The sequence below is a fragment of the Leucopleurus acutus genome, assembly GCF_964270905.1.
Source record: "Leucopleurus acutus genome assembly, chromosome: 19".
Classification (NCBI taxonomy): Eukaryota; Metazoa; Chordata; class Mammalia; order Artiodactyla; family Delphinidae; genus Leucopleurus; species Leucopleurus acutus.
Window position 1 is genome coordinate 1,402,294 of NC_139161.1, and position 69,807 is coordinate 1,472,100.

At 56.0% G+C, this 69,807-nt stretch overlaps 1 protein-coding gene across 1 annotated transcript; it reads left to right on the top strand.

The window, feature by feature from the left end:
* Positions 1-16,611: 16,611 nt before the first annotated feature.
* AXIN2 (axin 2) lies at positions 16,612-44,654 on the top strand. Its single transcript, XM_082860593.1, has 11 exons — positions 16,612-16,690; positions 18,593-19,525; positions 27,675-27,836; positions 35,099-35,201; positions 37,360-37,500; positions 37,587-38,113; positions 38,292-38,489; positions 38,757-38,981; positions 39,387-39,482; positions 40,637-40,804; positions 44,134-44,654. Exons 2-11 carry the CDS (start codon positions 18,711-18,713, stop codon positions 44,258-44,260), a joined length of 2,562 nt encoding a protein of 853 aa, XP_082716719.1. The 5' UTR covers positions 16,612-16,690; positions 18,593-18,710; the 3' UTR covers positions 44,261-44,654.
* Positions 44,655-69,807: the final 25,153 nt, after the last annotated feature.

Consider the following 69,807-nt stretch of genomic DNA (forward strand, 5'->3'; position numbering starts at 1 on the left):
ACAGTGTGGATCCATCAGAGATGAAGGCAGGGAGGCCAGCCTGGAGGAGGAGGCATTCTGACCACTCTCAAGGCGCGTGGACATGAGCTTCACCTTCCTAGGCTCAAAGTCACCTTTTTTTCCCGGTTCTCTGAGGGCCGGCCAGAGGGGTGGTGTGCACTTTCTTACTCTGTCTTGAGTGGGGGGATTGGGTGAGAAGGGGTCTCCCAGACCCCACCTGCTCCATCTGCACCCCTGGCCACCGGGCAGCCCTTGCCTCCTGGCCTGAGGGACTCCAGGGGGGCGCCCTGCCTCCTGCACTGCCAGCATGTTGGCCGGGGCTTTGCTGCCAGCAGCGGTCACTGCCCTTGCCAGGAACTCGTAAGGGTGATCCCACAGCCAAGGCTTTGTAGCCCCTCATGGAGAGCGAGCGAGGCTGTGTAGCTTCCCCTTCAGCTGATCCAGGGCCCGTGGGCCTCCCCCGCACCAAGGCCATCAGCCCTTAAGAAATAAAGCAAGTCCTTCTCCGGTGCTCAAGACCCCGGCAGGGGGCTCCGCCAGGGCCCACGGGGCAGAGCCCCAGCCCCAGCCGCGGAAGCGTCTTCAGCCTTCCCCAGCCGCGGAAGCATCTTCAGCCTTCCCCGCAGAAGGCTCTGGGGACGAGGGCAGGGCAAGAGTTAAGTTCTGGGCTGAGGCTTCAGTGTTCAATTTCTCTATTTCCTGTTGATGACATTATTGTCTTCCTACAACCATTGACACATGTTGCTTTCATCTGTTTCATTTCAAGACATGAGTACACTCGCTGGAAACTATGCTTAATAGCTAAACTCGAAACATTTGGACTTCCTTTCCTTCTCGACTCTTGCTGGAATGCCGCATTCTCTGCTGGGTTGGTTTTTTGGGTGGTGGTGGCCTGGGTTTTTTTCAGCCACCATTTGTAAACCAGCAGAGAGCGGCTGCCTGGCCCATTGCGTCAGGCCCATCTGTTACTTAGGGGACGCTTCCCTCCGGTGGGGGTGGGGAGGCCAGGGTGCATCCACCCCCTTGTCATGGCGGTTGCCCAGCACCTCCTGGCCTCTGCTTTGGCCCAGCTCCCTCCCCTGCCTGTGCAGCTAGGGGATGGGCAGGTAGGTTCTCCCCGAGGTGGCTGCGTCCTTGAGCTCCTTGACTCATGGCTTAGACCTGAACAGAGCCGCCGGAGCAGAGAGGTGAGCGTGTCAGTCTGGACCCAAGGACTCCAGGGAACAAACAGGCCTGGCTGCCTGGGCGTGGCAGCTGGACAGGCCTCCCCCTGGCGTGGCCTCAGATGGCAGGCGCCGTTGGAAGCAGGCCAGCCTCATTTGGTTGGAATTGGGTTTGACACATGTTTCCAAACCAGGTTGCAGCCACTCAACCTTCCCTGGGCTGGGGTGGCATCGCCTGTTGACACAGTCTGCAAAGGGAGCGAGTCAGCTCGTGGAAGAGCCTGGAAGGGGGCCACCCACCTGGCCTGGGAGACTGCCCTGAGCTCGGCAGGCCCAGCTGCACCAGGCTCACCAGAGCATCTTAGACATTTTCCTACGGGGAGGCCGGGGCGGGGGGCTGAGCACAGTCTGGTTCTCTAAGACAGAGGTGAACATCTACAGGGCCCCTACTGTATACACGGACTTTCATGTCTACCTTCTTGTTTCACCCTCCCTGTAACAAGGTGGTTTATTCCCACTTCACAGTTGAGACAATGGAGGCTCAGAAAGGGTAGTCTGTGCCCAAGCTCACACAGATTTCAGTGGTGCAACTGGGGCGTGAGCCCAGGCTGCAGTCTTCCTCTGGCTGCATCACACCCGTCCTCTTCCCAGCAGCCTGGGGTGCGGGTGTGGGTGCGATAGCATTCAGCCCGCCTGGTTGCCCTAGAAGGGCCCATGGACCCCTCCCTCCTCCTTTTCCCCCACTTCGCCCACCCTGGGCCCTTTCTGCCCTGCAGATCCGCATTTCAACCGGGTAGGAAGCAAGTTCACCAAAGCTAACAGGTAGGCGAGTGCGGTTGTGTGCATTCTAGCCAGGGGGAGAGGACGTTTGCGGCCACCCTGGGGCCCTTTCAAGTCTGCAGACCTGGCCATGAGTCTGAGATGGCAGGAAGTGTGGAGAACACAACTTTCAAGGGAGAAGCCTGTGTGGCGAGTAGAGGTGCTGAAGGGATCACAGGGCCGGGAAACAGCACTCTTACCTGTTCAGATTCACCAACACAAGTCCCCTCGCTCAGGAAATCCTCCATTTTCTCATCTGGTATTTCCAAGCCGTTCGTTTTCTTGTTTGTGTGTGTGTGAGTGTGGGCGTCTGTGTCAGGCAGTACAGAGACCCGTATGCAGTCTGAGCGTGGGGGTAACATGGGACAGAGGAGGCTGAGCTGTCTCTCAAAGCTGACATTTCTGAGAGGGCCTGTTGGCCTGTCAGGTCGTCCCCGACAAATGGAGATCCTGGGTTGCTTGGGCCTCCAGATGGCCTTGAACTGCAGCTCTTCTGCAACCCTGGAAAAACGGGGCAAGACCAGGCTTATTTAAAACATTGTCCAGGTAGAAAAAGGCATTTCAAAATGGCAGGGTCGGGACTTCCCTGGCGGTCCAGCGGTTAGGGCTCTGCGCTTCCACTGCAGGGGGCGTGGGTTCGATCCCTGGTCGGGGAACTAAGATCCCGCAAGCCACACAGCACGGCCAAAAATATTAAAAAAATAAAGTCAGGGAGGGTTAGTGGTGGGCGCCAGGGATTCCCTCATCCTCCCCAATCATACGTTCAGGGGGCGAGAACACGTAGCCAACTGGACAAGGAATAAAAGTCCTCTCAGTTGGGTGGATCCCATCCTTAAAACGGCAGTGCAGGGTAGAGGCCTTCGGATACGTAGGCCCGTGAGCCCTGGCTCCTTTCACTCAGAGGACGGCACGCTGACGCTGGACCAGGGTTTTTACGAAAACGCCCCTCTGCTAAAGGCGGCCGGCCACAGCAGGCAGGTCCCCCCACCGTCCTGGAGGGAGGTTCATGCAGCAGCTGCTTCCAGCCAGGGAGCTGGCACTGCCCCAGAAGGGCACCTAAACGAGTGGGACTGCATCTTCCCAGACTGCGCCGCCCCACCCCCCCGAAGTCCCTGTCTCATCAGCAGAGCCCACCTCCCAGGGAGCTGGGCGACCTCGAACTGCGACTTAGCCCCGCTGAGCTTTCAGCTTTGCTGGGCTGGCGGCAGCCCTGTGCACCTTGCAGAAGGGCTGGGGGGAATGGAGAGACCGACGCAGAGGCTGGTCTTTCCCACACGCTGTGTTCCCACCCAGCCCCCGCCGCTCACCACTGAACGGTGACCTTCGTGAGGAGTCTGGAACCCTCTGCTTCTCAGTCTGTGATCTGGGCAGCCACACGGCCCCGTGATGGGAGGGCCCCTGCTGGGTTTAATGTCTACTGTCGCCATCTTGAAATTCCTAATAACGGTTGGACAGGGCCTGAAGTTGTGTTTTTTACTGCGGCAGGTCCCGCTACATACTCTTCTGTGAAATAGGCTGTTAACGGTGGTGGTCAGGAGGTGTCGCGTCACCTCTGCGCGTCACCTCTGCCGTCTTTTGCTGGTGTCACCTGTCGCTTGCCCTGGGCGGGATGCTTCCTCCCGTTCTTTCCGGTGCCCTCGGAGGGCGTCCCCTCCTTGATCTTCTCTATCTCCGTGGACTCCAAACCAAGGGTTCAAATATCTAGGGCACAGGGACCCAGACGTGGCGTTCACAGCCGTCTCCTCGGAGCCCTTGAAGCCCTTATCAGAAAGGAAACTGCTAACGACTCTGTCTCTGGTTTATGGCCGCTGGCTCTCTTTATGGCCCTTTTACTGCCCCATGGCGCCAAGGAGGGAGCCTCCCCACCTTCCCTCAGGGGACAGGGACAGCTTGGAGCCCCTGCGGCCGGGCAGGGTCTGGCTCTGGCGATGCCTGGCGAAGCCCCGTGGCAGCTCTTGCTGGACTGAGGGTGGTCACCCTGCCCACGTCTCCAGGAAAGGAACATCCCAGCACTAGCGTCACTGCTGTCTCCGCGCCTGCGACTGCGGCAGGTACTTTGGGCGTATTCTCTTGATCCTCATAACGTCCTGGGTCTATCAGGCACCAGCACGGAAAAGTGGCAAAGAAACCAAAGAAACTTAGCTCCATTTTATGGATGGGAAAATGAAGGCCTCAAAAAGATATATAAATAGGTAGGTAGGTAGGTAGATAGATAGATGATAGATAGATAGACAGATGATAGATATAGATGATAGATAGATGATAGATATAGATGATAGATGACAGATAGATGATAGATAAATGATAGATGATAGACAGATAGATGATAGATAGATACATAGATGATAGATAGATGATAAATACAGATGGTAGATAGATGATAGATAGATAGGGCTTATTCAAGGTCACACCTCAATGGTGGTGGGGTCAGGATTTGAAACTTAATTTATCTTCCTGACTCCTGAGTCCAAAATGTGCCGTTCGTTAATTCCCCCGGTCCTTCCTTCATTCCACTGTGCTGCATTCGGGAGAAATGGAGCGCTGGGTCCTGGCAGCTCTGGGAGCTCCGTGTCGGTCAGGCTGTCCTGACGAGCACCCTGGACAGGTCCGGCACTTTGTATATGTGCCCAACAGCCCAGCACAGGCTGCGTGGTGAAGTGTGGGAAAAAACACTTCTGTGATGGGTGACCGTGGCTTCTTGTCTCCGTGTGTCCCCCTTTGTCTCCATCTCTTCCCAGCCTTGGGTGCCCTTGGGTAAGGCCCACCTCAAAGAGTATATTTATAGGGGAAACACCTTCTAAACTGGGTGTTGGAATTTTAGGGGGGGCTAAGAAATAGCACTCCTTTCCTCTGCCCCAGGGCACAGCGGAGGGAGAGCAGACACAAGGGTCAGGCGGATGGAGGTGAAGCGTCCAGCAGGGACCAGCGACAGGGCTCCCCAGGGCCAGGTCCCCAGCAGGCACACTCGCCACTTGACACTGGGCTGGAGAGACAACCTCGAACCTCCCCGTCGGGCCTGTCCTAGGGGGAACGGGGTGACGGGGGCACGCTGCAGGTCAACCCCGAAGAGGAAGGGGCAGAGCTGGAGAGCCCCATCATCTTCTGGGACCAGGGCCCCCCACCTGGAAACTAGAGGAATAAGCAAGGCAAGCATGGCCCCCTGCAGGGCGTATGGCCAAGACGCAGCCCCCCAGCTGACCAGCAGAGGACGGAGCTCGCCTGTGTCCACAAGGGCGGCTGGAAGACGTGGTCAGCGAGGAGACCTCCCCGTGCCTCCATCCCTAAGTCTTTGAGCTCTGTTCACAGAAGTGGGCAAGGCCATGCATGGAAAACCCAAAGCTGTCCCCCTTGCCCCCCACCCCGCACGTCCCTCCAGAGTCAGAAAAACAGTGAATCCCCGCGCTGGGCCCACTGCACCCGGTAAGGTCACCCAGCCCCTCTCCCTAGAGAGGGAACTGAAATCTGACAACTGCTGGCCGGTGGTCACCGCAGGGCAGCCAGACATCACTTCAGGGCCTCCCTCCCCCCTCCCTTCCCTCCAAGGGGCAGCAGTAAACGCCCGCCATGCAGGGCACTGGGCTGGCTTCAAAGACGGCGGGAGATGCAGGTGGGCTTGCGTACCCACTTTGGTGTCTGTGGACAAGGCTCTGCCCAGAGGCCTCTGGGAAACCAAGGGCCAGGACGCGTAGACCAGGCACCTGTAGCAGGAGGAGAGCACAGAGGGCCGGAGAGGAGCCCCAGAGGCACTCGAGGCCTTGGGTGGGTGAGACCCGCCTGCATCCCACCGGCTGCACCAGCGGCAGGACGTGCGCCCCGGCAGGAAGACGTGACACGTCGATGGCCACCGAGACACTCACCCGAGGATCCTAGTGAGACAGGCCTTTTTTCCAACGCAGAAAATGAAGGAGGCTGGAATCTCCACCGAAAAGGTTCCATGACACACAGCATCCGGCAGGATTTTAACCTCGATCATTAAAAAATTGTTAGAATGAAGAGATCCAGCAGGCTGAGGTGGGTATCTGCTGCTGGTTATGCGAAGCTCTGTGGAAGGTGCGGCTTGAAGCTGGTCCCCCGGCTCCCCGACCTCACCCCGTGGGGCCCATCTCCCCGCTCTTGGGACGAGCAGCAAGAATCATATAACACGTCAACACACGGCAGAGCCGCGGGCGCTGACGCCGTGAAGGCTGTACAGAGGAGGAGGCGCCGTTTTCAAGCGGCAGGAAAGCACACGGTCGCCGCAGTAGGAAGCCAGCTGGCTGCAGCCCTGAGCCGCATCCTTGGGAAGGTGAGATGTGTCCACCTTGGGAAACCTCTGCGCCGGGAAGCGGAGCGCGTACATCTTTCAGAAGCTACACTGACCAGCTAGCATGTGTCCGCGCAAACGCCACCTTAGCTGTGCCAGGATTTTATTCCCATTTTAGAGTTAAGGGAAGAGTCTCAGCCCCAAAGACGTGTAGGCCGTCCTCGTCGGGGAGCCGGGCCCAGCCGCCCACAGGACTCATTCTCAGCCAGGGCTCCGTGTCCCCGACCGGGGTTCTCACCACTTCATGTATCACCTCACTTCATCCTCATGACAGGGACTTCTCTCCTCTCATTCCATGCTTGGGGAAACTGAGGCCTGGGGAAGCGACAGCTCCCTGGTGGCGGGGAGCTGAGGACTTCCAGAGCCTCCGTGCTGACGTGTGAGCCACACCCTCCTGGTTCCTAGTGACACTTCAGGCTTAAAGAAAACCCCTCCCCGCGGCCCACGAGGCCAGTCTGCCCACCTTGCTCTGCTTTCTACGCGTTTCCGGAAAAGGGCTGCCTGGGGCCTGTGCGGGTCCCGCTCCAGCCACCCCTGGGAAGATGCCGGCTCTTCCAACCCCCACCCCCACGCCGGCTTCGCCTCCCAGGGCGATCAGAGCCCCGTCTTGTGCCCCTGGTTTCTCCTGCCCGGCGCCTGCACAAAAAATACCGACCCAGCTGTCGGGTTATGAAGCCTCCCTCTCCCCTGACGCCCCCAGACAGGCCGCTCAGGGCCAGCACCACGGCCTCCCTTCCACTCCGGGGCCTCGTTGCCCAGGGGTGGACGCCCGCCTTCCTCTTACTGTCCTGGATCCTGAGAGCAGGCCCGGCTTCTGGGGCAGGCCAAGGGCACGCAGGACCTCCATTGTCTTGTAGAGTTTAAGGCTGACACCTTTTCACAGGGAAATCCAGAGTCCGGACGCCCTGGGGCGGGCTGGAGGGGGGGGGGGGGGCGTGGCCCAGGTCGGGCCGCAAAGGTCGGCGCTCAGGGTGGGGGGCTGGGGAGGGTCGGGTCGGTCGCAGAAAAGCCATCCTTGGGTGAAGCAGCTGCGCGACCTACACGAAGCCGCTGGCTGCCTAGGAAATGCCCAAGTGGACACAGCCCTCGCGGCCACCCCGCGCCCTGCCCGCCCTGGTGGCAGAGCTCGCCCTCGCCAGTTTCACGGTCTTGGCCTCTGGAAGCCTTCCTGAAGCTGGGGGCTTCCCCGGGGGGCCGGGCATCCACCAGGAACACCCTGACACCCCCTCCCGTCCCCGTCCCCCGTCCCGTCCCCCCCCCCCCCCCCCCCCCCCCCCCCCCCGCTTCGCCACTCAGCAGGCAGCCGTCTCACACCTGCCCGAACACCTGGCCCACTGTTCTCAGGTCTTCTCTGAGCTTGGACTAGAGATGGGGGGAGGGGACGGAGCCCCTCACTCACTCCCGATTGGTGACCATATTTTCTGGCCCCCAAATCAAGCCACCAGGTCTTGATCGTTTTCTTTTTTGTTGTTTTAGATTCTTGAAACTTTTCATTTATAGTTTGGTCTCACAAATGATCATTTTAAAACGGACTCTTCTGTAAGAGGTCTTGATCATTTTCTGATTTGTGAAGTAATGGATTCACGTGAAAAGTTCTGATCTTCTTGAAAAAACAAACTCAGTTCTGGCCCAACTCTTCAGACTGGAAGATAGGGAGTGAGATTCCACCAACTTCAGCAGAAGCCTGAGGCCCGGACACCAGGCTTGTAGCTGATAATATCTAGTCCCCTCCCCCTGGACTGAGTATTTCTTCTTTGCAGAATTGAATTTTTTTTTCAAGAAGATCGAATATTCCACTTAATTTTTCCCTAACATTTTCGCAGTGTTGGGCTGGTTCCTCGAGATTATGAAGACGGATTGCCAGTTTCAGTCCTGACTGTATCTTGTTCTGTGCTCGAGTTATTGGGGAAAGTGGTTATATCAAGAGAACGTTAGTAAGAGGAGTGAAGTTCAATTCACACATTTTAATTTATGTTTGGGATACTAACGTTTTTGCTAAGAAGCCATAACTAACATGCAGATGATTTCTCCTGGTCCGTTCAGGGGACCTACTCTTCACGGTACATCATTAAGGTGATCATCAAAGAACAAAAAAAGACTTCTCCAAGGTAGTTCTGGGCCACGCCATTCAGGAGTGGCCCCTCACCCCCATCTAAGTTCATCGACAGGAATTCTGAGAATTACTCTGTAAAGAACGTCATCGTTCAGAGAATCAGCCCCAAGTCCCTGCTACTTTGGGCAGCGTTTTTAATCCCAAAGATATTCTCATTAGCATCTCTCTTCGAGGTTCCCATCACTCCAGAGGGAAGATTCATTTCCCTCTTCTAAATTCAAATGTGATAACTAACCAGTAACGTTCATATTTACCTTCTAGACCAATAAGTTCTGTGTCTCCATTTAGGGGAGAACATTCTTGGGAAAATGTGACAACAAAGTAAATGTTTCTGAGTGTGATCAAATGTCACTATCCCATAACCCACTAAAATCTCAAAACGATTTTGGTGTTCATTTCATAAACTTCTTGGAGAAATTTGATATATTTCTTGTAGAAACTTCCAGTGACCTTTGAAGAACTTCTAACATGTTATAATTATGGCCAATTCGTGCTGGTCACCGCCCCCCATCAATGTGCTGTTATGTAATGAGGTGCAGAAAAGATTCCTGTCACCTGTGTATATTCCAACTTGGTTCTTAGCATCAGCAATGTTGACTGACAGGGCAAAAGTCTTAGCAGCGGGTCTGTTTTTGCCATTCCCCTTCGCAAAGGATGCAGCTCAGTCTGTGGGTCCAGAATCTGGGCATGGCTTGGCTGGCTGCCTCTGGCTCGAGGTGTCCCATGGAGTTCCGGGCCAGCTACCAATTGGGCCTCCAGGCATCTCCAGGCTTGGCTGGGAAGGAATCGTCTTCCAAGATCACTAGGTTGGTGGGTAGCAGGCCTCGTCTCTCTCCACATGGGCCTCTTCACTCTGCAGGGCTGCCTTATAGTCCTAAAAATGTACCCGAGACAGAAGTCCTCGTCTTTTCATAACCTGATCTCAGAAGGGACATCCTGTCACGTCTGCCATATTCTGTTTGTTGGAAGTGAGTCAGTAAGTCCCACTTGAAGGACTCAGCGGGAAGGAATTACACAGGGCATGAAGGCCAAGACGCAGGGGTCATCGGGGGCCACCTTAGAGGCTGCCGACCACGGCTGTCCTTGACGCAGCGACTAAAGGCTTGACTCTGACAAGGGCGCTTCCGAGACACGGCTCCAGCGCCCAGGCCAGCATCCGCGCCGCTCGGCCTGTGCACGTGTTTCACCCATTGTTCACTATTTCACAGGTCACCTCTGCCCACAGTGCAGTTCAACCGTTTATTAAGTCCCGACCTTGTGCCAGGGTCTGGGGTGCAAGTATAAAACACGGCCCCTTCGTCCTGGGGTTCACGGTGGAGTGGTGGAGCCAGAGCAGAGCAACCTGAATGTTCTGCTGAGAGGCGCAGCCCGAGTGCCCTGGAGGCAGGAAGAGGTGCTCCCCGTCTGGGCGGGAGGGGTCGGGCAAGGAGTGAGGAAGCCAGAGAGGGTGGCCGGGTGGCCGGGGGACCCTTGAGCGTAAAGGCGCCGAGGAAGGAAAGCAGTGGCTCCGTGTGGGCTGCTCTTGGTGGGCGTGGGGGCAGCAGGAGACTGAGCGGGGGGCAGCCCGGCCGACCCCCCAGGCGCCATGCTCAGAGCTCTGGGCCTCATCCTGAAGGTCATGTGCAGCCAGGAGAGGATCTGAAGCCAGGAAGGCCGCGGTCGACTTGGGAGTACAGAGCACTCTCCATGGTAGCATCACGGAAGGCGGCCCTGGGACCGGGGGCTGTAAACTGCAGGTGGGGAGGACGGTTAGAACATTCCGCTCTTCCTGACAACAAGAGATGAGAAGGGTCAGAGCCCAGTGGTGGTTGCAGGTATGGGGAGAGGGTGGTGCTTTCAGGCGATTTTTAGGAGGCAGAATGATCAGGGCTGGGCGCTGGACGGGGGTGCATGAGGGACAAGGAGTCTGGACGCAGCCCGGGCTGCTCGCCGAGGCGGCGGGGATGCTGGGCACTGCCTGACGGAGGACGCCTGGCTTCCACGAGGCACAAAGGAAGTTCCTTTTGTTTCAAGAGCCTTAGATTCGAGAACCTGTGGCCGGCAGTCCACAGTGGGCAGGATGAAGGAGGCTCATGAAAGAGGTGGGACTAGAGGGCTGGGAGGTCCGGGTCTCAGGAGGGCGGGCCTCGGAGCCGTGGATGGGGACAGAAGACTGGCCCAGAAAACGCCGTAGGTGGCAGGACCCAGAGAGGCAGGAGAGGGAGTCGGTCCTTGGTAGAAAGTCCTGCCGAGAAGCGCGAGGGACTTGAGAAGTAGGGGGGCTGCAGGCAGGCCAAGCACATACGCAGATCCAGGTGGGCCACGTGACTCACGTGGGACGCCCTCTACCTGGCTGCCGAGGGTTTTTGCGGGTGGAGGAGACCGTGAGGGGGAGGAAGTGTAGACGCAAGTGTAGACGCCTCTTGAAAGATGCCCGTCAGCCACCTTTTACTCCCGGTGCTTTCATGCCGGGGGGCAGGGGATGAGGACCTCGCTAGAGCATCAGCACAGACCTGACGGAGGGAAGATTCCACAGGGAGCAAAGTCCAGACCCTCCCAGGTGTTCTGGGGCACCTGGGGCCCTGCCGAGCGTGCCGGGCCACCGTGGCCCATCCTTTGAGCCGGGGAGGCACCCGTAGCTGGCAGAGATGCTGAGAACCAGTCAGGAAGCACTGATGGGAAAGAATAAAGGAGCCGACGTCAAGCCTGTGGCACAGCTTCACTTTCCAGACGTGGTTGAAAAGGAGCAGGACGAAACCTCAGGAGCAGAAAACAAAAACGTCTGCGGAGAGAGCTTAGGAGCACAGACCTATTTATCTGCAGAGTTTCCCATGTTGCCAGCTGGAGTGCTGACTTCAGGGATTTTTTTTTCCTATCTGTCTTTTACTTCCTTTTCTGAAAATAACCTGTGTGTGTGTGTGTGCACGTGCTTGACACTTTGGAGAAGATAAGTTCGGAAATCGGAACCTCTTTCTGGATTTGTTTGAATATTGATGGTCTCTTCTTGGTTCCGCGCGCAGACCAACCCCTGAAAGTCAAACTCCACAATGATTCCTGGTGGGACACCAACGATGCCAGCAGTTTGTAGCTCCATTTATAATAAGTATTAAAAGCACTTGAAGGTAAATCAAATTAGGAAGTTTGAAATGATCGTTTTGGTTAACTGTGTTTTAAATTGAACAGACCCAAGACGATCATTTTTATTAAAAATATGCTTCCCTTGGGCTTCCCTGGTGGCGCGGTAGCTGAGAGCCCGCCTGCCGATGCAGGGGACGCAGGTTCGTGCCCCGGTCCGAGAAGATCCCACATGCCGCGGAGCGGCTGGGCTCGTGAGCCATGGCCGCTGAGCCTGCGCGTCTGGAGCCTGTGGTCCGCAACGGGAGAGGCCACGACAGTGAGAGGCCCGCGTACCGCAAAAAAAAAAAAAAGAAAAAAAAAAAGCTTCCCCCCCAATGCTGCTAGGAATGGGATTTCCTAAGGAAACCTCACTTTTTTGATTGTGGCTTCAAAGTCTCCACCTTGACATCCCCACTCCTCCCCCACCCCTCTCCAAATGGGAGGAAGTAGGGAGAGGGTGGCAGGAAGCTGAACCCGTCTTTTCCTCCTCCCAGACTCTGTAAAAGCCAATTCTCCCTTAGGTGCACCAACCCCACTGAGATGCACGTGGAAACGTCTGTCACCATTAAAGACTTGGTGGACCCCCCCCGCCCCCCGCGGAGCCGGCTGAAGGGAGCCCACTTCCGGGGGTCGAGGCTGTTCATTGGTAGGTGCTGAATGACATGTGCTTCTGCGGAATTTCCAGCTCAAGCCCTGTGATGATGTTTTTAGGAAAGCATCCCAAATTATTATTATTATTATTCTTTAAAGTAGCAACCTTCCTTTATTTAACTCACTTGAGAATATTTGATTACCTTCATAATTGTAGTAATTAAGATGGCTGATGACTTTTTTCACCTTTTTTTGTGATCATTTAACTTGGCGATTATTTTTTAAAATTTTATTGGCGTATAGTTGATTTACAATGTTGTGTTAGCTAAATTCTATTTATCAGCCCTGCCATGGCAGCCAAAGACTCAAGGTGCTCAGGACCCCCTTAGACAGCCCTGCCTTGGGTCTCCTCACCATAGGATGGGGGAAAAGAGGGTGCGGCAGGAGTGCGGGCCCTCGGAGGTTCTAGCTCAGCTGCGAAACGGGCCAAGAAATCTTGGGGAAATCTCACCTCCTCTTTGCTTAATTTTCCTCATCTCTTAAATGATGGGTTGGGTTCGATGACATTTGAAGGGCTCCCCTGGCTAGAAGATGCTGATATATTGGGGGAGTACTGGATAGGATGCCTTTGAGAGCCGGCAGACAGCACAGCCCCCTGTGCCACCCAGCTCTGCCCCTCTCCCCTGGGAAGTCAGCGGGGGGTGGGGGGTGTCACCTCAGCAGGACCCCCCTGCTCAACTTCCAGGCCTCCAGCCCAGAGTGTGGCTCCTAACTGGAGGGTATCTTTGCTGCGGAGATGGGAGTTTCTTCCCAGAACAGCTAACAGGCTATTGAGGAAATGGGGTGACTGCACAGAAATCACTGCCGGGTTCTGAGCTCCTGCGATGTGTTAAGCATGGCGCTGGGTGTTTACCTCACAGCAGCCTTTTGAGGGGTGTTCCCTGCACTTCACAGGTAAACACACGGGGCAGGGCCTCAGAGCGTTTAGGTGACTTGCAGTCTCTAGAAAGGCTACCTGAGTGTCTCTCCAACCCCCACCTCCCCAAACAAAGCTACATTGTCTAAGGTGCCACTTTTCCAAAGAAATAAAAGACAAAGTCATGGAGTCTTAAAGAGTGATGTCCTGGGTCCGAGCTCCTCTGAAGTCGCAGCTGGTGTGACTTCCCCTCCAGAGGGGTTTTTGTCGGGCTGACTGAAGATTGGAGATCTGGCCGGATGCCGCTCAGGGAGCCCTGAGTTTTCTAGGATTTCAGCCGGTACATAATTGCAGAAGAGAATCACTCTCTGCTTTATTAACCTTGTCTGCACCTAGGCCAAGTGGGCTGCTGGTCCTGGGTAGGGTTGTCTTTAAAGGAGGGGGAGCGAGCATGTGCAGAAATCCATCACCTTGCTTTGCAGTTTCCAGGCAACCGCGCAGGAGTACAACAAGTCACGTGACCTTGCGGCTGCCAGGAAGAAGGGGAGAATGGAAGACTGTGCTATCTTGAGAAGGGGCCGGGTGTGAGCAATGGCCTTTGGAATTTCCTCCAGAAATGTTATCAACAAGTAGTCGGAGACCTGGAGGCCTGAGAGGACTCCCGGCTTCTGGGTCCCCAGTGCAGCCCCACTGCTGGGTGGCAAATGTACCACCAGGGGACAGGCGAGGGGTAAACCGGGGGGAGGGGAGTCACTGGCCCAAGGTGACCGAGCACCTGTTCTGGAAACCAGGCTCTCCGAAGGGTTATTACTGAGAGGACCAAACTGAACTCAGCCTTGCTCCTGTGGCGCTATCTCCATCCGCCCTTCTTGTCACTACAGCCCTGGGCTAATGAGGGAGCAGAAGGCAAGCCCTTGGGTTAAAGGGGAGCCTGTGATGGTTAGGGCTGGTGGGGGGGTGGGGGGGGAACCACCCATGAAGACCAGCTTTCCACTTCCTTCTTGAAAGCCTCCTCTTTCTGGTCATTGTTTATTTTGATTTTGGATGTTTGGAATTTGCAACCTCCCCTCCCTCACATTGCGTGCGCATGTGTGTGCGTGTATGTGTGTGCGTGTGTGCATGGGCACTCACACACATGCTGTTGTTGTTTATATTGCAGACGCTTTTATGGCAATTCATCCCCTTCTGTATACAATTTTGGCCCTAGGATCACACCCTCTGTGGCTGAAAGACTCCTGGGAACCACAAGGACAGCTTTGCTCCTGGCTCTCCCGGGTCACCCAAGGGGGTGGGTGTGCAGCACTCTGAAAGGCTGGGCTGTTGGAGGGAGCTGACCTCAAGTGGACTGGCTTCCAGTTTCCTTGCACCCAGCAGCTGTCCCAAGGCAGGGCTGAGTCATCTGGCCACACCCGCTCACTGGCCTGCCTGGTTTGCCCCAAGGTGGCCATGTGTTTCATAGCCTGGACCACTGGCTTTATGCCAGCCTGGCCACCTGGGGAGGTGAGCCAAGGAGCAGAGCATGGACACAGAGAGGCAGGTCTTGGGGAGGGAGATGCCACCCCCCCACGGTGCCCAGAAGCTGACAAGTCCGGCAGCATGGCTTTCCAGAGCTCTGGTCCCTTGTCACAGCCAAGAGAGCATCTTCCCTGCTGCTTGTCGTGTTCCAGCAGGTCACGGGGTGGTGCATCCTCTTCCCCTTTTCCTACGGAAACCTAAACAGACAGAGAAACACACTTCTTGCATGTTTTAAAGTCCTAATGAAGGTTCGAGGCACCTCTGCATTGAAAAGGGTTTGTCGCCCATTCAGTTCACTAAGGAAGTAAATAAAGAAAAAGTGAGTAGAGTTGAAAGCCGCAGCTCTGAGGATGCCAAGCTCTTCCTCTCACCTCCGGGACAAATTTGGGCTGCACCTTTATGTTTTTTAAGAGGAGGAAAAATCAATTATTAGCTCATCATATGAGAGACCATTCTACAGCAACAGACAAGTAAATCATGTTCTGGGTTTGTGGTATGTTTTCTTATTACTTTAAGTGAGAAGGTTGTACCTCCTAAACGTTATTGGATGGATGTTGGGAAGGATTCAAAGGTGGCAGTGGGGTGAAGAGTTTTCAATACATTAAAACTGAGAGTCGATGGGGAAAAAAGACATCCCATGTCTGTTTAATATGTAACGTATGGGAGGATGGGGGGGATGCTTCCAAGAGAGCGTTGCCTATGCAGTTGATACAGAAAGACGGTCGATGTGCGTGCTGGGAGAGTCCTGATGGCCAGGTTGGGAATTTGGGGTTAAATCTTCAGGACACTGAGGCTTGCTTCCCAGAGAGGTGTCAGGGCCCCTCTCCAGCACTCAGGCCTCTGCTGGCAGAGTCACACCCTCACCTTCACACATCCACAAACTACGCACCTTGACCCTAACTCACACTAACTCACACTCGGAGGCAGGAGCGCACAAGCACGTCCCTGCCTTCTGCGTCCAGGTCCGCGTCCCTCCTGCGACACTTGGCCATCCCATCCGGGGACTAGCCACTCTAAGCCCAAAGTCCCAGGGAAACTTGAACAGAGGTAGAAGTGTTCGATGATAGAAAAAAAACAAAACAAACAAAAAAACCTGCCTGCTTGCAGTTCTTGCGATGGCCGGGATGCCACAATAAACTTGCTTTCCCGAGCTGGGGAGGACGGAGCAGGCCGGGGGAGGAAGCCAGAGCACTTGAAAGGCGGAATCAGAACTCGGGCCGGGAGCGCCCGGGTGGCCTCGGGGGCCTGGCGGGGGGCGGGGGCGGGCTGGGCCGGGCCGGGGCGGGCGCGGGGCGCTGTCCCTTTAAGGCGGGATGCGCGGGCCGGCCGAGCGCGGCAGTGATTGGCGCGGCGGGATCACTGGCGGCCCGGGCCCGGCCCGGGGGAGTCGGCTGGAGCCGGCTGCGCTTTGATAAGGTCCTGGCAACTCGGTAACCACCCGAGCGCCGGGAAATAAAAATAACGCCTCGCAGTCATGGATCGCCGGGCCGCCGGGCGTCCAAGGCGCCCGTCTCCCCCGGCGAAAGCTGTGCTGTAAAAGGTGGGGGCGGAGGCGCGGCCCCGGCCGAGCCGCTTCCGAGCCGGGCCCCCCCCGGGCCGGGGGCGAGGTCGCGCCCAGCCGCGTCGCGGGCGCAGGGCGCGGGAGAGGGTCCGGCCCGGCCGGGAGGCGGCCGGGAGGGCGGCCGCGAGCCGGACGGCCCCGGAGAGGGGCGGCCGGGGCGCCGGGGACGGCCCGGAGCGCGGCGGGCGCGTACCTCCCTTTCAGGACCGTGCGCCGGCTCGCGCCTTTGAAGTGCACAGTGAAATCCACGGCGCAGTTTTTGTTGGAAGCGCCCGGAGGACGTTGGGTGCCCGGAGTGGTTGCTGGAAGCGGGGCCCGTGTCGAAAGCCGGGCCGGGCGGGGGCCGGAGGGGCCGAGGGCGGCCGCGGCGGGGGCGAGGCCCACTCGGATCTTCCGCAGAAAGAGGGGCGGCGGGGCGCGCCTCTGCCCCCTCCCTCGCCGCCGGGTTCCCCGCACTCCCTCCCCGGCCGCGCGACTCCCCCATGTTCCCCGACGCCGGGACCGGCCCGGGGGGGCCCGGGGCCGCGGCGGCGAGCCGATCCGGGGGCCGGGGCCGAGGCCCTGCCCAGGGCGCCCGCGAGGTCTGGGCGCTGAGCGCGCGCGCGGACCCCTGGTGAGTGCGAGGCCGAGGCGGCGGGCGGCCCGCGCGCTTTGATGTGCCGGGCGGCTCTTTGAAGTGGGCAGGCCGGCTATTTCGGGGCGCGCTCCGGGCGGGCGCGGAGAGGAGCGGCGGGCGCGGCGCCCGGCGCTCCGGGGGGCTCGGCCGGGGTGGCGGGGGCCCGGCGGAGAGACTTGTGCGAGTGGCGGCCGGGGCGGGGGCGGAGCTGGGGCAGATCCCCCTCCCCCGGGGGCGCCGCGCCGGGGCGGTGCTGGATGGGAGTCTGGGTGCGAGTGTGCGCCGGAGTGCCTTTGGGAGGTGGGATGAAAGGGTGGCGGCGCCCCCCGCCCCCTCCCCTCCCCCCGCCCCCTCCCGCCTCTCTCTCCTCCCCTCCTCTCCTCCCCTCCCGTCCTCCCCTCCCAGCCCCGGTCCGCGCAGAGGGGCCCCGAGCGCCGGCCGAGGCTCAGTCTGCGCGCCCGAGCGGCCCGAGCCCGGGGCGCCCGCGTCCCCCGCGTCTCTCCTGCCGCCCGGCCCCGCGCCCCCGGCCGCCCCGGCCCCTCGTGCAGAGAGGCCGAGCCTCCGCGCGTCGCCATTGCTGGACCGGCTGCCGCTTTCCGCGCTTCTCCTGCGGGCGCCTCCGTCCCGGGCTCGGGGGCTGCGAGCGCCCACCGGGGCTCTGGACGTGTCGGGGTGGATTGGGGCCGGGCGTCGGGCCGGGGGGGCTCGGCGGAGATGAGAGCCGGGCCTCGGGCCGCCTTGGTCTTCCAGGTAACGGGGCCGCCCCACCTCCTCTCCGCCCCGGGAACGCGGCGCTACCGGCGGCCTGAGGCTCCGCACGGGGGCCACGCGCGCCCACCCGGAGCCCAGGGTTCCCGCCCCCGGTTCGGGGTCGCGCCCCCCGCCCCGCCCCTGCCCTCTCCCGAGTTTGATTCTCCCCTTGCTGGGGAAAGCGGCTGGTTTACTGGTTAGATAAGACTTTCTGCTTTTGGGAAAAAGAGGCTTGAGGTCAGCCGAGTCTGGGATTCCTGGCACAGGCAGTGTTAGCGTGAGATGGTCTCTGATCCGGTTTTGTAGGGTTTGCGGCTCCAGGAGGCGGGGGGCGCGGGGGCGACGGGTCGTGAGGCTTCTCTGCTCCCTGGCAAAGTTGGAAGATCAAAGCCTTGTCTGAGTGAGTGGATTTCTGGTTTGGGGGAGCCCGGAAGACCGAGGTGTAGACTGAGCCGGATTCTTGGCGGGAGGTGGGGGCGCAGCGAACGCTTCCATCTGGGTTGCGGGGCGGGGGCTGCAGCCGGGAGTCCGGGCGCCCATTCCGCCCTGTGCTGGGCGGGCTTTCCTCCTCGGTCGAGGCTCTTCTGAATTTTTAAGGAGTGGGAGGGGGGGCGCAGGGGGAAGGGGTGGGTGGGGGGAATGGGAACCAGATGCCGGGGACGGGCGCGTTTGGAGCTCGAGTTATCTGTGCGGAGAGCCGAGTGGGGAAATTTACCGAAATTGGTTTCACCTGCACACAGCCCAGCGGCGCGGGGTTGCGCGTCTTTGGAGTGGATGCTGTCGGGGCGAGGGGAGGGCAGGGGAGGGGAGGGCCGCCCTGCGTGTGCCCGGGCCGGTGGGTTTTTGGAAGCTGGTGTCTTCCACCTCCCGAGCCCTCCGCCCCCGCTCCCCCCCTCCCCGCGCCCCTTCCCCGCCCCTTCCTCCTCCCTCCTCCCCCCCAAGCGTGCAGGGAGCTCAGATTTCGCCTTTGAAAAAGCAGCGTCTGATACTTTAGATGAGCACCTCGCAGATAGCTGGGTTGCTTGATTTGAATTTGAGGAGTTGAAAAGCCTGTTTACTTTCTTGCTTTGATGTTGGGTAGATCTGGTTTTGATTATATCAATACCCTTTTCTCTCCCTCTACCTCCCCCCCCTTCCTTTTCTTCCCAGAAAGGAGGCTCAGATGAGTCCCTGCTGACTTGAGAGAGAAAGAGAGACCACGCTGATTGCTGAGAGGAACTGGAAGGAGAAAAAAAAAATTCCTCAACTCAGCGAGAACTCACTCGCCATGAGCAGCGCTGTGTTGGTGCCTCGCCTCCCAGACCCCAGCAGCAGCTTCCGCGAGGATGCCCCGCGGCCCCCAGTGCCGGGCGAAGAAGGGGAGACCCCACCGTGCCAGCCCGGGGTGGGAAAGGGCCCGGTCGCCAAACCCCTGCCTGTCTCCTCCAATGCCAGGCGGAATGAGGACGGGTTGGGGGAGCCGGAGGGGCGGGCGTCTCCGGATTCCCCTCTGACCCGGTGGACCAAGTCCCTGCACTCCTTGCTGGGTGACCAAGACGGTGCTTATCTCTTCCGGACTTTCCTGGAGAGGGAGAAATGCGTGGATACCTTAGACTTCTGGTTTGCCTGCAACGGATTCAGGCAGATGAACCTGAAGGATGCCAAAACTTTACGAGTAGCCAAAGCGATCTACAAGAGGTACATCGAGAACAACAGCATCGTCTCCAAGCAGCTGAAACCTGCCACGAAGACCTACATCAGAGACGGCATCAAAAAGCAGCAGATCGACTCTGTCATGTTTGACCAGGCGCAGACGGAGATCCAGGCGGTGATGGAGGACAATGCCTACCAGATGTTTCTGACTTCTGACATATACCTCGAGTACGTGAGGAGTGGGGGTGAAAACCCGGCCTGCGTGGGCGGCGGGGGGCTGGGAAGCCTGAAGCTCGTGTGTGGCTACCTCCCCACGCTGAACGAGGAGGAAGAGTGGACTTGCGCCGACTTCAAGTGCAAACTGTCCCCCGGCGTGGTCGGCTTGTCCAGCAAGACCCTGAGGGCTACAGTCGGTGTGAGGTCCACAGAAACTGTCGAGAATGGATACAGGTGAGCCTTTGGTGGAGGGTGAGGGGCTGGGGGGAGCTTGGAGGATGAGCTGGCCTTTGCAGATGTTTTGAGTTAAGTAGGGTGGATGGACGGATGCATGTGCTGCTGAGGCTGACAAAGGCCTGTCCTGAGCTCGGACCGCTGGCCACGAACCCTTCGACCTTGCATTTTGCTGTTGAAAGGGGCGGGAAAGCGACGCACACACAGCTGAATACCTGTAGTCTTCCGGTGCCGGCTTCACACAGGGGCAGGCAGTGTGCGTTCATGAGGGTCACTTACTGTCCTGGGCCAGTCTTGGGGTGGGGTGGTGGAGAGAGGACGGCAGCTTCTGATGCCGATGACTCGCCAGCTACCAGGCACCGGTTTGGGAAGGGGCTGTTCACAGCTAAGACATAGGGAGTAGGATGGACGCGGCCAAGGAGGCACCTGGCTCGTGGAGGAGCCCCAGGAAATAACGTGCGTGCCCACGACCGTGGGGATAAGTGGGATCCGTTGAGCTTTCCGTTCAGATAAGAGCCAGCAATTGGCGTAACAGCTGGGCTTGCGGTTCTCTTTGTGGAATGAGATATTAACCCTGCAAGAAACCCTCCTGAGGGGGGGAGGCCCTGTGACTTTCCCGAATGCAGGACCCTTAGCTCTGGAGCCGCTGATACATTATTCTGGGTTTTCAGTGCTTGCGGCCCGAGAATCAGACCCCAGTTGATTATTGCGTTCTTGGTGCTGATGGAGGAGAGGTCTTGGCGGGAGAAGACTGGAGGAGGGAAGAGCACCTTCTCCTTCGAGGCTTCAAAGACCAATGGTTCTTTATAGAATGGCCACGTCTCGAGATTCTTGACCTTTGGAGGCAACTTCAGACCTCCTGTTAGAATGAGTTTTTCTGTCTCTTTCTCACTCTCCCCTTCCAAGTGTCCAAAAAGAGAGTGAGCCTCTCAATCCCAGGTTGCTGCGGACAGCATGAGGGGAGGGGCTGGCCGGGAGCCGCTTATCTCGCTGTCCATTGTGTCCGGCTCCGTGGGTTCGGAAAGGCAGACGCGATCTGGCGGCTGTCTCTCTGGAGGTTACCCTCCCTCTGTAGGGTCCGAGGCAGGAGGAGGAGCAGAGGAGCGGGTTCTGAGCCTGGAAGCCTGTGATCTCGGGGTGGCCCTGCAGGGAGGGAAGGATTGTGTTGGGTCCACCAGGGGGCGCGCCTGCAGCCTCGGGAGCCGGCCGTCTGCGCGCAGACATCTGGTCTACACCTTGAGTGGGAACGGATTGGCTTTTGCCAGGGAGCCAAGGATCACGTGAACGGAGTTGTTTCAGCATCTCTAAGCTTATGGCTTCAGGCTGTTTTGGAGGAAGATACTGGCTCTGGCTTCTGTGGCTGGCAGTCACGGGCCACCTGCCACCCCTGCCCTGTTCTGTTAGGTGGACGTTTGGGTAAACCCCGCTGGCCTCCATGCCCTCCAGGTTGGCAGCGGTCGCCAAGGCTACTTAAGGCCTGTGGTCAGGCAGCTTCTCCGAGAGCCTTCAGACAGTGGGGCTTCTGTGTCCCCCAGTGTCAGGGCCCAGAGCACCACCTTTGTAAACAGCGAGACAGGCTCCCCAGGTGGGACCCTGCTGTGACCCCTCCCCTTCGCGGGTGGGCAGGAGGACCCAGCCTTGGCGAGCCCCTCCCCCTCCCACAGCCCCGTGGCTGGGCTGTCACTAGGGTTCAGCTTTTGGGGGTGGGCCCTTGGGAGCGTCGGAGCCCCTGGATGCAGGGCCTGGGGTGCTTTGCGTGTCAGCGCTTGCCTTTTGGCTGGGAACCGTGGGTGTTCACATACAGATGACACCTTTCGTTGGCCTCTGGGGTTTCCATACTGGATTCGTGTGTGTGTTTTCTCCCACTGTTGGGAAGAGATGACATATCTTACCTGGACTGCCCGTGTCTTACCTGGGCATCATCAGAGAGAAGTTAAGACGCACCCCGATATTTTGTTTAACATGCGAGGTATTTAGGGGTGCCTGAGGTGTGCTATTAGGAGCTGCCCCGAGTTGCAGCCCGGACCGCCTCTTACCGCCTGGGCTGAAGTCTTTCTGAAGCCCGTGTGTCCTCTGTAAAGGGAGCGGACAACCCTCCCTTCAGTTTATGTCACAGGTTGCTATAACATTAGGACCAAAATGATAGACAGGAAAGCCCGTTGCGAAGGGAAATGTCTGAACAGTACTCATCACCGGCTGTGTGAGACGGGCCAGCCAGGTTCGGGTCCCGCTTTCAGAGAGTGAGCCTTGGGTTCTAGCGTGTGTTCACCGTGAAGTTTCAGCCTGTCCCCTCCCCGCGCCGCGGCTTTCTCTGCTGGTGGAACTCGAGCCGCGTTCGCAGCTCGTTCTGGGATGTGGGATCGGCCCCAAGTCAAGTCCGCCTCCCCGCCACTTGTCAGGCCAGGTGCAGTGAATGAACCAGGAGCCCCGAGTCCCGCCCTGCCGAGGGTCGGTCCCTTTCACCAGCTGTCAGCAGCAGTCTGGGCAGCTGGATGCCAAGGGCATGGCTGGTCTTTAAGCCCTTTGATTTCCTTGCGCGCTTAGAGCAGCCTCCTTTTAATGACTTGTTTGTGTCCTTACTGACGTGGTGTCAGGTTTCATGTAAAGAGTTGGAGCCTAGGAGCAGGCATGGTCCTCAGAGGGAGGGGCTCAGGTTGGAGAGTGGTCCAGCAGGAGGCCTGGGCTTCTGATGGTCCCTGTAAGTAACCCAGAGCCAGGGCGAGACACACAGACGACACACGGACACACAGACACACACAGGCTACACACGGACGCACACACAGACTACACAGACACACAGGCTACACACACACACACACACAGACTACATGCAGACTATACCCACAGACTATACCCAGACACAGACAACACACACTTGGGGACACACACAGACAACACACAGACACACACACAGACACACACACACACAGACTACACCCAGACACACACAGGCTACACACGGATGCACACACAGACTACATGCAGACTATACACACAGACTATGCCCAGACACACACAGACACACACACACACACACACACGGGGACACACACAGACTACACACAGACACACACAGACTACACACACACAGGCTACACACAGACACAGAGAGAGGCTATACACACAGACTACACACAGACATACAGGCTACACACACACACACAGACTACAGACACACAGACTACACACAGACACAGACTACACACAGGCTACACACACACAGAGAGACTACAGACACAGACACACAGACACATTACACACAGACTACACAGACACACACACAGACTACACACACATACACACAGACTACACACAGACACACAGGCTACACACACAGAGAGACTATACACAGACAGACACAGACTGCACACACAGACTACACACACAGACACACAGACAGACACACACAGACGCAGACTAGACACACACACAGTCATAGACACACACAGACTACACACACACGTACATACAAACTACACACACACAGAGACTACACACACAGACTACACACAGACACACACAACACCTGGAGCATGGAGGCGTGTGCGGAGGGGCTGTGGAGTTCGGAGCCGGGGTCGGGATGCTCTCCTTGTCCTGCCCTGGGCGGTCTCACCTGTCTCTCACTGGACCCTCTGCTCTGGCCTCACGTAAAGTCAGGGGGCCCCAGCAGGTGGCCCTCTGCCGGCTCCCAGCACTTCCTGTCCCCCCAGAGCGCTCGCTGATGGGGCCGGTTTATGCGAAGCCACTGGAATCGAGCTTGGCCTCCATCCTCAAAGCAAATGAGGCGAGAGGAGAGCTGTGCTGGAAGCAGCGGGCCACAGCGGGCGGGTGCAGGCTCTGAGGAGGGCGCTTTGCTGGGACACACTTGTCGCTTGTCGAAGTTGGCCTGCTCTCAGAAGGGTGTTGCCTGATGCCATCTGCGTGCCTGGCCTCTCTCGCTCCAGGCAGAGGGCTTTTTTTTTTTTAATTTTTTTTTGCGGTACGCGGGCCTCTCACTGTTGTGGCCTCTCCCGTTGCGGAGCACAGGCTCCGGACGCGCAGGCTCAGCGGCCATGGCTCACAGGCCCATCCGCTCCGCGGCATGTGGGATCTTCCCGGACCGGGACACGAACCCGTGTCCGCTGCATCGGCAGGCGGACTCTCAACCACTGCGCCACCAGGGAAGCCCCTGTCAGAGGGCTTTTGAAAAGAAGAGCACACAGCCTTAGAAGCCAATACTTTTTAAGTTGCATTGTTGTGAGAGGGGACCCAGAAAGGGTCCCAAAGGTCACGTCTATTGTGCTCTCTGTATGGGCTTTGCCCTGGTGTCTGGGGAGCAGGCGGGGGCCTGCAGCATCTCACTGAGATAAGAGATAAGAATGGTGGTGGGGGGCAGAGGAGGAGCCCACATTTCCCTTCCCTTAGGGTCCCAGGAGCCTCTGCTACCTGACAGCTGAAAGCCCTTTGCATATTGAAATTGCAAAGCAGGTCTGTGGATGGATGCCCAGTGCAAAATCTGTACATAGGCCTTTACTCTCCAGAGCAATTTAAAACCCTTGCAGCAACTGGGAGCACAACAGTCCTGAAGAAACACTCAAAGCATCTGGGGACAATTACTGCAGTGTGGTTGAGTTTCTTCCCTTCTTCTTTTTTTTTTTTTTTTTAAAGCAATCACAAGAAAGCAGCTCTAATTCAGTTTCTTGAAATTACGTGATGATTTTGACAAAGTTCTGAGCTCTTAAAAAATTGAGTCTCTGTCTCTCCCCACAGGCCTGCCACCTTCCTCTGCCTTGTCCTGTTATGATGGTAGGAAAATCCCAATACTTATTGCAGGCAGCTGAGCTAAGAGCAGTATATTCCATTTTTAATTACCGGTCACACAGTAGCCCTCTATTTTGGAAGGGAGGGAGACGAGTTTATTTTGGGACCCGTGTGTCTGACCGGGAGCACAGAACTCTGTCCACGCTCGGGATCTGAGCGAGGTGCCCTTTTCTGTGGGGGAGGGAGGGGTTTCTGTTGAGTCATTTTCTCCCTGCAGAGGCTGAGTTACAACCCTCATACTTGGGGCACCGTTAATGTGTTAATACCACGAAGATAGCAACCTGAAGGGATGGAAAGAGTGTGTGAAGGCGGTGTAAGGCCATTTTGGCTCTTTTGATCTCCCTCCTACGCCTCTTAGGCGAAAACACCCCTCAGCGGCCCGCTTGGTCCTGGGTCCTTAAAGAAGGAGAGTGGAAAAAGCTTTGAGCTTCTGCCACGAGCCCCACGCTACCTGCGGCTGGGGAGGCCCAGATGGGGAAGACAGACCTGTCCCTGCCCTCGTGGAGCTTGCAGTCGCGTACACGGGACAGGCCTTCACCATGGAAACGCACTGACGCTATGTAATTGTCATGATCAGTGTCACCCAAGAAGTCTTGTTTTTGTTGGCGGGTGGTGTTTTGGAGCGTTCCTATGCCAACCCCGTAAACAGTGCCCTCGTTGGGCCTTTCGGAGAACATGCGGACCCCGTGCAGGTGGCCGTGTTTGAACTGCACGCTGTTTTAGTGGAGCCCTGTGTCCACGGAGGTTGTGACACCTGGGGCCACCCAGCTGGCCGGGAGCCAGGCCAGCACCAGCCCACAGCCTCTTGATTTCTGTGTTACTTGATTCCTGAAGTCCATCAGCTTCTCCATCCTGCTTTGAGGCAGCGGCCCATTGAGGCAGCTGGGGGCTTTGGGCCATTTTAAAGCCTTGGGCGACCCCGTGACCTGCGCTCACCCGCCCCTTGGGGCTGCCCTGGCCGTGGAGAAGGGATTTTTTCTTTCTGGCTTGTACGCCATTTCCTCTTGTCCCACCTTCAGTGGCAATACCACCAGAGCCACCCTCCTCCTTATCGGCTAGGAGACTGTTCTCACTAAATCATCCCTCACCTCGTCTCTTCTCCAGAAAGACCAACTGCCTCTCCTTGGTTCTCACCACCCTCCTCTCTCTCTTGCCCTGGTGTCTGGAGATCCCACACTGAGGACGTGGGGACCAGTTCTACGTCATGGAAGATCTCACCAGCCTCATTGCATCATCGTAGAAAATCCTGGGGGCGGAGTGGGGGGGGAGCAGAGCATCCAGGTGACAAGGTCAAGGTCGCTGGCCCGTGGTATTCAATGACCGGAGTGTCCAGGTGACAGGTCAAGGTCGCTGGGCCGTGGCGGTCAATGGGTTCAGCGCCACGTTCCTCGTTTGCACTTTCTGGTCACTTCTCCACCACGTCACATTCCTGGAATCTGGCTTGACGTTCCAGTCTAGCTCAGACCAACAGACTCGGGGTCCCTGCTGCCGTCACCTCCTGCAGGTGACCGGAGGTGGGTTCCACGCGGCCGGGCCTCCAGCGGGTGGCCCCCGACAAGACTTTCGGCCCCTGCTTGGGGCCCGTTACCTCCCTGGGGGGTCGTGAAGACGATCGGGCAGCAGACAGTCCTTGAGCCCCTGCCGTGGGCCGGGGGAGGGTGCAGCAGGGAGTAAACCAGGCCCCGCCCACAGCGAGCCCTGAGTCCTGGTGGCCCTCGGGCTCGGGGCAGCGGGGTTGGGCTGGACAATTATTGTCACTCTTGTTTGTTTTGTCACCGCAGCTAGAGGATAGGCCCCCTGAGGACAGCTGCCAAGCTGTTCTCCCACCTTTTCCAGCCCCGCTGCCCTCCCTCCCGCCAAACTGTGCAGCGGCTGCCTGCCTGCCCCACGGCCACTTCAGTGCAGCCTGGCGGCCCCCCCAGACCCCTCGTGCCGCTGGGGAAGCCTCCGGCTCCCCCTCACCCGGCCAGCTTGACGCCCTCCTGCCCCAGGCTGGGGAGGACTGTCCACCGCTTCTCCCATCCCTGGTCCTCACATCTGCTCCCCCCTGGCCCAGGGAGCCACCCGGCCTCCTGGCCCACCCCCTCCGACACTGCAGGGCCAGGACTTCCTCTTCCAGGTCACTCATCCTGCCTCTTATGCGAGAGCTCTTTGAAACGTCGAGGCTGGTCTCTGAACAGGGGCAGAGAGAGAGGCTGAATGGGAGCCGCACGAATCCATCCCACGCCCGCTGCTTCCAGCTCTGACATCCAGGGCTGCTGTGCTTGTGGGGCACATCTGTCAAACGGGCACACGCGCTCCTCGCCCAGGGGCAGTGAGGGCCGGAGGAGGTGGCGTGTGTCGGGCGCCTTCGTGCCTGCCTTCTGGTACCCCTGCCCAACCCCCGTCATGGGGACCCGCCTGCCAAGCCATGGGTGCCAGGGGACCAGAGACCGGGGCTGTGCACCTCACGAAAGGGTTGGGGCTCGGTGAGCACGGGCAGGTGGTGCTGTCACCTTTCAGGGGCCCCTTTCATCCGCCAACCCCAAGGCCATCTTTACAGACTGGCGGCTGCGGCCTGATGGAGTAGGTTCCCTTACTTGGACTCGGTGGCCCCGGCAGAGCGGGCCTGGGTCTCTGCAGACGAGGGCCCTTCCTGCAGCCCACCGACCACGGCGGGTTCTGCCTCTCCCTTCCCTCCCGCACTGAGGCCCTCGCGGTGACACAGCAGGTGACACAAGAGGAATGCAGCCCAGCTGGGCCGGCACACTGGCGTTTCTGGGAGGAGGTCGGGGCGGTGGGGGGGGCAGAACAGGGGCAGAGGCACCGGAGCAGGACCTGGACCTTCCTTGGAAACCGCTGTGCTGCTCCTCTGCGTCCGGAGGCCCTCGGCGGCCCTGGGGGGGCAGTCTGGCTGTGGGCCGAGGCCCAGCTCGGGGCAGGATGGAAGCCCCAGACCGCGTCCTGAACTTGCCTATCTGTCCGTCTGTCCACTCGCCAGGCCCAGCCGCTAGTTGTTTGCCTCTCAGATCTCCGCTAACAGAGCCCGGGAGGGGAGTGTGGAAGTTTCGCTGTCTTCTTGTCTCCTTCCCCGTACAGGCCTGGGGGTGGGCGCAGGGAGAGAGGACACTCCATCCCGTCGGTCATTCCCTAGCCTCCCCTCTAAGAGCAGGGTCCTCCCTCCAGGTGTCTCTTGAGAACTCTGTGAGAGCCCCTGGGGTCCCCTGTCCCCTGGCAGAGCTGCGGCTCAGCAGGCCCCTTTGTGGCCCCTGCTTTCCGCCCAGAGGAGCACCCAGCCCTGGCAGCAGGCTGCCTGGAGCACGTTGTGGGATTGTCCTGGGGTCCCCCGGTCCCCTGGGTTTTGGGTGAGAGTCGGTGATGCAGTGCTGTGGTCCTTCAGGAGGAGCGATCCGGTGAATCCGTACCACGTGGGTTCCGGCTGCGTCTTCGCGCCAGCCACCAGCGCCAACGACAGCGAGATATCCAGTGACGCGCTGACCGACGATTCCATGTCCATGACGGACAGTAGCGTGTAAGTATATTCTGGTTTCCCCACCACGTACGCGGCTGGCGGTGGGACCCGCCAGGCCATGGGGCAGGGTCCTCACCCGGCTTTGCCAATCCCACCTGTGTCCGCGTGGACGTTTGTTGGATGGGAGGGGAGTAGGCCCCAGGGGTGGGCCTGGTCTGGCTCAGGAGGCTCCCGTGGTCGCCTGGGTGGAGTGAAGCTTAGAGCCTTGGAAGGGGCGTGAATGGTACCTTCACAGAAGAAAGGAAACTAAGGTAGGAGGTTAAGGTGAATATGCACAGATTCCCTGAGTTTAAAAGACCCTCTTCCGGTTATCATTTCGCCTGCCTTCCCGGTGGGCAGAAGAGGGTCTTGAATCCAGGTGTCCCTCTGCAGAGCCAGCAGGTGGGGAGGTGGGGTGGCCTGGGAAGGTTATGTGTCTGGGGGCTCAGTGAAGGTGGGGTCAGAAAGCCAGGGTTCCCTCCAGGACACTGCGTGCCAGGCTCGCTCGCGGATGTGCTCAAGCGGCCGTCCCTCAACTCGTCAGGTGTCGGCGGGCGTCTTCCCTCTGCAGCCGGGGCTCTGCGCCTTACTGGGGGTTTTCTCCAAAGCAGTTTCTGACCTCAGCTCTTTTGCAGATGGACGGCTGGCATTTCTGGATGCAGTCCAAGCCATCAGGGTGGTCTGATGTGGTCAGCAGGCCATGGGGCAGGGTCGTGCTTTGAGTTGGGGGTCATTTGAGGTCACGCAGTGGTGACCTCTGTGGATGGAGAACAGGGATCCTCTGTGAGTCTCAGGTGGGTGGGAGCGGAGGGGGGAGGTGGACCAGGCGTCCCCGTCTCCTGCTTCAGGAGGCTCGGAGGAGGTGGGGCCTGGGCTTGGGCGAGACTCCCCAGGGCACGTCTCCCACCACCCAGTTGAGAACCACCGTCCTAAAAGTGGTCTTTGGAGGCTTTTCTACACACATTTTGGAGGAGGATCCTCTGCTAGGGGAACCGTGTTGCAAGGCAGGCCCGTGGAGCCATTGTAAGCTCTGGCGTGCTCGTGTCGAGGTTGTTCCTTCTGGCTTGCTTCCCAAAACGGGACCGGCTCTTCTTCCAGTTTGTTTGAAATGATCTGGTTTCCACTGGCCAGTGATCTGTTGCTTGGCCTGCGGTGTGGAACCAGTTGAAAGGAAAGTTGACGGGTTGGTTTGGGACTCGACTGTTGATTTTCCTGGTGGCTTTTATTGTGTTACCTCAGATTCCCCTGTTAGTAAAAAGAGGGAGATGTTTAAGGTGAAAAGTTCCAGTTTAATAAGAGAATAGCCCTTTGGCAGGAGTGAAAATGGAGGGAGGGAACAACACACCTTTCATCCAAAGTGAAGGAATGAGGGCTTCCACAGAGGTCAGTTTTCCATATCGACTGAACTCTAAGTTACTGTACTTGAAAAATATTATCCTTTGGCGGACGTTTCCTTAAAGCAGCGTGCTTTCGCTCTGGGTTTATTCAATAGTGTCAGGCGGACGTATTCCTTAAAGCAACGTGCTTTCGCTCTGTTTATTCAGTAGTATCAGGCAAGGCATAATTTGTTTCTTGATTCAAATAATTAATCCCAAGGTCTGCTTTCATTCTCCGTTGTAATTTCATCTCACAGAATTCAAGATTGTGTAAGGCTTTCTGCCCCTGGAGATATTGGTGCCTCAGCCCCTTTTTATGACGGTTTTCCTTTCTTCTCTCTGCCCTTCTGCCTGCTGTTGTTTTTTCGCTCGTGCGCTTGTCTCCAGCAGCACCATTCCTCTAGCTTTGAACTAGTGTCTGGATGACGAGGTAGTCAGCGTCGTGTGTAAAATAGGAGTGAGCTGGACTTGAACGAGGGCGTCGAGCGACCCTCCTTCGCCGGATGTAGTTTCCTTTCGACTAGGAGGCTTCCGTTGAGTTTTCTGCAAGGTTATTTTTGGCCGGCCTCCGACTCGCCGTCACGGACGTGCGATTCTGGGTTCAGGATGAGATAACTCGGGTGTAGTCCCCATACCCGGGTGAGCCCCGCAGGACCCAGTTGGAAAGGTTGGCCGACGCTTGTGACTTTTACAGAGGAGGGAGGAACGCCCAGCGCTCCCGTAACTACTCCCGTCACAGACAGAACTCAGATCCGGGCCAGACAGGCCCCTGCCCTTGGCCTGCTCCCTCCGGCCCCGTGTGAACGTGAGGCCCCGTAGTTGATAATGAGACCTTTGAGCTACCTTGAGTCTCTTTTGTTTTTATTTATTAGTGACCACACAGCTTTCTTTTTTAAGGGGGAGGGGGAGGGAGGAGTAAGTAATGCTTTCTCCCCTCTTTTATTAACCCCCTTTTATGCCCAGAAGAAAAACCCCCAGTTCTATCGAGCGATGACTTTAGAGCCCTTGCCCGCCCTTCCCGCCTTTAGCTAGAGCGATTGTGGGCTTAAGGCCCTCACCACCCGGGGAAGCCGCGTTCCGGGATCAGAGAAGCCAGCTGTCCTGGGCGGCACGGGTCAGCGTGTGGGCCAGGAGGGTCCGTGTTGGTAATCGAGACAGAGGGCAAATCCCTCGTTCGGCAACTTTTTCTCCGGCGCACAGCAGGTGCCCCCGGGTCCCAGGTGGCAGAACCTCAGGGCGTGGCCAGCCCTTCCCTCGGCGCAGCTGCCTCGGGCTGGGGATGAGAAAACCAGGACCCCAAGGGGCGGGGGAGGGTCCCTGGGGACCTGGGGCTCGTGTGCTGGAGCCCGTCTTCTGACGTCAGCGCTGGGGGCCTCTGGTCCTCCTCCCAGCCTCTAGGGCAGCTTATTGGATGCAGCCGGCGCAGCCACACCCCACGTGGGCATGTTGGTGCCACCGGGCCCACGATTCCCATCAGCGTGGGAAAGGGGTCTCGGCACGAGAGCCATTCCGACGGTGCGCAGGCGGGCCCGCGGGCTTGGCAGGCACTGAAAGCCGGGCCGGGCGAGGTGCTTTCGGGCCGGCTGGCCCGTCGGGCAGGTCCCCCGGGGTCCTGGGCCGGGATTAGAGCCCTCTTCGGCTGGGCCAGTTTGGGGCCTGGCACAGAGCAGAGCCCGAGCGAGCGATGGAGTGTGAGGGGGACGCGGAGCTGAACCGAGTCGGGGGAGCTTAGCCGGACGAGAGGGCAGCAGGCCCCTTTGAAACCTCCTGGCGCTAGTGAATAGGAGCGCCCCGTAAGGCATGAAAGGAGCCCTGGCCGTTTCTCGTGGGCACAGAGGCCGGGGGGCGGGGCTGGCTGCCCTGCTGGGCGCTGGGGAAGGGGCACGGCTGGGTGGGGGGCGGGAGGCGCGGGGGTCACGGGACGCCATCAGTAGACTCCAGAAGGTGGAGTTCATCGGACACAAGCAGTCGTCTCACTTGCCAGGGAAGCAGTTAAGTCCCAGGGCCTTTGCACGAGGCCCGGGAGAAGCTGGGCCGGGGGGGCCTTGTCCTTGGCAAGTCCAGGGCCCGCTGCCGACTTCTGGTTCCCCGCCATGCAGAAAGCCCTGTCTCAGATGGCTGGGGAGTTGAGTCTTCATACAAGGCCTCTGCACAGGCCCTCTCACGAGCCCGTTGCTCTGAAACCTACATTGTCAGAAGAAATGGCTTTTTTAGTTTTAGTTTTGTTTTGCTTGTTGTTTGGAAAGTTAGACTCCCAGCCAAGTCCTCAACCCCAGCCCTTGGGCAGAAGGACTGCGGGGAGCTGTAGGAGGATTGCAGTGGCGGGAGCGGGGGGCACGCTAGAAACATCAGAAGGAGCAGGTTCCTGGCGCCCAGGTGTGGCCTCTGTTAGGAAGTGAAAGCTAGGAGGACAGCATGGAGGTGGCAGACACCTCTCTCTGCGCAGAGCTGCTCCTGAAATCAGCATCTGCGCGATCGGAGGGTGCTTCTGCTCAGGTGTCACAAAATCAGCCCGAGACCTTGTCACCTTTCACACAGAGGGTGGCTCAGGTTATTTTATAATTTTTATTTCCTTATATCTTACTTATGGGTTTACTTTGGACCCCGGGGAAAGCATCTGAGTGAACTTCAAATAGTGCCTTATCTTACAAGCCGGCCTTTTGATGTTGGCGGTGATCAGAGGCCGCCTTCGGGGTGGTGGCCAAACGAAAATGCAAGTGGACGCGTGTGTACGTGAGCCCGCTATTTCAAAGCCACCGGAAAGCGACATTCAGGTTAGGCCGGGCACGGCCGAGTCAAAAGGCTAAACTCATTGGCTTGGCTTAAGTGGCAACTGAGTGGAGTCCACACTTGGAAACCAGCGCTCCCCAGAAACAGCTGGGCCCGGCGGCGGGCTCGCTAACTAAAATGTTTATAATTAAAGGAGGCCGTCTGGGGACCGAGACGCAGACACAGGTCAGCTCATGGTCCTGAGAAGCCAGGAAACTGATCACAGGCTTTCAGAGTCTGGGTACAGAGAAGAGAGGCCCCTTTCTGGAATGAGGGACTGTGTTGGAAGAAGATTCTTGGCTGGGGGGTCGGGGTGGGGGTGGGGTTAAAGGCACACTTCCTTGAAGGTGCCTGTTGAGCCTCTGAGCCTTTGCGAGTCGGTCTCCCTTTTCTGTGCTGGTCTCACGTTTCCTTGCCTACAGCTGGACCCTTGACCTGCCCTGGCTGTGGTGGGCACGTTCTTGGTTGGAGGAGTGGTTTAAAAACGCATTTGTTCCTCTTGCCTTCAAGTGACCAGGGACCTGCTCCCTCTGCCTCCCCCAGTTCACTTTTCTTTCTCCTGCTTTATACAGAGAAGGAGAGAGAGGTGTGAAAGCCTTACCGCTCGTTTCATCTTGGGAGGCAAGGGGGAGGAGCAAAGGCTTCTGGGGGACACTCAAGGTCAGAGTCTTGGAGGGGACAGGCGGGGGCCTCCTGGGACTCATGCAGCCCCGTGTGTGTCACGGTGGGATCCACGGGGTGCTTGACTCCCACCCCCAGGATTGCCTGGAAGAGGCCTGGAGCAGAGCCATCCTCTTATTACGGCCCTGGAAGAGTTGCTGGTTGGGATGTGGACCTTGTCTTGCAGCCCTGGGGCAGCAGAAGTTGTTGCTCAGACCATCGTGAGACCCAGTCTGTTGGTCCCCTGCCGTTACCCACACCCCACAAGGGATTTTAGGCGGGAGATGGGGGGCCAGCGTGCCCCACAGCCAGCAAGCACCGAGTGGTCAGCAGGACTTTCAGGATGTTCCCCAAACCCCCATTCACCCCTTCAGAATGCCAGGTGACCCCGTGGGGCGTAGGAACTGGTGTCCCCCACATTCAGACCATTGGGAAGCTTGGCTTCTCCAGCGGGGCCTGGACTGTGCGTGTTTGAGTTAAGGATGCCTGTGCTGGAGTCCGCCAGTGGCTTGGATTAGAAGCCTGGATCTGCCCTACCGGCTGATTCCGGGAGAGCTTTGGAGCATCTCTGCTCGTCCATGAACGGTGGGGATTTAGGGCTTTTGTGAGGGTGCAGTTGGATTATACGTCACTCGGTCCACGGGGGGCCGGCAGCCTCGGGTTGGAGTCGGCGGGCATGGCCCCCAGCGGCTGGTCAAGCCAGGCCTGCTTGCGACCGGCCCACGTCTCGTGGGTGATCCTGGGCTGAGAAGTTGTAACGAAGCCCCACGTGGTTCAGGAAGTTTTTGGACTCAGAACCTTTTCTCCTACTTGACCTTCACGGGCCCAGTTCCGTCCCAGGCCTTAGTGAGCAGGAGGCTGCCTAGGAGACCTGACCTCCCTGGTCAGCGGGCTGACCGTTTCCACAGCGCTTGCTGTCTGACCCCCCTCAGGCTTTCCCCGGGACAGGACTCACACGCGCGCGTCAGTCCTTGCTTTATGTTGACCTGTCTTCCCCGCCTGTACCCTCGGTACGATCGGACTTCATAAAGTGCTTCTTTTCCAAGGTTTGGCTCGTAGGTCAGTTCATCTGTATCTGTACTGCATCCCTGAGGCGGCAGCCCTTTTCTCCTGCCCAGGTCAGCAGCCTTCCGGAATCCGCGGCCATGCAGAGGAGCCGGAGGTCGACCAGTTGGTCCAGGCCGCTCCTGGCATTTTTTAGGCACAACTGACGGTCACCCACTGCTGATGAGCCAGCCACCCGTCGATGAACAAAACACCAGGGAAAGGGAAATAGCCAAGCAGCTGATTCCAACACTTACAGCCTCGAAGGGTGATTCAGTGCGGAAATGTGTGAACCTGAGGCTTTTGTCAATAAGTGGCTTCTGGAAGGAACAGCAATGGGAGAACGATCCCCCCGTGACCGTCCGACATAGCAACTCCGGGTCCTGTTTTTAGTGCAGACTAGCTGGAGTGGAGGTGGTGGTGGCAGAGTTGTTTCTAAACTTCTTCCATTTGCTTTTTAAAAATACAGTGAAGAAGAACGTTAAGGGGCCCTTCTGGCCTCTGGTCTTTGCTCAGAATCACCTCCACGGAGAGGATTTCAGTGGCCACCGCCTCCCGTTCAAAATGCAGCTCCGCGCCCCGGCCGTCTTCACCCCCATTTCCCGCACTGTGTTTCGTCACAGTGCTTGTACCACCTTCGAACCTACCGTAGATGTTGCTCTTTAATTTTTGCCTGTTACCTGTTCCGCTCCGTTAGAACACGAGCTTCCTCAGGGCAGTCGTCTGCACCTTTATCCCCGTCCTTCGCTGCTCTCTTGCCCGGAGCCTAGAGCAGGTCTGGCACGTAGTAGGTACTCAGATACTTGGATGAACTGCACAGAGCACTGCGGAGTAGGGGCTTTCTCTTTATGCCCACGTTGGTCACGGATCTGAGAATCCATTGGTTGGGGGCAGTAGGGTTTGGAGCTGAGGGAAGGAAAGAGCCCAGAGATGCCTGCCGGTGGCTGATAAAAAGGAGACGTTCGGGAGCGCCTGGGAGGTTGACTGCTGGAGGGTAACGCACACCCTCCACCAGCGCCTGGCTTAGTCTTCTGTGGGTCTGGTCCCTGGTTGCCGTGGTAACAGACCGTTGGAGGGACCAAAGGGGTCTTAGTCTCCGGCTTGGGGCACCTGTAAAATAGGGGGACCTTCACTCTGAGGTGGGCGCAGTTCTGAGACACGAGCTGAGACACGAGCTCTTCCCAGGTTGATACTCCTGCATCCGAGCAGGAGCCGTTTCCAGAGAGGCTCGAGGGGCAGGGCATGTGGCGGTTGGGCCTTGGACTGACTTTCCCTGTAAGGACGGCCACAGCGCCCGGGGACTGGGGGCGCTCCCAGCTCCAGGAGGTGCGCGGCCCCGTCTGTCCGCGGGGTCTCAGGCGGGGGCGCGTGAGTCGGCCCGCGCGCTAAGGCCTCCTCGTGAGCCGGTGGGTTCTGCCCTTTCCTTTCCCTTAGAGATGGAATCCCTCCTTACCTCGGGGGGAATAAGAAACAGCTCCAGAGAGAAATGCATCGCAGCGTGAAGGCCAACGGCCAGGTGTGCCTACCTCATTTCCCGGTGAGTACGGTCGGCCGGCAGCTCTTTTCTGGGGGGAAGAGTGGGGGGTTGGGGGCCGGCGCGCCTGGGACCTGGGGGGAGGGAGGGCAGGGGAGGGCCACGCAAGGGGCGATCTGCGGTTCACTGCGGTGTAACCCAGAGCAGGGGCGCCCACGGTGCCCTAGTCGGCCTTTTCCGTTTCCTCGATTCAAAAAAGAAAACTCCATGAGAAGAAGCGAAGCAGCGAAGGGTGGGAGGAACCGGTGCTTTGCGTTGGGCTATCCCGTTAAGTCCATCCCACCACGGAGGCGAGAACAGTGCCTGGCACGTCGTGGGTCCTCACTGAACACTTGCTGGTCGACTGCATGAAGGAAAGAGAGAGAGGATGAGGCTGGAGGGATCTGCCTTCTGAGTGAGGGTCGCGTCCTGGGACGTTCTCCTTGCGTTGCCCGCGTGGCCGTGTCGTTTCAGTCACTGGTCGTCTCTGTGCTCGGCCATTTCTCCTCCGAAGCCCTGGAGGTCGGCCGTCCCTCTTCTTGTCTGTTTCCAACCCCAGCATGTGGCTTAGTGCCTGCTTGTTGAATCTGCTCCCAGTAAGTTTCTGAGCGTCCCGTGAGCAGCTCCTTCCTGCGATTGAGATGAGAGGCCAGCGTGGCGTAGAGGGCTTTTCCGGGTCCTCCCCTACGATTTCCAAGTCCCGGGGGCAGCCAGCCCGTGGCCCCCACACAGAGAGCTGCCCCATCTGCGTCTCGGGAGCTGTGCTGCTTGTGGTACCCGGAGGTCCAACTGCTCCTTAGGGAGGGGAAGAGAGTGCCCAGCTTAGAGCAGCATCTCTGCTTAGAGTCCTTCCTGCCAGCTTCAGAGAATCCGATTTGTCCGTCGGTGATGTCACACGTCGGAAGCGGACACATCGAGTTGCTAATCCCACGTTGTGTTAGTGTGCGGACTGTTGCCACTTCTCTCTGAAGCCCCTCAGACAGTCCAGGGAGGACTTAAATTTGTAAAATTAGCCTACTAAGTTTGCTTTTCTGGGGACCTCCAGCATCCCCCCCTCAATAACATCCCCCCCACCCGTACAGCAGTATCAATGATGTATTCATATATGTGTGTGTGTGTATATATATATATATCTTTTGACTTGGTGGGGGCACTGGGGAGAGGTGTGTGTGTTTAAGGAAAGCTGTACGGCCCCCCAGGATTGTGAACTCGGTGATTCTGTCCTGGGGTGTGCGATTGTTTTCTCATCTGCGGCTCGGGTGGGGAGATGCCAGCCTCTGCAGGTTGGCTCTCTGCTGCCCCCATCCCGCCCCCTCCCAAAGAAAAGGGCCAAAGCAGGAGGTAAACGAGGGATAGGGGGCAGAACCATGAGGGGCGGGGGCTGCGGGCACCAGACGACGGCAGGGGGACAGAAAGCCGGCCGCGGGGGTCCTCTCTGTTGGCGGCGGTGGCCGGCGTGCTCATGCCTGTTTGTATCCCATCCCGGTTTGGAGATGCGCCCTTTTCCCTCGGTAGATGCGCTTCCGGCAGCCGAGCGCAGCAGTGTTCTGCCGTTAGCCGGCAGCAACTTGCTTCATTTTCTGTACAAAGAGACGGGAGGAGGGGCGGGGAACAGAGGGGGTCCGGGGCAGCGGTAGACAGCGCCGCCTCAAAGGTGCGCAGTGTGCGGCCAGGAGAGACGTTACCGCTGCGTCTGATCTGGGCCCTGTGACTCCTCTTTTTCCCCCCCTCCCCCTTTTTTCCCTTTTTCCTCCCCCTGCCCACCGCCCTTCCAATCTTATTTTTTACATTTCCAGCTCCCTTTCTGTTTAGGCTCTACTTTTTATTCCTTGAGGTGGGCTCTCTCCCCTCCCCATCGCAGAGAGCTGCCTTTTTTTTTTTTTTTTTTTTGATGTTTGACAACAGTCTTTGAAGATTTTCTAGTTCAGAGTAGCATCTGATGGGCTGGTTGTACTCCAGAGGGAGGGCAAGCGGGGCCCCTCGCAGTGCGACCAACTGCTCCTGCCTGCGGCACGCACTGCCGCAACCATGGCTCTCCATGAGGCCGAGGCCGCGGCGCATAAAGCGGCCGAGCAGCCCGGGCCCCGCGCCGCCCGCTCTCCGCGCGGCCATGGACGCGCCGTCCCCAGGCCCGGGCAGCCCCCTGACTGCGTCCGCCCCGTGTCCTCCCCGCGCCCCGCAGAGAACCCACCGCCTGCCCAAGGAGATGACCCCCGTGGAGCCCGCTGCCTTCGCGGCCGAGCTCATCTCCCGGCTGGAGAAGCTGAAGCTGGAGCTGGAGACGCGGCACAGCCTGGAGGAGCGCCTGCAGCAGATCCGAGAGGTGGGCGCCGCCCCGCCCCCTGCCCGAGGTTGGGGGGGGCCCTCCTGCTGACCCCGGCGCCCCCCGACCGCTACCTTGCCTTCCAGGACGAGGAGAAGGAGGGCTCCGAGCTGGCGCTGAGCGCCCGGGAGGCGGGGCCCGCCCAGCACCCCCTCTCCCTCTTGCCATCGGGCAGCTATGAGGAGGACCCGCAGACCATCCTGGACGACCACCTGTCCAGGGTCCTCAAGACCCCCGGCTGCCAGTCCCCGGGCGTGGGCCGCTACAGCCCCCGCGCGCGCTCCCCGGACCAGCATCGCCGCCACCACCTCCTGCAGCACCGCGCGCCCCCGCCCCCCGGGGGCCCGCTGCTCCCCCCCGCCGCCGCCCCAGCCAGCTGCCCCCTCCTCGGGGCCCGGGGCTTCGTGAGCAGGCAGACGACGAAGCACGTCCACCACCACTACATCCACCACCACGCCGGTCCCCGGACCCGGGAGGAGGTGGAGGCCGAGGCCGCCCAGCGCGCGCGCTGCCCCTGCCCCGTCCCCACCCCCGGGGGCGCCGACTACCCCTGCTGCGCCAAGTGCAAGAGCCACCCCGGGGCGCCGGACCCCGCGGCGGCCGCGCAGGCTGGGTAGGTGTCCCGTGGTCGGAGGGTCGGGGGGCGGAGGCTCTGGGCCGCAGGGAGGGCGGCGGGGCAGGTGGGGGCATGGGGCTGGGCAGCAGGTGCCCCTCGCCCGCCGGCTTGGAGGGGCCGCGGAGGCAGAGGCGGCCGGGGTCCCCGGGATGGATGCGCTCCTCATTCCCCGCAGCGGCCGCGGCCGAGGCGCCGTCCCACCCCGACGGAGCGGGAGAGGCTCGGAGCCAGGCCCGGCTGGGCCAGCCCGGGAAGGAGGGGCCCCCAGCGGAGCGGGGCCACTGCAGCCGCCTGGGGAGGAGGGAGACCGCGCACAGGACGTATGGCAGTGGGTGCTGGAGAGCGAGCGGCCGGGCAAGCCCAAGCCGCACAGGTGAACACGCCGGCTCGCCGCCCGGGCGGGGTGGGGGTGGGGGGCCCTCTGCGCCGAGCGCGACCATGGCTGGCGGCTCCCGCCCTTCTAGTCGTGAGCATCCGACTGGGCGGCCCGCAGGAGTGCCGCGCTGGGGCCATGCGCCTAGCCGTGTTACCGTCGCGTTTTCTTTTCTCCCCTCGTCTCTGTGATTTCTCTTGAAGTCGTGCTTTCCGGCCCCCTAATCCCGTGTCTCCCCTCGGCTCTCTCTCGCCCTTGCCCGTTCAGTGCCCAAAGCACCAAGCGGGCCTATCCCTTGGAGTGCGCCCGAGCGTCCCCAGCCGGCCGTCACCACCTGTGGGTGGGCAGCAGCGGGCACCCCCGCGCCGCCCCCCGCGCCCACCCGTTCACCCAGGACCCTGCGGTGCCTCCCCTGACCCCACCCAACACCCTGGCGCAGCTGGAGGAGGCCTGCCGCCGGCTGGCGGAGGTGTCCAAGCCCCCGAAGCAGCGGTGAGTGGCTGGGGCGGCCGGTGGCGGGTCCCCTCGCCGGCCTCTAGGAACGGCTCCCCTGAGCTAGCCGAAGGGCTCCCCGGGACCTGGCGAGGCGTGGGAGGAGGCAGCCCTCACAGCTCCCGTTCCCTTAGGAAGGTCCCGACGGTGAGGTGAGCTCACGGGGAGCCGTGACCGAGGGGGCTTCTAGAGCCTTCAGCCCTCTGCCTGGGCTGCGGCGTCCAGTGCTGGGCTCCTGGGGGGCTTAGCACAGCTCTGCCGGGTCTCCAGGGGCTGCCGTCAACACAAGGCCTTGGTTGGGTCTCCGTGGGGATGGAAGTCGGAGGCTGGGGAGAGCGCTTCTCTGACTGCTTCCCACTGGCCCCGGGGACGGCAGGCTTCCGTCTAAGTCCTTGGTGTCCTCAGGTGCTGCGTGGGCAGTCAGCAGAGGGACAGGCACCACTCGGCCACTGGTCAGCCAGGAGCCACGCCCTTCTCCAGCCCAAGCCTGGCTTCGGAAGAGTGAGTGTCTTTACCTGGTGTTGCCGAGATCCGCCCAGAGGCTTTAGTTTTTAGGGAATTCTCTATCGGGGGCTGTGGTTTTTGAAAACTTTTTTTTAGTCTATAAAATCACCTTCGTTTTCACATTAGCAACAAGGAACGGTAAACCCAGATGTTGCCGTAAATTAGGATCTCGAAAAAGCCCACCTGCACCAAGAAACGCATCATGACTTGTACACAAGTGTTCCCTCCTGAAGTGGTGGATGTCAGGGTTCCTGGACTCAAGCTCAGACGGGAAGCCTTTAGCTGACGGGTAGGGGGACCCCAAACCCAGATGGAAGACTTGTCCCCATTAGCCCAGAAAGTTAGCGAGTTGGAAAACCACCTTCGTGTCACACTGAGCGGGAGGGTGCCTCTCCACCGTTGCAGGGACGGAGAGGGGACCATCTTTGCTGTTTTGTGGGGGGAGCAGCATATCTTCCCCACTGGTCCCATGATTCCTGCCCTAAACCTACACTCTTGTAAACTGGGCGGGGAAGCCAGGCTTCGTTTCACTCCAGGGTGGTGCATTGAAAAGCGTTAGGTTGCAGAGATCTGAAGTGGCCTGAATCATTAAAGTGTTTTTGGTTAGCTTGTTCGTTGTGAGCAATGAACAGTGTTCGAACTGAGAAGACCTCCACCCTGTCAACAGCTGGTGGACCTTAAGGTGACCAGCTGTCCGGGCCTGCATCTTTTTTTTTTTTTTTAAGCCACTCCACAAAAACGCAGAAGTTGAGATGACTGAGGGCTGACCCCACCCCCCGCCAGTGGACTCTGGCTTTCCGGGCTCATGCCACTCCTGGGTGTGTCCCTGTGGCTCTGGGTGGGTTTCTTCTTTCTCATCTTCCTTGGCAAGCACCCCATTGGTGCCCCCCTGATGGACGCGGCTCTGTCCTCCCATTGGGTGGAAGGAGACGGTCCCTTCCTGGTTGCCCCACACAGAGGACCCGAGGGAGGACCGTGTGTCCACCGGAGGTGGCTGCCTCTGTGCATCGGGCCCCGCACCCGCGTGGTGTACAGCTGCAGCCCGACTTTATCTCTGAAGACAGCGCCCCCGGGTGTGTACGTGCACGTACGTGCACACGTGCTTGCTGCCTTCAGATGCGGGACCTGTTGCTTTTCCATCTTATTTTCAGTCACAAAGAGCCAAAGAAGCTGGCGGGGGTGCACGCGCTCCAGGCCAGCGAGCTGGTGGTCACCTACTTCTTCTGCGGGGAGGAAATCCCGTACCGGAGGATGCTGAAGGCGCAGAGCCTGACCCTGGGCCACTTTAAAGAGCAGCTCAGCAAAAAGGGAAATTATAGGTAAGCGTCCCATGGCTTCTTTCTGCTCCGGACTTGGTTTGCTCAGAACCAAGAGCCAGGTCGCGTCCTGGCCGGGCCAGACCTGGAGGGGCCGCCGGAGGGGCTGCGCGGTGCTTCGCTCTGTCTCACTGACGCCGTCCCCTCCCCCCTCCCCGAGCTGACACGGCAGCAGTGGCGGCGGGGAGGGCTCTGGGCACCTGGTGGGCTCTTTTTACCAGGTGGACGAGACTGAGGGTTAGGGTTAGGAGCAGAAGGAGAGCTGGGCTGGGGCCGTCTCGTGGAGGCTCTGCCTGAAAGGCGCGAGGGGTGCGGGGGAAAGCTAGGGAGGGAACAGGCAGACGGAGAGACTGCCTGATGAGAAGGCTGAAAGGCTGCCCTCCTGGCACGTCTGGGAGAGGCCGTCCTCACCGAAGGCTCAGGGACAGGCAGAGACCACCGCCTGCACTGTGGCAGCGTCCTCTTCCCTCAGCCTCCGTGTCCCAAGTCATGTGGGACAGGGTTGCCTGTAACAGAGGAAGGGCAGGACCTGGGGGTGGGCACGGGGGGGCGGGGCCAGGGCTGGCCGCTCCTCCTGCTGGGGCCTCGGGACGGGAACCCGTCCTCCCTCCCGGCGTCCTCTCCCCTCTACACGGTCCAGATGCCCACCCTGGCCTGCCGGACCCTGGAGGGGATTCGAGAGCCGGGGGCTGGCCCTGGGCGTCTCTCGGTCACTTTCCCCTCGACGTGGGGCAGGTGATGACCAGAGTCCTACCTGCCCTTTCTCGGCAGCCTTCGTCCCAAGGGAACCCGTGGGTTCCATCCCGCTGTGTCCCGAGTGCCGTGTGCAGGGCTGGGACAGGAGAGGCAGGAGGTTAGAGAGGGGACAGCCCGGGCCCGGAAGGTGCTCCCCTGCTGCTGCCCCGAGCAGGGATGGCACGGAGAGCTCTAACACACTTCAGCACCTGCTGGTGCGTGCCGGCTCTGGACCCCCGGGGCCCGTGACCCCAGCCCTCCCAGAGCAGCCCCTTCCGCCGGGGCCGGTGCGGGGGGAGGGGAGGTGCTGATTTGGGCAGCGGCCCAGAGTGACTGTTTGCAGGGAAGGGACGTGGCTCAGGGCCGGGACCCTGCAGGTGACCGACAGCAGGGCCCGGAGCTGGCCTGAGATCTTTCCCTTTTACGCCCGGGCAGAGACGGTTCTGGAAATGAACCAGGGGACTAGGGAACGGGCCTGGCTCCTTCTTCCTCTTCTTCCTTTTTTATCTTGAACAGACACAAGGTGAAACTAATTACACAAGTGTGCCCCCCAGGGGTTCATTTTGCTCTCAGCTTTGGCTCGGCGGGACTTTGGAAGCGCAGGTGGCCTTCAGGGGAGCAGGGCCGAGGGGCGCTGAGCAGAGGCTGCAGGGACGGCTCCACACGCAGCCACTCGAGCCCCGTCTGGCTCGGGGTGTTTTCTGAGGCGCACTCAGCAAGCCTGGCTTTGAAGCCCCGGCCTCCCCTTTAACGCACACAGACTCGCACACATGGGCGACTGGCACACTCTCTGCTGATTGGGTCAGGCTGCGGCCCTTCCCAGCCGCCCTAGGCGGCTCCACCGGCTCCCGGGCCGGAGCTGGACCCTTTGCCCGCTGGTCGGGAGGGCGCCGGGCGCCGCGCCTCGTCCTCCCGGCGGGGTGGCACCGCGACACTCTCCTCACACCCCTCTCCGCCGCCCGCCATCCGGAGCCCAGCGAGGATGGGGGCGGGGAGCGGGGCCTGGGCTGCGCTGAGCAGTCTCCACGTGGCAGAGCTTCAGAGCAGCCCCTGCAGACGTGCCAGATGGCAGAAGGAAGCAGAGTTTGCCACGAAGCAGGTCGCAGTGGAAGAGAGGCTGAGGGCAGCGCAGTGCCTTTGAAGTCTGGGGGCGCAGGGGAGGGCCGGGGAGGAGGTCGCAGTCAGGGACAAGGTCACTCGCTGCGTGTCTCTGCTCAGAGGGGCCGGGAGAGCCCCCATGCTGGGCCCGAGGCCTGCCCGGGGTGGCGTAGGCATTGGAGCCTCTCATTTAGAAAGAGCTCCCCCCGCTGCCCAGGGTCTCCTGTGCACGGCGCCCCTCCCCAGCTCTCATCGGGCCCCCCGGGACTCTGCCCTCCTCGTGCCAGAGCATCTTCTCCGCTGACCCCCTCGAGCTGGGCGGTCACCCCGATGCCTTAGCCCGGCCGGGAACGCCAGAAACCCAGACCCTTGACTAAATGCAGCTGTTTCACTGGGTTTAGCCTTATCTCCTGTGAAAGTACTTGGCTGGCCTTCATTAAAGAGGAAAGAAATTTAGCTCTAACCAAGGGGAACTGAAAAAAACTTTTTAAGGAGAAAAGACAAACACAGAAAACCACTGTAACCCTGAGACACAATTACTTTTTTTTTTTTTGAGAAGCTATTACCCTCCCCCCAGGGGACCGTGACCCTCCCTCCACGAGTGGCCTTTATTGGCTGAAGATGACAGCTTGCAGGGGCGAGCTTAAAGCGTCTGAGGGGTCTCCCTGGCCTGGGACGGGGAGGGATAGGCCTTGGCTTCGTGTCCTGGGAAGGGTCTCGGGTGGGCCTGGCCGAGCGGGACAGCAGTTTTCACACATGACTCTCCTGGGACAGGCTGGTCGTTTGCGTCCTTACAGCTAAACAGGCTTCAAGCAAGAAGCCGGGGTGGGATGGAAGGAGCTTTTTTAATCAGCGGGCAGAATAGGGGCCTTTAGCGTTTGCCCTGGAGGAGGGGAGGGAAGGGGCCGGGCAGAGGGGAGAGCAGCGGGGGTCTCGGTGGCTGCAACCCCGGGAAGCAGTGGGCTGCCCGCCTCCTGCGGTGGCCACAGGGGAAGCAGCCTGTCCTGGCCCCGCCAGCCCGAGCTGTGCCCGACGCCAGCCGGGAGGGCTGGCCCTTGGGCGCTGGAGGGCAGGGGGGCCTGAGAGGTGCCGGGCTTCCGCAGGCTCCTGCCGGGTCGGGGGGCTGCGTCGGGGGCTCCTTGAGGGACCCACCCCTCCAGGCACGCCTTGCGCTCCCCGCCCCTCCCCCCCAAAGTGAAGTGGGGAGAAAGCGGCAGCCGTCCTCTGCAAAGGGTCCCTCTCAGCGCGTGTGTCGGGTGACGGTGCTGGGCCTCAGCATTGTGGGCAGCTGGGGGTGCCAGCCACCGCCGCCTCCGGGGCCCCTGCCTGGCTTTGCCCTCCCACCAGCCGCACGAAGCAGACCCCCGGGCGGAGACTTCCCTGCCGCCCGCGGTAGCGGCATTCTCGGACCCCTTCGCCCCCAGCGCTGACAGACTCTCCTCTCAAGCCCGGTAGAAAATGCAGCTTTACCAAGCCGCGTGTTGGGTTTTCCTTTTAAGGTATTACTTCAAAAAAGCGAGCAGCGAGTTCGCGTGTGGAGCCGTGTTTGAGGAGGTCTGGGACGACGAGGTGGTGCTGCCCACGTACGAGGGCCGGATCCTGGGGAAGGTGGAGAGGATCGACTGAGCCTCGGCGTCTGGCTCGGGCCACCGGCCTCGGACAGGACGGCTCCTGGCTCTCGTAGACGCTGACGGTATTGGAGAGACCGCCGTGCATAACCTATGACTTCCTAGGGCTCCGGATCCATCCGCTAGGAGAAACTGTGTGTAGCTCACCTGGACAGGAATCCTTCGTGCTATTTATTGGACAGTCGACTCCCCCGCCCCCAGTTTGTGGATATGCTGCTTTAAACACGGAAGGGGGAGAGAGGACGTTTTCGTGGTTCTGTTTCACGGAAAGAGGATTTAAGGTGTGCCGTGCGCTTCTCCAGGTGAACATAGACTTTTAAACAATGGTGTCCTGCCGTTGCCACACGCAGAAAATGGTGCATCTTTTTTCCCCAGCGCTGCTCTATTCTGTCATAAAGGTCTTGAGGTTTGATTTGGGGGCCCTCCTGTCGGACAGGATGGTTCATTGTGGAGGAGGGGGAGCCTCCCCGGGGCCCCAGGTTCACCCTGTGACTTCCTGGAGCTCCCCATCAGGGCCCAGCACCCGACGGCTGAGGCCTTCCGGAGCCACGTGGTTCGACTCGTGCTTTTCTTGAGATGACAACTCCTTGGGAGTCTTTTAAAAGTCGTTTTTGGACCCCAGCCATTCTGGAAACTACCCCCTCCCCTTGCGCCCCGCCCGGCAAAGAAGCGAACAGTTGTGGGAAGACCTAGCAGCACCTTTCCTCCAGACACCTTCATCGTGACGTTCGGGTTTTTACATTAACTTAATCTGTGCATTCTGTTTGCCATCGTTCCTTGTACCATACGTCTGTATATATTGTACGGAAAAGAGTATTAATCCACTATCTCTAGTGCTTGACCTTGAATCAGTACAGTACCTGTACCTGCACGGTGTCCTCGCCGTGTGTCGCCCTATATTGAGGGCTCCAGCTTTCCCTTGTTTTTTGAAAGGGGTTTATGTATAAATATATTTTATGCCTTTTTATTACAAGTCTTGTACTCAATGACTTTTGCCATGGCATCTTGTCCTACTTATACTGTAAATTATGCATTATAAAGAGTTCATTTAAGGAAAATTACTTGGTACAATAATTATTGTAATTAAGAGATGTAGCCTTTATTAAAACTTTATATTTTTCAAAGTGCCGGCCTCGTCTTTGAAGCCCCTGGGGCGGAAGTGGGCCAGAGGCACCCTTTTGTACGTGAACATTCTTTGCTTGGCTTTTCCCAATTGGCTCGAGCCCATTTCTGTCTGAGCTGGAGCTCTTCTTACCCTCCTGGTGTTTCGAAAAACGATTTCTTCAAAAGCACCTGGTCGCTGACCGGGTGAGGATTTTGTCGTCGTGGAACAGGTGTGGACAGCATCTCCTCTGATGTCCTCCCCCCGCCTGCCACCTGGATTCAGCCTCTTCCTCCCAGGCAGATGCCTGCCATCTGGCCAGGTAGGTACAGGTGAGGAGCTGGGATGGGGTCCTCCCAGGAGTACTTGTGTTTTAATAGGTGTCTCGGGGGTGAAAAGCCACTGAAAATGGTGTGCAGGTCGTGAATGCCCAGTGGGGTCAGTGAACCTTGATCTCGGTGCCACTCAGCCGTCCTCCCAATGGCTGGGTAGACCAGACGGTTCAGTGAGAAGCGTGCGCTGTTTGCCGACAGTTTGTTTCGTGTGGCCATTGTTCATCCAACAAACACATGTCCCGTCCCCGTGCTCAGAGCACTCAGGGCTGGGCTGCATTTCAGATCCCGGAGGGCAAGTCCATGTAAAGGAGTCCTATGATGAACCCTTTTTGAAATAAATGTCCAAAGAGGAAAAGGTGGGGGAGCGAGGGATAAATTAGGAGTTTGGGGTTAGCAGATACACACGGCTATATATAAGATAGATAAAAAACAAGGACCTACTGTACAGCACAGGGAACTCTGCTCACTATCTTGTAATAACCTATAATGGAAAAGAATCTGAAAAAGTATATATGACAATCACTGCTGTACATCTGAAACGCAACATTGTAAATCAAGTATACTTCAAAATAAAAAACATTTTTAATCTTTAAAAAAGTCTACAAATAATAAATGCTGGAGATGGTGTGGAGAAAAGGGAACCCTCCTGCACTGTTGGTGGGAATGTAAGTTGGTGCAGCCACTATGGAGAACAGTATGGAGGTTCCTCAGAAAACTAAGAATAGAGTTGCCGTATGATCCAGCAATCCCACTCCTGGGCATATACCTGGACAAAACCATAATTCAGAAAGATACCTGCACCCCAGTGTTCATAGCAGCGTGACTCACGATAGCCAAGACATGGAAACAACCTAAATGTCCGCCGTACACATGTGCAGATGAACGGATGAAGAAGATATGGTACAGATCTATACAATGGAATACTACTCAGCCATACAAAAGAATGAAATCATGCCATGTGCAGCAACACGGATGGACCTAGAGATTGTCATACTAAGTGAAGTAACTCAGAAGGGCAAATACCGTATATCACTTATACGTGGAATCTAAAATACGACACAATGAACTCATCTACGAAACAGAAACAGACTCACAGAGGACAGACTTGCGGTTGCCAAGGGGGAGGGGGTGGGGGAGGGACGGGGTGGGAGGTTTGGGGTTAGCAGATGCAAACTATTATATACAGGATGGAGAAACAAGAAGCTCCTACTGTAGAGCACAGGGAACTATATTCGGCATCCGCTGATAAAACACAATGGAAAAGAATATAAGATTGTATATATGTGTATAACTGAATCACTTTGCTGTACAGCAGAAATCAACACAACATTGAAAATCAACTACAATAAAATGTAAGAAAAAGTGTCTGTGATGGCAGCTGGACTTGACTTCTCAGGAGCGGGGTCTGCGGCGGATCTGGTTGACTTTTTGCTCCTCTGTAAGCTGGTTCAGGGCCGAAGAGGCAGAGGAAGGCAGGGGATGGGGGCCGCGCGGGGATGGGGGCGGGGCCGGCTTGCACTGCGCAGCCTCCGCGTGGCGGTGTGATGGGGCGGCTGCCAGGGGAGCTGGCGAGGGTCCGAGAGAGTCCGGGCTGCAGGATTCGGTGACCTTGGTCCTCAGGATGCAGGTGGCTGCACCCTTTCACTCCGGCTGGAACGGGGGCTCATACTGGGGTATCCCAGACCCACTCCCAGAATCGTAAGGCTCTTTCCAATCCGGAAGGATGAAGAGGCTCAAGCCATTGTGCCTGGGGGGTGTGGGGGGTTAGGGCTTTTCGTCTTCAGGCCTTTGGGTTCGTCTCATGAGAGTAATGAGGTCTAACACGGCTTGGGGTTCGGACAAACCTGAACCCAAGTCCCGGTGCCACCACCTCCTGGGGGACCGTGGGCACCTTCCCAGCAGCATCTGTGGGGCAGAAACCAGATGAGGTGAGCACTCGTGCTTGTACCTCTTCACAGGGGCCCCGTACCTCTGCTTCTTGTTTTCACCGTCTGGGGCTCCTCACCTGGCGGGGCTGGGCTTCTGGGATCCCCGAACGCTTAACATTGTTTGCAGAATCACCTGTGCCTTCCTCTGACGAGAGGGTCTATGGCTTTACTAGAATATTCGAAAGAAAAAGCTAAAACGCAAGCCCTGCCTCCTCCGGGCCCTCCGGTCTCAGCAGGGAGCTGGTGAGACACAGCTGCCCCGCCCAGATCCGCCCCCAGCCCCAGTCCACGCCCCGGGGGGGGCCTGGCTGCGACCCCCCCCAGATCCGCCCCCAGCCCCCGTCCACGCCCCGGGGGGGCCTGGCTGCGATGGAGCCTCACCGCTCCTGTCCTCTTCCACCTTCCCTCTCGAAACCCCAGCTGTAAATCGGGCTCACCAACCTCATCTTCATTTCCTAGGCGCTCCGGCCTCATTTTCCTGGTTAATTGCTGACCAGCTCGTCAGAGGGGCAGCACGGACCACGGGGCTGAGTCCACACTGGGCTGCGCTTGTTGGAGTTTTCACAGCTCCATCCTTGCTCCCTGGGTGAGTTAGCTCCTCGCGTGGAAATTCCAGCCCTGCCCCTCTTCCTCCTGCAACATCTGGGCGCGGGCGTCCGGCTTCTCCTGCCCTGGCACAGAACCTAGAAGTGGGGGGCAAGGCACTGGCAGGCGGCTGGAGTCGGAAACTGAGACTTTTCAGCCGGAGCCTCGCTTTGACCCCAGCACATCTTTAAACTTTTCTTTATCAAGTCTGACCTTACACGGTGCCTGGGAAATCTGTGCGGACCCTCACCTAGGGGGACGGTTCACGTGGAGATGTGGGGTTTGGGGAAAAGGATCCCGTCTTCTTCTCCCCCAGCCTCAGGGACCGTAATCGTATTGTCAAAAGGAAGGAAATTGGAAATCACCCCAAAGAAAGTAGTCCAGTGTATCTGAATAATCAAGTAAGACTGGGTTTTTTGCGGTTGTTGGTTTGTTTTCTTTCTTTTGTGGAAAAAAAAAAGTTCCTCTTTTTTTTACCTTTTTTTTGCGGTACGCGGGCCTCTCACTGTTGTGGCCTCTCCCGTTGCGGAGCACAGGCTCCGGACGCGCAGGCTCAGTGGCCATGGCTCACGGGCCCAGCCGCTCCGCGGCACGTGGGATCCTCCCGGACAGGGGCACGAACCCGTGTCCCCTGCATCGGCAGGCGGACTCTCGACCACTGCGCCAACAGGGAAGCCCGGAAGGTCCTTTTTAGGGCTTTGGCCACATCCTGTCTGTGAATCCCTGACTGTGACTCCCCAGTGACTGGCTCACGGGCGACACTCAAGCCGGGTTTGTGGCTTCCATCTCCCTCTCGAGCCTGAATAGTCGAGGCTTGCCCTAATCTGAGCCCAGCCCGCCTCTCTGCCGTGATTTCCACTTGCGAGCTGCGTAGTCGTGAGCAATGAATTTGCCTCTACTTGGCTTTGCCTTTTCGTAAAACGAGCCATGAGCGTCCTTCAGCGTGCTGATGGCAGTTGCTGAGGTGTGCACGGTTTTCAGAAGAGAGTCTGGCCCACGATAAGGGTCTCGTACACGTCGGCCGCCATTGTCCCCTGCCGACTGGGTTCAGGCCTGACTCTGCTCAGCCCCCTTCCTTCTTCCTCTTGCCTGTAATGAAGCCCTGTCCCCCTGCCGTTGCTCCCCCCTTCCCCAGCCTTCCGTCTCAGAACCCCAGAACTCGCTCAGCCTGTGCTCACATCGGCTATTTTTTTCTTTTTCCTCCCCTGAGCTGTAAGCCACTTGGAGAGCAGGGCCTGTGGCTCAGACCTCAATGTGCAAGAACTTTACGGATAGAAGGTCACCCGGAGAGACAGAGAAAGTGCGAGGGCAAGTTCCTCCGGACGTCCCATGACCACACCACCCTCCTGAGCCCCATATCCGACTTCGCTCCGTTTTCCCAAACTCGGCTTTGGCACCATTATGTCATCGGGAGCCCCGGACGTGTCAGACGTGGTGCACGGAGAGGATCAGAGGACAGTCCGATGGTCAGGAAGTTGAGGGTTGGCTTTGTCTCCTACCGTCTCCAAGTGATCTTACCAACAAGAGGAAGCCAGGGGTCGGCTCCCTATGGCGTTGTGTTTGGGTTTGCCAGATTTAGCAAATAAAAGTAGAGGACGCCAGTTAAATCTCAGATAAACAATGAATATTTTTTTGGTGTAAGTATATCTCACACAACAGTCGGGATATGCTTATACTAAAAACATATCTGAAATTCAAAGGTAGCGGGGTGTCGGGCGTTTAACCTGGCAAGTCCAGTTGTGATGGGTGCTGTGAATTTCTCACCTGGTCCTCCTCCCGTTTTGCTGCTGACACGCTGTCTTGTACGGCAGAGGCTGGAAAGCTGAGCACCGCATTCTCCCGACCCCTCTGTGTCTGGATGTGAAGTGGGCTCCACCACTTCCTTTCTCTCAGTTGGAGGCAGAGGTGTCTTCCCTCTGGCTCGTCGGCTGACTTCCAAGTGGTGGAGACACGGGGCTTGTTGCAGCCTCGTGGGCGCCCGTTCTCGGCTCCCTGGTCCCCGAGGGGCTTGGAGCTGGGAGAGATGCCCGACTCCCCTTGGTGGCATCCGGTGTGTGGTGCGTGTAGGATGTGTAGGATCGCAGCAGTGGACCCAGGAGCGCTGCCTGGGCAGGTGAGCTCTGCGGAGCTGTGGAAGTCATGACCACAGGCTCAGCCTGGCCCGTTGCTGAGTTCACCAAATTTCTAAGGGTCTCCTACCCTGTATCAGGGTTTACTTTATGTTAGAACACTACGTTAGTCTGGGGTGCGGTAACAAAATACCACAAACTGGGTAGTCGAGAACAGCAGAATGTATCCTCTCACAGTCCTAGAGGCTGGAAGTCCCCAGTCAAGGTGGCAGCGGCACCAGACTCCCCTTGAAACATGGAGGGAAGTGGGCTTCGTTGCCTCTCCCAGCTTCCCAGGTGGCCCCAGGTGCTCCTGACTGGTGGTTATGAGCCCAGTCTTCACATGGCGATCTCCCTGTGTCTTTTCACACAGCCCTTCCTCTGTGCTTGTCTGTGACTGTGTCAGGACACCAGTCATTTTAGGTTAGGGCCCACCTTCACCACCGCATCTTAATCTGACGCATTTGCAAAGACCCTATTTCCAAATGAGGTACCATTCTGAGGTACCGAGTATTAGGACTTCCCCGGAGGGGGGACACACTTCAACCCATAACAAATACCTAGAGTGGTGGCTGTCTCCTGACCGATAGAATGGGGACACCTACCATTTTGTCCTCACAGAAAAAGAAAAGCACACATCTTTCAAAGAGAAAAACTTGAAGCATCGTCTCAAGGAGAAACTTCCTCTGACCGCGTGAAAGACCTCCACACTCCCCCCGCCCGCCCGTCAACTTGGTAACTGCATCTTCCTAGCCTGCCCGCTGTCACAGACCCCAGCAGACTCTGCCGGCTTTTCGTCCACACGCCCTATCCTGACTACTACACACACCTGTGATTTTCATCTCCACTCAGCCTGGGTCACGCTGGAAAATCCAGGTTGTCCGAATCTTTGACCATCTGAAAATGAAGCCAGGATCTGGGCGTTTTCCCTCTGTTCTCCTGGAAGACACGACAGGACGAAAAGCAGGATGCCACCATCTTTCCAAAAAACCCTCTTGGCTACCAGGATATAAAACCCTTGGGAGAAACTGCGGAATTTCTGTCTCCACAGATTGCCAGGTTGAGAAGACGACGTCCGTGGTCATCTTTAGGCCCGAAGGCTGCGCCCGAGACTAGATGGGCTTTCCACGTCTCCTCCTCCCTGGGATTCTGAACTTGGCACGGGCCTGGGTGACTGTATGTTTCCCAAGGGAAGCGGTCGGCTCCCTGGTTGCTGGGGGCCAGCTGGGAGGGATGGGGGTAGGTGGAGCTGGTGGCGGGCGAGTCTTACTGACTTTTGGGGAAGGTTTCTGTCCTGGCAGGGACCTGCATCGGGAAAACGAGCCTCAGCTCCCGTCCTCAACCAGGCACTGGGTGCTCGGGCATCTGTTTCCACGGAGGTGAAGTCTTCTGCGATCATCAGTTGTGTAGATGGTTTGTGAATCATTGCGGAGCCCTTGGCCGGGCTGGAGACAGCAAGGCGCAATTAGTCCTCTGATGGACACGGTTCGTCAACATAAAAGGTTTGGGCGGAAGGGCCGCCAGATGACACCCACTGCTTGGCAGACATGAGACGGCTGCAGGCCTTAGCTGTCCACTCCTCCCGCCCGAAAACGCCCAGGGGGTGAGAGAACGGGGAGGGGCGTGAGCTGGGGGAGGGGCGCAGCTGCTGTGCATCTGAGCCCTGTCCCCTCAGCGCCAGGCCACCTGGAGAAGCAGAGACGCCTCCCAGCCTTGCTTTAGGGGGTAAGGCTGCTCGGGCCACCTGCTTCCCTGTCAGCCGGAGGCCAATTATCCAGACTGAGGGATAGCCGGTCCCAGGGCAAGGGACAGAGAGATGGGGAGAAAATGAATTAAATGGGAGAGTGGATTATGATAGTAAAAGTCTGGCTTATAGAACATTTGATATGAGTTACTTAGAGATTTTTCCTTTAAATTTGTTCTTTTTTTTTTTTTGCTAACCACAGAAATAAATAGTCATGGTAGAAATTTTGAAAACTACATAGAATGACAAGAAAAGACCCTCCAAATCCATCTATAATCCCACTACCCACAGACACCAATTGATAATATTTTGGTGCATTTCCTTCCAATATATGGCATGATCTCTTGCTCAGTCTTCTGAGCATCTCCCAGTTTTTGAGGATAAATCCCTACATGTGTGAAGACTTGTATTGCTGCAAGCAAACTTTGTGGCCATTCTGCAGACCGCCCTGGTCACTGTGAAGACCAGCCACCTGGACCTCCTCTTCCAACGAGAGCCCATCGCACAGGCTCTCCTGCTCGGAGGCAGGCGGCAGGCTAAGCCCAGCAGAGGCTCCTGACTCCCCAGGAATTGTGGAATTCACTTTTGGACGGGGGAAGGAATGGCTTGCGGTTCCTGCCTGCCTCGCCCTGCCCCTCACCTGTTGGGAGGTCCTTCTTCTGGATCACACCTGCCTGCCTCGCCCCGCCCCTTACCTGTTGGGAGGTCCTCCTTCTGGATCACACCTGCTTGATTCGTCCGCTGCTTGCCGGGTTCCACTGCTCTGCGTCTCCCACTTTGTACCACATCTGATGACGTCTTGTTTCTGATCCCAGCTGATTTCCACCCTTTGGGCCCCACTTCCTTGCGAGAATCTCCATAAATGACACCGGTGAGATGTTTTTCTTGCATTTGTCCCCACTGTTATTTTAGCTGGCTCTGCGTCCATGTTTTTGTCTCCTGGTAATAGTCCCTTGGTTTTCCTTTGGGGAACACCCCTCAGCTATACAAACGGCACAGGATCTGGGCAATTAATACATCCCATCCCTCTGGCTATCATGACGGGTTCGAGGACGGACACGTGACTAACGTGGATGCAGTGAGAGTCAGACACGGGCTCGTGCCAGGAATTCAGAGAACGCTCTCCTTCTGCTGGGCTTCTGCAATGGGCGCAGAATCCTCGAGCTCCTGGAGACCACAGTGTGCAGAGTGACCCAGCCCCACCCCCAGGGTTGAAACCAACAGAGAAGAGCTCAGAGCCACAGAGGAAGGGATGGGGGGCAGAGAGAAAGACTGACCAACTTCCATGACATCACTCGTATGCTCAGATTCAACGGCCCCCAAACTTGGCCTTGGGAGCCGGTAAATCCTGCCCTCCCTTTTCTGTCTTAACGCAATTTGACTTGGGTTTGGTTTACTCAGCCAGAAGACTTCTGACTAATAGTACAGCTCCTGCGCCTGGAGTGGGCGGATGTATTCTCAAGACCAAGAACACACACCACACGGTCCGAAATGGGGAGAGAGAGGTTGGGGGGAGGACGCTTGCCACTTTGAGAAACAGGATGGAGTGATGAAGAGATATCTCAAGTTCAAGTTCTAGAGGATGCCACTTTTAGATGCTTGCAACCAGAGGCTTCGGGTATGTAATGGCCTTTCTTTAAAGTGACTCTTGGGACCTAAGCCCACTCTGGCTCTTTTCCGCTGGACCTCCTCATCGCCAGCATCACCGGCACCTAGTGAGAACCACTCCGTGCCTGTACCGGGATGGGGGAGCACAGACAGTGAAGACATGGTCCCTCCCTAGAGGAGGGCCTGGTTCTGCTGTAATTCGGGGTGAGGTGTCGCCTGAACGAAGCTTGTCTGGAGACGCAGAGGAGGGCACCTTGGCTTGGCCTCCCCAGAGGAAGGTCACTTCGGGGCTGGGACTTACTGGGGCTTAGGAATTGATCAGGAAAAGAGCGGGAGGGTGGTCATGGGAGAGGGGACCACTTTGGCCAAGGCCAGAAGGTGGGACAGAAGTGAGAATGGAGGGTCTAGAGGTGGAGCAGGTGATGAAGGGGACCTTGGGGTCTTCCAGGTTGGGGCTCTACCCCCATCAAAGGTGGGGGGTTGATGGTTCTGGGAGAAGCTAACCCTGGTGGAGGCTGGAAGACAGGTGATGGAGACAGAAGATGGAGACATGGAAGATGGAGACACAGAACCGGTGGCAGCAGCCTTCTTCTGCCCCCGTGCCCTGCTTGCCCTCCCCCTTCTCCCCCCTCCCCCTCCCCTTCCCCTCTCCCCTTCCTCTTTCTGTCTCCCCCTCCCAGTACTCACAGGGGGGCTGGGGCAGCCCCGGTCCCTGCCCTCCTGCACCTACCATCTCTCACAGGCATATTTTGGCCTCTAGATGCCCCTCCCACAACCCCAGCCATCCCCCACCCCCACAGGGAGCCTCCCGGCGGGGATCCCCTCGCCCCCAGCCCTGGAAGGGCGGTCCTGAGACCAGAGCCTGGAGCCCAGGGAAGCCGCCTGTGCAGAAGGGAAGTGAGAACCGAGCTGAGTGCTTGTGATTATTTTTCTCCCCAGGGACCGCGAGAAAAGACTGCTGGGCTCCGCGTCTTTACAGAGCCTCGCTTCCTTGGCAAGCCGGCGCTCCTGTCCAACCCGGAGTGTTTAATTACCAAGGAAAAGAATGATTTTTTTTTTCCCGAGAATCCATTTAATTATTTGATTGCACAGTAACCAAAGAGTGTGAGAGGCCTGTAGCCAGAAGGGACTTCAAAGCAATACCTTGATGTTGCTGAGTGGGGCATTAATGGGTTCTGAAAGCAGGCGATTGCTAAAGAGAGAGAACGTATTCAAAGCGCCCGAGATCCTGCCAGCAATCTCGAAAAATGCATAAACACTGGAATGCTTGCCGGAGAGGGGAGGCCGGTTCAAAGGGACCGCGAGAGTTTCATGTAAAGTTTAGAGTTTAAGACGTGACTGTTGCTGATGGAGCCCCAGCGTTTGAACTCTTGTTTATTAAAAACAGTTTCCCAGCCATTCCGCGGCTTCCCAAAGACAACAGAGGAGTGCAGGCTTTTTCAGTGCAGAAGATTTCAAGGCTTCATTGATTTCCACCTAGGGTCTCCCCACTCCTCAAACTGCCTCCCCTGCCCCCCTGCAATCCTTTATGCTTGCTTTCTTCTTCTTTTTTTTTTTTTATCAAGTTTTTAAGATCCCGCTATCAGAGGCAGACAGCGGCAGACAGGTTGGGGGGTCTTCTCCCACAGTTTCACCCCGGAGAGCAGGTTGCCCTGCCATCCTGTTCTGCTGGGAGGGTGGGGACGGAGCTGAAGACTCCCCACCCCCCATCCCATGTCCCACGGGAGCCCAAGTAGCCGAGGGTCCTTTAGGAGGCCAGGGGGGCAGCTAGACTCTGTGCCCAGCTCCGGTGGCCCAGCGGGGCTGCTGGTGGTGGGCGTCTCTGCCCCCCTCCGCTCCTCCTTGTGTCCCAGCATGACGGAGGGGACCTGGCCCTGGCATCTGCCCTCAGAGGGGCAGGAAGGTCCTCAGCTTTCCAGGTCTGATTTCCAAGCCCAGGGACATGGGCCAGTGTCTTGCCGGGACCCCAAACTGCTCCTTGATGAAATAAAAATAGAGGTCCCGTTTTCAAGGTGATTTAAATACATGCTAGGAGGGCCCTCAAGCCACAGGACTGCATGGACCCTGCCCCCAAGGCAGCCATTGGCTGCCACTGACTGCACGGACTTGGGGTCTCGTCTGGTCATCACGCTGCTCCCCGCACCAGGAAGAAATGAACTTCTCCACGTGGACCAGGCTGGCACCAGAAAGCCAGAGGCAGAGCCACAGCTCCCCAGAAGCTGCTCCCTGGGGATGCTCTCTCCTTCCTGGCCTTAGTCGCGTGGAAAAGCAGACGGTGAGTCAGGCCCCAGAAGCCCCGCAGGGCGCCTCAGCTCTGCCTGGGGCTCACCGTGTGGCCCCTCGAGCAATCCTGCCTCCTCGGCCTCACCGCAGGATCATGAACCGTCGGGAAACACAGTGAGCAGAGGCTGTGGTGGGACCCTCCCTAGATGAGGGCTTCTCTGCCCGCGCGTTGAGGTCACGGCCAAGATCCCACCCGACTCTGTGCTGCATCCAGCTTCAGTGCAGTACAAAGAACAGGTCTGTAAAATAAACACGGGGTTCTGCTTAACCGGAAGCCCCCATGCTACCAAGTACAGTTTTCACTTAAACCTCTGCATGGAATGTGGTCCAGGCTCCTCCCTACCTCCCACTCCCACCCTCTGTCTTACAGGAAGATGCATCTTCAGCGCGGTTGCAACTGTCTTTATGACCTAAGAGGCAAAAGATTCCAAACCGCAATGTCCATGTTCACACCCCGTGGGCATCCTCTTTTGGGTATGAATTTCATTTCTTTCTGAGTCAGAGGCAGTGGCGTGCCGGCAGACGTGTACCAACCAGCTCTGATTTGTAGCATCGGCCAGTTTCCGTGGTGTAAATGCTCCCACCACGGTTGCTTTGAGACTGAAACCCGAGGTCAGCTTTCACAAGCCTCTGTGAGCTGGTCCCAGGACACCACGGAAAAGGGTTCCAAGATGAACGTTTCTGAGATGATTATCGTAGAACTGCTTTCTCTTCACCTGCCTCCATTCCCAAAGCCTGCACCCTCACCAAAAGGTTAAAGCGTCTTTTGGCTTTATGAAAACATCCATGGATGGAGAGATCAAAGCATAAGGAATGTGGGGTTGCAGCAAAGGTTATTAACACATGTATTTTCCTGATGTCGGGCACCATGCAAACGGCATTTGTGGAAATGGATGTGTCCATATCCGCATCTATGTGTGTGTGTAATAATCGAATATCATAATACGATGGATTGACCGCAGACGTCTTTGTTCTTGCTTCTCCTCCTGGTTTCACCCTCCTCAAATTCTAGTTAGGAAGCATAGGTTCCGTTTTGTAGGATGGGAGGCGTATCTTCAGAACTAAGAGATCGCTCAGGGTACTTTCCACTTAGAACCAGGCATTTTTAGTGACCTGGTGCATGAGAACAACAGAAAAGGATTTCAAGGTAGTGTTAAGGGTCATTTTTTAAAATCAGTTTTATTGAGGTATAATTTGCATAAAATGAAATGCTTCTGTTTACTGCAATCAAGATAGAAAACATTCTCTTTACTCTTTGCAGTCAGTCTTCACTCTCCCACTGCCCAGCCAGGAGCCATCAGCAACCCACTTTCTGTCACTATAGGTTGGTTTTGCCCGGGTTTCTTTGGGCATTTGGGGTCAGATAATTCTTTGCATTTTAAGATGTTTAGCACACCCTAGCCTCTACTCACCAGATGCCAGTAGCACACACCAACTTGAGACAGACCAAAAATGTGTCCAGATCTTTCTAAATGTCCCCTGGGAGCACAAAATCATCCACAGTTGACAATTCCAGAATTTCAGAGAAATGAGTCACCCAGGAAGTACTCTTTTGTGTCCGCTTGTTTTGCTCATGGTAGTTTTGAGGATTCATCCCTGTTATGTGTCTAGTTCGTTCTTTTTGTTGCTGAGTCGTAGTCATTGTATGGACGTACCACAACTTGTGTGTCCATTCACTTGTTGATGGACATTTGAGTTGCTGTCGGTGTGAGGACATCATGCATACGTCTCCTTTCAATATCCGTTGATAAGTTGTCTGAACATATGTTTTCACTTAAGTAAGGAGTGAAATCATTGAGTTGTATATGTTTTTTTAAATTTCCCTTTTTAAAAAATTTTATTTTATATTGGATTATAGTTGATTTAAAATGTTGCATTAGTTTATATAAGTATGTTTTTAACCATATAAGAGAAGGCCAAACTGTTTTCCACAGTGGTCTTGTCATTTTATATTTCTGCTAACAATGGATGAAAATGTGTGAGAGTTCCCTGTCCTCTCTACCATTTGGAGTGATAAGGCTTTTTAATTCTCAGTCTTCTAGTGCCTGTATAGTATATCCCATCGTATTTCTCTGACAACTAATGACATCGATCAGCTTTTAGTCTGCTTATTGGTTATCAATGCATCTTCTTTGGGGAAATAGCTGATAGCACCTTTTATCTATTTTTAAAATTAGGTCATTTGTTTTCTTATTATTGAGTTAAAAGAGCTCTTCATATATTCTGGATACAAGTCCTTTGTCAGATGTTTGTATTTCAAATATTTTCTACCAGTCTGTGGCTTTCGTTTTCAATTCTTTCATGAAAAATAAGAAATATCTTTGAAGACCAGGTATTTACTTTGATGAAGTCAAACATCCATTTATTCTTTTTTTTTTTTTTTTTTTGCGGTACGCGGGCCTCTCACTGTTGTGGCCTCTCCCGTTGCGGAGCACAGGCTCCGGACGCGCAGGCTCAGCGGCCATGGCTCACGGGCCCAGCCGCTCCGCAGCATGTGGGATCTTGCCGGACCGGGGCACGAACCCGCGTCCCCTGCATCGGCAGGCGGACTCTCAACCACTGCGCCACCAGGGAAGCCCCATTTATCCTTTTTTGATAGTGCTTTTTGTGTTTTTTCTAAAAAAAATCTTTGCCTACGCCAAAGTCAAAAAGACTTTTTCCTCCAAAAATTTTTATGGTTTAGCTTTTATGAAGTTTAGCTCTCTGATTGGCGTTGGGTTACTTTTTGTCTATGGTGTAAGTTTAGATTTACGTTTCACTTCTTTTTTTCTCATGTGGATCCCCAGTTTTTCCAAAGCTCTCCTTTCCCTGTTGACGTTTTTCCAGCATACTCATTGAAAAATCAACTGACCATAGATTTGAGGGTGTATTTTTGGATTCTCTAGTCTGTTCTATTGATAAATTTGTCTTTCTTTAATGCCAGTCCCACACTGTCTTGGTTACTGTAGCTTTATAATGTCTTGGAATCAGATGGTATGTCTTCCCAATTTATTCTTCTTTCAAATATTCTTGACTAGTTTAGGTCCTTTACATTTCTATACACATTTTATAATCAGCTTGTCAATTTCTGACCAGAGACTCTGGGATTTTGATTGGGACTGAGTTGAATCCATAGATCACTTTGGGTAAAACTAACATCTTAACAACTCTGAGTCTTCCAACCCATGAACACAGCATAATTTACCATTTGTTAAGGTCTTTAATTTTTCTCAGTAATGTTTTGTTGTTTTCAAAACACTCATATTTCATATTTTGGATATATTCTGTTAAATATACTCCTAGGTATTTCTTGGGTTTTTTTTAAAATGCTATTATAAATGGCATTTTAAAATGTTACTTTCCAATTGTTCTTTGATAGTCTATAGATAATAACTGAGTTTTTTTTTTAAGATTTTTTGGTGTGGACCATTTTTAAAGTCTTTATTGAATTTGTTACAATACTGCTTCTGTTTTATGTTTTAGTGTTTTGGCTGCAAGGCATGTGGGATCTTAGCTCCCCGACCGAGGATCAAACCCTCACGCCTTGCATTGGAAGGTGAAGTCTTAACCACTGGACCACAGGGAAGTCTCAATAATTGAGTATTAATTTGGACCTCATATCCTGTGCTCTTGCAGAACTCACTCATTTCTCTTAGCTTCCTGAATATCTTCTAGGTGCACAATTGTCTTATGCAGTGAGTAGGGTCTGCGCTGAGTTCTGGTCTGGGAGCCTTGGTGCCCACCAGCAGGCTCTCCTGACCTTGTCTCTGGTTCCAGCCTTCCATTTCCCAGGCAGGAGGGGCCACAGTCCTGCAGCCAGTAGCCCCCCTCCTCTGGGTGGGCTGGAGATCAGACCCCTCCCAGCAGTCTGGTGGTGACACAGAGTGATAATGAGGGCCAGACGAGCCCCACTCCTCTCCCTGCCCTATTTAATTCAAAAGAAAAACAATACTCAAGGGCAAATTCAATATAATAGCTACAAAATAAATATAAAGAAATCAATCATTTCTGGTCTTTCTCTAGTTCAAAGCTTTTGGGAAACATTTAAAAATTAGTTTTTGGTGCCCGGCTTTGTCAGTGACCAAGTACATGCTTAGACTGCCCCTGGGAACCCCAGCACGGCAGGTGGCATCCCTTCAGTGCCCCTCTAGCCCCTCCCCCTCTCGCCACTGCCATCATCACAGTCAATGTCATTGTAGGCAGGATGGCTATATCTGTATTCCCCAAGTCCCTCCCGTGGGGAATCTCCTTGCCCGACTCCATGTGACTCTGGTGAGCTGCCGATCCAGGGCTCTTCCTCCCCCGAAAAAGACGTGGGTAAGGGGTCCAGGCGGAACACACACTCGCTCAGTTTATCTGGCCCTGTGCTTGGCTCAGGGATACACAGAGCTTCCCAAACTCCTTTAGCTTGTTTTTTTTGTTTTTTTAAAAAGGCATATTTGCCTTCGAATGCATACAAAGTGTGTAGCCTGCCTTTTTAACTTACTTTTCAATGTTTTTAAAAAGATGTATTATTTATTTATTTTATTTATTTCTTGTTGTGTCGGGTCTTAGTTGCAGCACGCGAGATCTTTGTTGTGGTGCGTGGGCTTCTCTGTAGCTGTGGCGCACGGGCTTAGTTGCTCTGCGGCGTGTGGGATCTTAGTTCCCTGACCAGGGAAACGTGTCCCCTGCATTGGAAGGCAAATTCTTTACCACTGGAACACCAGGGAAGTCAATGTAGCCTGCCTTTTAAAAAATTTAATACTGTATTGTGAGCATTTTTGTGTATCCCTAAATATTCTTTGAAAATAGGGTTTTGTTAACTGTATTGTATTTTATCCAATATATTTATGCTAAGCTATATTAAATCAATTTCCTATTTTCAGACATTTAGGTTGTTCTTAATTTTAAGATCTTCATGGACCTACTGTAGAACACAGGGAACTCTACAATACTCTGTAATGGCCTATATGGGAAAAGAATCTAAAAAAGAGTGGACATATAAGTATAACTGATTCACTTTGCTGTACACCTGAAACCAACACAACATTATAAATCAACTATACTCCAATACAAATTTTTAAAAAATAAATAAAATCATCATGAAGAACTCTGTGATTAACATCTTCATATGCAAATCTTCATATTTATTTTCTTAAGCAACATTCCTAAAAGTGAGAGTGACTAAGTGAAGGGATGTGAAGAGTTTAATTCATATTAGCAAACTGCCCCCAGAAATGTATTTATATTTTTGGTAGTTTTGAATCAGAATTCCTGTTTCCCATACTCTTAGCAACACTATTTATTAAAGTGAAAAAAATAGAATTTCACTGTTATTTTAGTTTGTATTTTTTTATTACTAGACAGGATATACTTTGTATTCTTGTATGTCTTCATTTGTAAATTACATGTTCATTGAACTTTTCTTTAACTGGAATTTTCCATTTTTTCCTTATTCACTTTTAAGAGCTCTTTATATATGAAGGGCATTTACTTTGTCATATATGTTCTAATATTTTCTTTGTTAACCTATATAATTTATAATTGTACACATTTTTCTTTTTACCTATAGAAATTGTTCTGTTTCACATAGAGAAATTTTACATTTAAAAAAAGTATTCAAATCTTTCACTCCTTCCATTATATGTTCTTTTTTTTATATGTATATTTATTTACTTTCTTTTTGGCTGTGTCGGGTCTTCATTGCTGTGCACAGGCTTTCTCTAGCAGCGGCAATTGGGGGCTACTCTTCGTTGTGGTGTGTGGGCTTCTCATTGTGGTGGCTTCTCTTGTTGCAGAGCACAGGCTCTAGGCACGCAGGCTTCAGTAGTTGTGGCTTACAGGCTCAGTGGTTGTGGCTCGTGGGCTCTAGGTACGCAGGCTCAGTAGTTGTGGCTCATGGGCTGTAGAGTGCAGGCTTAGTAGTTGTGGCGCACGGGCTTAGCTGCTCTGCGGCGTGTGGGATCTTCCTGGACCAGGGCTCGAACCTGTGCCCCTGCATTGGCAGACGGATTCTTAACCACTGTGCCACCAGGGAAGTCCTATATGTTCTTAATATGTGTATGCTTAGAAATGCTTCCCTACCTGACCTCATTCACAAATATTTTTCCTGTTTCTCTTACCAAATTTTAAAAAATTATAAATTTCGCCATTTCTTCTCTTTCCTTTGTCTGCCTCTTTAAGATAATCCGTTTTCTTAGTTGGTGTTTTCCTCCAGGGCTACACCTCCTTAAAATGGAACAATGAGGCTAGCAGCTCCCTTGCAAATTAGACCCAAATCTTCAAAGGACAGAGGAAAAGAAAGATTGCCTCCTTATTAGCGCAGCCGCGGGAGAAGCCGGGGCTGTAGCTGCTTCCGTCGCAAGAGCATCCCACCTCCTGGTCGTGCTGCTTCTATGGGAAGGTGAGGCAGGGACCATCTCACTAACTCTCTCCACTCCAGGGATGGCGGCCCCAGAAGGCTGGGGATGGCCACTTCCATGGGCCTCAGACCAGTGATTTGTCATCTCTGAACACTTTCCTCCCTGTAGCCCCCTCCAGCCACTGCTGACCCACAGAGCAGCAGCCCCCAAGGTAAACTCAGCACCGTAAACCCTCAAGAGGGGAGGCAGAAATGGCGGAAAAGAGCAAACGTGCTTTAAGCACTAGGTGATATCTATCTATCTATCATCTATCTATCTATATCTATCTATCATCTATCTATCTATGTCTATCTATCATCTATCTATCTATATCTATCTATCATCTATCTATCTATATCTATCTATCATCTATCTTTCTATCTACCTATACCTATTTATCCATCCATCTATTATCTATCTATCTACCTATATCTATCTATCTCTATCATCTATATTTCTATCTACCTATATCCATCTATCCATCCATCTATTATCTATCTATCATTTATTTATCATCTATCTACCATCTATTGATTATCTATTATCTATCTACCTACCATCTCTCTCTTTATCCATCCATCTATCAATTATCTATCTGCCTATTTATCATCTGTCTATCCATCTATTATCTATTTACCTATCTATCTACCATCTATTTATCTATCAACTATCTATCTATCTATCTGTCTGTCCATCCATCTATCAAGATCGTCATTTTCACCCTACCACCACAGCTACATTGTGTGGTCAGCAATACCCAAGGCTGTGAGACGTTGGGCAAAAGGAGTGGGCTAGGTCTGGGAAGTCATCCGATGGGACCAGTCCAGCGGAAGGACTGGGCGGGAGCAGAAGGTGAAGACCCCGAAAGAGCAAGGGAGGCGGGAGGAGATGTGGGTCCCGGCAGGATGACCCTGGAGAGACACAAATGTTCACAAAGCTAAACGCAGAGGACCCAGGTAAGAGGGAACTGTGGAAACTGCAGGGGTGAGAAGGTGTGACTGGCAGGTCCCACGCTAGGGCTCAGAGAGGTCCACCTGCCACACAGCATCTCCTGGAGAGAGTGAAAATGTGGGCGCAATGTCCCCTCCACCCCTCGCCTCATTCACGTGACCCAAGTCCTTTTCAGCGCTCACTGCCTAGCCTCCCACCCCCAACACGAGGTGGGTCAGGACCACTTCAGACGAGCTTGCAGTCGCGTCCCCGAGGAACAAAGCTCGGGGAGCAGGGGCCTTGGGAGATGGTCCGTTGACAGAGATTCCCACCAACCAGTCGAATTCAAGTGGATTTAAGGGATGGGGTTCGGGGTGCGGCCCGCTGCCTGAGGCTGTTGTATCCTGCAGCCCCGTGTTTTGCTGAGGCTTCCCTTGAAGGTTGGGACAGGTGGGCAGCAGGTAGTGGCAGAGATGCTGCCGCCTCTGCAGTCCTCCAGCCCTGTTCTGGGCTTGCTCTGTCCTAGAAGGGGCCACCGGATTCTCACTCTAGATCTTACTAGCCCAGGGGCCGGAGTGCCGAGCAGCTTCTCACTAAGCCTCTAAGCGTTCTTCGTTCTATAGCTGAGGACCGAAAACGCAGGGCAGCGTCTCTCGGCCGGTTGCTTGGAGGTTGCTGGGAAGAATCCCTCAGCAAGAGGAAAAGAGGTTTGGACGCAGGTCACAAGGAGAAGCCCGTTCTTCCCTGCTTTCTGTTCTTCGCCTGGAAAGAGGCTCTGGCCACTTCCATTAAAAATAATAATTAATAATAATAATAAGCCAAAGAAACAGAGCTGCAAACTTGCTTTGGAGCAGCCATGGGTATCAGCCCTGCTGATACCTGGGCACCACCCCCGGGGATTCAGACTTAATTGAGCTGGGAGGCGGGACTCCCCCAGGGGATTCTAATGTGCCCCCAAGGTTGAAGGGCTTTACCTTTAATGGTGAGGGTGGGTGCCTTTTTCCACCCTGGTGGAGTGAGGTGGGGTAGCATCCTCACTTGGAGATCAAAAGCCTACTTTGAGGCTCATGATAAGTGGGTCCTGTGACCTGCTCTCACGCAGAGCAATTTCATTTTCTGTAACCAGCACCTTCTCGTGCAGGGCTGGAGGGTGGAGGAGGTAAATCTAACTAAAACATCTCCCCGCCTCTGAGCTGTTGGTGGCTTTTTCTCTCCACCTGATCATACACCCTGATTAGAACTTTCCAGGTGTGGCCGCCCCTGCCAAGCTCTCCCTGACAGCCACGAGCCCCTTCCTCCCCTCAGGGTTTTCTCTGCCCTTCAGGGCAGGGAGGACCTTTAGTTTCCTGGAACCCTCCCAGGGCCCTTCCTGTGAGAGAAGCTCACGAAATCCTCTTCCCTGAGTTGATTATGTGACGTATTTCTCCTTGAGCTGATTCTCCTGGAGAACTTCCCTGCTTCAGTTTCCTTCTCTATAAACTGGGAATAATAATATTCACTTTGAAGTGTTGACGTGATGATGAAATACAATGAACGGAACACTTTCTCCATGCTAGGCCATTTTCTAAGTGCTTTATTTCTGTTAACGCCCTGGGTCCTCACAAAACCCTGTGAGATGGGTCCTATTATTATCGTCACGTGCCGGTGGGGAAGGTCTCCCTTCCATCTCCCTTCTGTCCCCTGAAGGACCACTGACACTAAGGGCTGGGTCTGTCGGCGGGGTGGGCATGGGGGAGGGGCTCTAGGGTCAAGGCCAGGCATCACTGCTCTAGAAATGGGGCCCCCTCTCTCCTCTCTCCCACTGCCCCCTGCCCCCAAATCTCCATATCTCTACCTCATTCCTGCCTTTCTGGATTAAGTCAAGGGGTTGTGCTTTTCTCTTCTAAGAAGGTTTGTCAAAGCATCTCTAAGGGTTTTCTTAAACATTTTACCTGCAGGATGACTCATGCCCCCACCTGGAGACAGAGGTGGGCGCTGTCCAGGACACAGCGATGAACCCATAAATCCTGCTCTCCTTCCTTAGGAGCTGGGCCTGCCGTTGGAGGAGGTCCAAATCCTACCCCTCCGGCCCTCCCTCTGCAACCTGCCACTCTCTCTCATTCACAAATGTTAATGGAGAAAATTTGATCTGTGGGATGCTGGCCAGGCAGGAGGAACAGGTCCCAGAGGGCTCACGCCTGGGCCCCATAGGATGACCACACCTCGTGTGATCAGGGGAGAACAGAGGCGCTTGCACACGGCCCATGGCACAAATGAGAACTTCAGGAAAGGCTTCATCAAGGTTGTTGCAACTGTAGGACCCATCAGCAGACAGAAGGACGGGCAACCAGGCTCAGCAACGAGCGTGGGCAAAGGCCCGGACGTGTGGAAGGACTGGAGACATTCAGGAACCGCCAGGGTTTGCAGGAGCACGGGGCCCCTGGAATGGAGCGGTGAGCCTGGGGACCGGGCCAGGCCTCCTTGAAAGGCCTGGGCGCCTCCTATGTGTGGAACCTAAAACATGGCACAAGTGAACCTGTCTATGAAGCAGAAACAGACTCACAGACACAGAGAACAGACTGTGGTTGCCAAGAGGGAGGGGTTGGGGGAGGGATGGAGTGGGAGTTTGGGGTCAGCAGATGTAAGCTATTATATACAGGATGGAGAAACAGCAAGTCCTACTGTAGAGCACAGGGGACTAGATTCAATCTCCTGGGATGAACCATAACGGAAAAGAATGTATAAAAAAAGAATGTATACATAAGTTTTAAAAACAAGTTACAGATTGGCTTGTTAAAAGGAAGTACACATAACTGAAACTTTTTTTAGAATCAAACTCAGGTGCAATTTTAAAATAAATATAGCTGTTGAAGTTTTTAAAAATAAAAATTATATTTAACAAAAAAAAAAAGAAAAGAAAAGAAAGAAAGGACTTGGTCCCTCCATCCAGTGGGCTGGGTTTTCAAAAAGAGACTCAAGGGGCTGCCCTGGTGGCGCAGTGGTTGAGAGTCCGCCTGCCAGTGCAGGGGACACGGGTTCGAGCCCTGGTCCAGGAAGATCCCACATGCCGCGGAGCAACTAAGCCCGTGAGCCATGGCCGCTGAGCCTGCGCTCTAGAGCCCACGAGCCACAACTGCTGAAGCCCACGTGCCTAGAGCCCGTGCTCTGCAACAAGAGAAGCCACCGCAATGAGAAGCCTGCGCACCACATCGAAGAGTAGCCCCCGCTCGCCTCAACTAGAGAAAGCCCGTGTGCTGCAAGGAAGACCCAACGCAGCCAAAAAAAAAAAGAAACTCAAAAGCCATCCATGAGCAGTAAAATGAATGTCGAAGGCTGCCACCAGCATTAAAAACAGAGGGTAGAAAACACGTGTGCGTTGCACACCACAGTGCTAAGTATAGGGGGTTTTGTTTGAGTTTTACCCGTGTGGGCGCTCGCAGGTGTAGGCCGGGCTTCCCTGGTCAATGCATTTCCCCCTAGGCGTGGTCCCAGCCCGTGGGGGAGGGTCTGGGGAATGTTCTCGCAGCTTCTCGGGCCACCTCGCGGCTGTTCTGCCTGGTGCAGGAGAGCGGGAAGGGCCCCCCGCCCACACCTGTGGGCTGCTGGCATTTCCTGAGGCAGCTGGCCTTTGAAGGCTTAGCTGGGGCCTGCTGGGCAGCGGCTCCTGCTGAGTGCAAAGCAGTTTGGGGGGGGGGGTGTGGACTGGCTGCTTAATTAAGACGGGGAGAGGTTGACAGGAGGGAACTTCCAGTGGTTTTCGAGCTCTGTCTCTGTCTCTCCCCACTTTCTAACCTGAGCGGGGAAGAAACCTCTTTCCTACTCTTTCTTCTTCCACCTCTGTGTCCTTCACCGGCCTGGCAGGAGCCACTGGGTGTCTGTCTGTCCTCCCCGAGGCCCCTCCCCCTCCCCCTGGAAAGGCCTGGATGGTAGAGGCAGTTTATGCATAGGGTGTTGTTTGTCGGGGGGATTCACTCTTCACCCTGTTATATGACCACAGTCTTGACCCTCTCAAGTGTTTTGAAAATATATCTGGTTTCCCTACAAAACAACATGAAAATATCTCATGGCAAGTTTGGAAAGTGGAAGTCACGTAGGTGTCAGAGCAAGTAGGCCCAAGTTCAAGTCCTGGCCCAGTGGTCTGTGACCTGCGGCCTCGGGAACGTTAACTTCTCTGAGCTTCTCATGCCTCACCTGTGAAATAGGTTGTTGTGAGGACACTGGAGTTGAAGCAGGTTAAGGGCAGAGCGCAGCGCTCGCAGGGACAATTCAGTGGTGCTCAGACGGGGTTGCGAGTGTAGACGTCATGGTTTGTGTCTCTCAGTACTCACAGAAGTACCTCAGCCAACTAACGCCTTTATTTGGCACGTGGGGAAACTGAGTCTGGAGACAGGAGACGATTTGCCAGCGTCACATAGACCAAATAGGTTACACCTGCATTATGGCCTCTTCGGTGAGTTGATACCTAGGATCTCTAGAGGGTGGCTTTTAACGTCAGCGGGGAGTATCTGCCCCTGCCCTTCATCTTCAGGGACACTCGTAAACACGCCAGCTGCGTGGGACCAGCAGAGCATCGGGTACTGATGGTCTATTTTGGAGCAGAGCCTCCGCCCGTTCACAGAGCCCTTTCATCTCCACACCTCTTATCTATTCCAGTGAGCCATCAGCAGGCAGGGCAGCCAGCATTAGCACCATACCTATTTCCAGAAAGGGAGACGGGGGTTCAGAGGATGAAGCGTCCAGTGCCAGTTCACATAGCTCACGTGACTACAACAGTCACAGATGGAAGTATATTCAGAGGGCCGTTATTCAGCTGACCACACGAACCGGTCCTGGACACCCTGCCTCAGGGCCTCTCTGTAGATGCTGGTACGTGTCCTTTCATGTCTAAGACAGTTCTGGCCAGGGATTCTCAGGGGGGTGCTGGTGAGTATTTAACAACTGGCTTCCTGCACTAAAAACAAAACAAACCTGATTTGTAGCATTTGCCAATTTCTGTGGTGTAAATGCTCCCACCGTGGCTCATTTTAAGCCACAGCATGACTCAAGGAACATGAAATGGAGGAGAAGTGCAACCAGACTGCCCCAGCACACCACTGGACCTTTCTTTCTCAAGGATACATCCTGTTGGTGTTGTTCTGTTTGGCTTTAATTTTGCAACCTGACACTTGCTTTGGAGCCAGGGCAAAGAGTTGAGATGCTGGCTGAAGTTCAGCAGCCCTCCCTTCCCTGCCACCTCCTCTGCCGTCGAAGATCTGACCGATTTCCAACAACTTAACTGAAGCGCAAGAGACCCCTCCCAGTGATATTTGGGGTTTCTGTTTGTTTAACTTTCTACTTTGAAATAATTACAGATCCAGAAGAACTTGCAAAAAAAAAAAGAAAAGAAAGAAAGAAGAAAGAAAGAAAGAAAAAGAAAGAAGAAAGAAAGAAAGAAAAAGAAAGAAAGAAAGAAAGAAAAAGAAAGAGAAAGAAAGAAAGGAATCCACAGGAGGGCCTGTGTACCCTTCATTTCCCCAATGACCACATCTTGGATAACTATAGTGCAATATCAAAATGAGAAAAGTGACGTTGGTACAATTCTTAAAGCTTATTCAGATTTTGCCAGTTTCACATGCATTCATGTTGTGCATGTGTAGTTCTATGCACTTTTATCACATGTGTAGGTTGGTATAGCCACCAGCTCCACCAAGACACAGGACGGCTCCTGTTGGAGCACAAGGCTTTCTGGGGTTCCCCCGACCCCTTTATGGCCAGGCTAACCCTCTTCCCCATACCTAACTCCTGTCAACCAGTGATCTGTTCCCCATCTCTGTAACTTTGTTATATCAAGAGTGTCATGTAAACGGAATCATAGTATGTAACCTATTAAAACTGGGGGTTTTCTATTCAGCATAATTCCCTAGAGATGCATCCAAGATGTTTGCACATCAATCATTCATTCCTTTTTATCACCGAGTTGTATTCCAGGAAATGGATGTACCACAGCTCACCCACTGAAGGACATTTGGGTGGTTTCCAGTTTTGCATTGTTACAAACACATCTGCTAGGGACTTCCGGGTGCAGGTTTCTGGGTGAACGTGAGTCTCACGTCTCTGGGTTGAACACCCAAGGGTACCGCTGCTGGGTTGGACGTTTGTACGTGAACATGGATTAACGCCTTTGAAACCAGAGGCCGTGAAACCCAGGAGCGAGGGGGTCAGACACAGCAGGGGAGGGAGGATATTTCTGAGCACGGGGCTCTGCTGGAAGTTCTCCAATGACACCGTGTGCTGTAGACTTCATGAAGATGGTGGGAGATGCCTAGAACGTTCTAGAACCAGGTTTCGGGAATTGCTGCCCTAGACCTTAAAACCTGGGCCTGCTACTCGGGGTACCTAACAAAAGAGAGAGGGGGGCAGCCCTCACCCCAGCCCCTCTAACCCTCCCCACTTGGCCGTTTATCCACACGCCTCTTGCTCTTACCGAGAAGGCCCCTGGCTATCCCGCGGTCACCTGGCTGGTCCCCACGCCCCATCCTATCGTCATCGGCCTGACCCAGGCCCCTCTCCTTGTCCGAATTCCAGCTCTCCCTCCTGGAAGC

Coding starts and splice junctions, on each gene's coding strand:
- AXIN2 (XM_082860593.1), top strand. CDS start 18,711: ATGAGCAGCGCTGTGTTGGTGCCTCGCCTCCCAGACCCCAGCAGCAGC. Junction 19,526..27,674: donor ACTGTCGAGAATGGATACAG/GTGAGCCTTTGG, acceptor GTTTTGGGTGAG/AGTCGGTGATGCAGTGCTGT. Junction 27,837..35,098: donor TCCATGACGGACAGTAGCGT/GTAAGTATATTC, acceptor CCTTTCCCTTAG/AGATGGAATCCCTCCTTACC.